Here is a 64492-nt window from a genome sequence, read left to right as displayed (position 1 = left end):
GGGTTGGGTTAGGTTGACCCTCCAAAAAAGAACTAATAGGGTTCATTATTAGCCAACTCGAATTTTTGGGTTGGTCCACAAAAATCTTCCAACCCAGCCCAACCCGGACTATGTACACCCCTAGTTCTCATCCTTGAAAATAACGAGGAAGAGTTATTGGTGGTGTCCTTTCTTGGAGCATTGCCATGTTCGTGAGACCGAGGGAAAAGTTTGAATTGTTCGTGATCTTGCAGTCATATGAAGAGGATTCATGAAAAATTTGTTCTTCAAGGGTAAGTCTTTTGAATTCCCTAAATTTCCTCTTAGATTTCACAGTAGACAACATGCTTAATGTAAAATTGTTCATCGTTTGTTTTTGTTCCCTGCTTTAATTGTTTTGTAAAATAAAATTAAAGACACAATTGCACTTAGTGCTTCTGCTGTGGGTATTCAAAACATTTCAATTAGTATTAGAGCATTGGTTGAGTCTCTATTTTTCATTTTTCAGACAATCAGAGCTAATGGTGGGTGTTTAGATCTGCAATGTGATATATGTTCTGGGATTTTGCAAATTGGATGTTTTCAAAATTGGCATTAGACTTTAATGCTTTCAATTCGTCAGTTTGTAAGGAGTCATTGTATTTTTGGGCATAATTTTCTTACAATCAAGTTTGTATTCATGTTCATGTTGCTCGTGATCAAGTTTTGGCTACAATTTGGTGAAATTTGGAGCAAGAACGTAGCAAAACGGATGAACGGATGAAGCAGAGCAGACATTCTACCTTAGAGCATGAGGCTAGAGCGTTGTAACGCTCGCCTTACACCTGTCTCTTATACACATCTAGATGTGTATAAGAGACAGATCAAGTGGTTTCTTTGCAGTTTTTTCATTTTTTTTCATTATTAATTTGTAATAATTAATTAATTATGTTATATTTTCATTAATTAAATTAATATAATTATGATATTAATTTAATTAATGTTTAGTATACCAATTTCGGTCCAATATTGCTATTATATTTAATTATACATGTGATGTATGGTTTTCTTTTTATATGTCATATTGTATGCTATATAGTATAAAATCCCACCATAGGATAAACATTATTTAATGCATCATGTTTAATAAAAATATTATATTATAAGGTTGCATGATTTTATTAAGCATACTCATGCATCATATTATATAATTGTTATATTGTATGATTGCATGCATTTATAACATATCAATGCATCATTTTAATATTATAAGTATTTTAATATATGGTATGAACGGTTGAATAGATGTTATTACTTAATTTTCATTACTTCTTTATATAAATGTTATGTATATTGTAATAAAAATGGAATGCATGAAGTATGACACCACTTTAGTAAAATTCTAATTGTTATAATTTTTAAAGTATGTCATTAGATGCATGTATATGTTTTAATTTTTTCAATAAAATTTATAATAGTTATAAGTTAAAGAAATTAGAATCAAAATCTATAATAAAGAGTTGCATGCAAACATAGGTTGAATTGGTTTTAAATAGTTTAAAATTGATTTCACTTTAGACCTATGTTCACAATATTTGTAATATAATTATAAATAGGTTTAATCTTTTAATTCTATTTAATAGGATTAAATTGGATTTGAATAAAAGATTAAAAATTTATAACAAATTTATCTATAAGGGACGTTTGTCTAAGGAATGTTTTGTTTAGGTTGGGGTATTTAAGTTGACGAAAATGGAATACCCCTACCTAGGAACCGATCTAGAAGGTGAATTTGATAAATAAGTTGTAAGCATGCAATGAGTGATTAAAGTTTGTTAAAGTGCTTAAAAATTTTAATTCAACATTGTTAAACTATCCAATATAATTGTTATATTGGGCAAAGTTAACAATCACTTACTAAAAATTATTAGCCGGATTTTTCTAAGTTAATCAACCCCAGGTAAAACACTCGGTGGGAGAAAAATGATGCATATGATACTTCAATTTCCTTTCAAATTTCTCCTTAAAATTCCACATTGTGAGATCTATGCTCGGTCTTGAGGCACCTTTGCTTGTGTTCCCATACAGATGGTGTTTTCATAGGTCAATAACAAGGTGAATGGAGAGTATGTTTATAGTAAGTGGAAGATGGACGTGTGTCAACGCATCCCATAGTCTTCTTCATTAATTTGTAGTAAACTTTCATGCTCAGCCTTGAGGCATCTTTGCTTGTGTCCTCCTACGGATGATGTTTGCATGACTTTTTACTCAAACTCCAAAAATGGATATGATTGCTTTAGTTTTTTCCCCAATCGATTTTTTCTCTATGGTTGGCTCATTGAGGCAGGATTCTAAAATCTAAAATGAAAGGTCACACATACAAGAAATTATTAAGTAAGTTAATGATTTCTAGACCAAAAAATGGTGACTAATCATTATAAGAATAAGAGTTATTCTGGTGTAATTATTAGTTGAGAATGTCTCTATTCAGTGGAAGGGTAACTGATCACCCTACGGTGGCTTTTACTCTGACCCACTGAAACATCATTGGAAAATAGATGTCCCTTAGGGTACATTAGATTTTTGCTAAATTGATTGGTTTGAATTGGGTAATGCCTTAATAACTAGTATAAATAAATTATATAGTTTCAACAACTATCATTATGACGAGCGCTACTTTAAATTTGCTTTCTACTGATAAACCGAATGATGATAATTACACAAGTTGGAAGAATACTATTAACACTGTGCTCCTTGCTACCAATGCAGCCCAAAATGTTTGGGAGGTATATGAAAGATGGGTCAAGGCGAATGAAAAGGCCCGAGCGTAAATCTTGAGCAACTTATCTAAAGTCTTGGCCAAGAAGCATGAACCCATGGTCACAGCTCGTGAGGTCATGGATTCATTGAGGAGGATGTTTGGAAAACTGTCCATACAACTCTGCTATGATGCTCTTAAGTACATCTTAAATGCCCGTATGAAAGAAGGGACCTTTGTTCGTGAATATGTTATGAACATGATGGTCCATTTTAATGTGACAGAGATGAATGGGTTAGCCATCAACGAAGCCAGTTAGGTTAGCTTCATCTTGAAAACTCTACCTAAGAGTTTCCTTTAGTTCCATAGCAACACTGTTATGAACAAGCTTGACTACAACCTAACTACTCTTCTAAACGAGCTACAAACATACTGATCTTTGATGAAAGTCAAGGAACAGAAGGGAGAGGCAAATGTTGCCTCATCCTTAAAGAAGTTCTACAGATGTTTGACCTCTGGAACAAAGTTTGTATCTTCTTCTTTCGACATCAAACAAGTGGAAGTAGAAGAAGAAGGAAGGAGGTCGAAGGAAGGCTAACCTTGCAACTATCGAAAAAGGCAAGAAGACCAAGGTTGCTAAGAGAATTTGTTTCCACTGCAACCAAGAGGGACATTGGAAGAGGAACTTTCTCAAATATTTGGCAGAAAAGAAGAAGACCAAACAAAGTAAACATGATTTGCTCGTTTTGGAAATTTGTTTAGTGGAGAATGATGATTCTGTCTGGATAATAGATTTAAGAGCCACTAATCATGTTTGTTCTTACTTTCAGGGAATTAGTTCCTGGCATAGCTGGCGACTGGAGAGATGACAATGCATGTTGGAACTGGGCACGTCGTCTTGAAAATTGCAGTGGGAGAGCTCCGTTTAATTTTATAGAAATATTACTTATTGTTAGATAACATGTATGCAATTCCTGATTTGAAAAGGAACTTGATTTCTATAAAGTGTTTGTTAGAACAAAACTATACTTTAAATTTTATTGTAAATAAAGTGTTTATTTAAAAGCACGATGTTCAAATTTGTTATGCAAATCTTGAAGATAACCTTTATGTGCTAAGGCCATTAGCATCTAAGGCCCTTCTTAATACTGAAATGTTCATAAATATGGTATCTGAGAATAAAAGACAAACGTTTATCTTAAAGAAAATGTCCAACTTTGACACCTAAGATTAGGTCACATAAATCTAAATAGGATTGGGAGGTTGTTAAGAATGGACTTCAAAGTGAGTTAGAAGATAATTTTTTACCAGCATGTGAGTCATGCCTTAAAGGCAAAACGATTAAAAGACCTTTTATTGGAAAAGGTCATAGAGCCAAAAAGCCCTTAGAATTTATACGGTCAGACCTCTGTGGTTCTATGAATGTTAAAGCAAGAGGAGGGTTTGAATACTACATCTCTTTTTATAGATAATTATTCAAGATATGGATATGTTTACTTAATGCAACATAAGTCTGAAGCCCTTGAAAAGTTCAAGGAGTACAAGGCTGAAGTTGAAAATGTATTAGGTAAAACAATTAAGACACTTTGAACTAATTGAGGTGGAGAGTACATGGATCTTTAGATTTCAAGACTATTTAATAGAACACGAAATTGCATCCCAACTCTCAGCACCTGGTACACCTCTGTAGCATGGTGTATCATAAAGGAGAAATCGAACCTTGCTGGACATGGTTCAGTCTATGATGAGTTACACTCATTTATCTGATTTGTTTTGGGGTTATGCAATATCGGTTACAACCTATATTTTGAACTATGTTTCATTCAAGAGTGTTTCTTAAACACCTTTGGAATGATGGACTGGCCGTAAAGGTAGTTTATGCCATTTCAAGATTTGAAGTTTTCCAGCACACGTGCTTGAGGCTAATCCTAAGAAATTGGAACCTCATTCAAAATTAGCCTATTTGTAGGCTACCCCAAGGGAATGAGAGGTGACTACTTCTATGATCCTAAAGATAATAAGGTGTTTGTGTTAACAAACGCTACATTTTTAGAAGAGGACCATGTCAGGAAGCATAAACCGTGCAGTAAGATAGTGTTAAACGAGTTTTCCAACAAAACTACTGAACCTTCAACAAGAGTTGTTGAAGAGCCTAGTACATCAACAAGAGTTGTTGATGTTGGTTTATCTAGTCAATCACATCCACCTCAACCATTGAGGGAACCTCAACGTAGTGGGTGCGAACCCATCTATTCGTTATATGGGTTTAACAGAAACCTTAACCGTCATAACAAATGGAAACGTTGAGGATCCATTGTCTTACAAACATACAATGAAAGATCTTGACAAAGATGAATGGATCAAAGCTATGGATCTCAAAATGGAGTCCATGTACTTCAATTCAACCTGATGGGATAAAACCTATAGGTTGTAAATGGATCTACAAACGAAAAATGGGTGTTGATGGTAAGGTTCAGACCTTTAAGGCTAGACTGGTGGCAAAAGATTATATCGAGATTGAGGGAGTTGACTATGAGGAGACTTTGTCGCCTGTTGCCATGTTAAAATCTATCAGAATACTTCTGTCTATTGCTGCATATTATGACCATAAGATTTGGCAAATGGATATCAAGATTGCTTTTCTGAATGGCAATATTGAGGAGACCATCTTTATTCAACAACCAGAGAGATTCACAACCCAAGGTCAAGAGCAAAAGGTTTGCAAGCTTAAACGGTCTATTTATGACTGAAACAAGCTTCTCGATCTTGGAATATAAGGTTCGATACTATGATCAAATCTTATGGCTTTGATCAAAATATTGATGAGTCTTGTATCTACAAGAAACTGATCAATAGTTTAGTAGCTTTCTAAGTTTTTAATATAGATGATATCATACTCATTGGGAATGATGTAGATCTACTAATTGATGTAAAACAATGGTTGGTGACTCAATTCCAAATGAAATATTTGAGAGAGACGCAACTTTTTATGGGTATTTAGATCTTTAGAGATCGTAAGAACAAATCACTGGCCTTATCTCAAACTTTGATTTTCAGACTGTTGGGGTTGATGCCCTAAATCTCGTAGGGTCTTATAGTTTGTAAACATTGTTGAACAAACTCATTATGTATTTAATAAATTATTTTTTTTTATTTTATTCATTGTCTATAAAATATTTGATATTTTAGTTGCATTAACCACAAACGAATAAACTAACATCCAAGGTTGTCTTTGTAACTTAAACATATATGTGGAGACATATGAGTGGATCATGTTTAAGTGAAAACCTAAAGGGTCCGTAGTAGATGGATAAGTCTGGGTACCTTATCCTGATGATACTACGAGTATGGCCCACTTTGTAGATGTTATAATTGTTGTAAAGTGCTACAAATGATATGATCCTGATCATTCATGTATTAGACATGCGAGCGGGGATATTCTATACAAAGGAGTTTGTATAATATTGGACCACGAAATGTTTAGTCTCATTATATAACGTTGTTCATAATAGAGACTTACATTTCACTTGGATGACCATAGGTAACATGACCTGAATCCTGTGTAAGTTGTGAACTCCTGCCTATGAGGGCGGTCCAATGGGTGAGAGTGGCGAGATCTTTGACTCAACAAGCCTACCATTTTGGAGATTCGTCTGATTGGGGAGTTGGGAACACAACTATATAAGATGGAATTCACTCCTTCCTCGAGGTAAGGGTAAGTAGATAAATTACTCCCTTAAGGGTTGATTCCGGGTCTTGAACAATGTGGCGCCACACCTTCTCCTGGCTCGAGAGGGGTTTAGTCATAGTTGGACTATGATCTATTGTTCATTAAATGGATCAGTGGTACTTAAAGAGTTAGATGTAACTATAGGGGCAAAATGGTAATTTGGCTTAGTTGTATTTACGAGCAATTTGTGAAGGGTCATCGTACTGTTGATTAGTTATATCCAATAGACACAGAAATATATATGTACTACAAAGAGTACAACTGTTGGTCCTTAGTGGAGTGCCCGATAGTCAACAAATGGTGAATAATATAATTAAAGAGTTTAATTAATTCTTCATGTACCATTGGAGCTTCAAGCTACAGGTCCATGAAGTCCCCTTGGTAGCTCAATAGGATTTAGTTTAGAATAAGTTTTTAGATTAATTTGAATTGTTCAAATTAATAGAGAGATTTAATTATATATGATATAATTAAGTTATTTCAATTATATGTGATATAATTGTCATAATGTATCATAAATGGGAGGCAATAAATATTTGAATGAGATTCAAATATATTTTCTATGAATGGGATTCATAGTTGTTAAATTTAATATAAATATGATTTATATTAAATGTCATATTAAAAGAGAAAAGAAATTTTAGTTTATATTGTATGTGATACAATATTAAAACTATAGGTTATATGTTATATTTGATATAACATATAATATAATATATATAATATGATAAGTTAGTTAACATATTTATATTTATATTATTATTATTATTTTGATAAAAAGGAAGGAAGTTACAAATCCTCTCCCCATCTTTTCTCTCCACCCACATTAGTGGGGTGGTTATTCTCTTTGGCAAAAAAGAATAAAAAGAAAATTGTTTTCTTCTTGTTATTGACGTTGAAATTGGTTGAACGATTAAGAAAAGAAAAGCATACAGAAGCATTCTGTGAGTTTTGTCTTGAGATTAAAAAGTTCTCAATCTTCCTCCTTTACCTTAAACTTTTTCCTCTTAACTAAAATAGTTAGAGCCCATCACTCCTAGGTTCTCACCCTGAGAATACCAAGGTTTCATTGTGGTAGGTCCGGTACTTCAAGAAGTTCGTGATCTGTTCAAGGGAAATCGTGAAGAAAAAGGTCTTCAAAGGTGAGATTTCCTAAATTCCTTTTCTTTTAAAGCATGTTGCAATTCAGTTGTAAATGCATATCTTGTTGTTTGTTTACTGTAAACTTTATATTCAATGAATTACGGAATTTGGTCGATCCGCTTCCACTCAAGGTTCTCTCATTTGGGTTCCTTCATAGACTAATAAGAATTCTAAGAAATCCACTTCAGGATCAATATTTACTCTTAACGGATGAGCTGTAGCCTAGAGAAGCACAAAGCAAGGTTGTATTGCTGGCTCTACTATGAAGGTAGAGTATATAGCGACTTGTGAAGCTGTCAAGGAGGCTGTATGGCACAAGAAGTTCTTGACTGATCTGGAAGTTATTCTAGACATGTCAAAGCCCATCACCCTTTATTGTGATAATAGTAGTGTTGTGGCTAATTCCAGGGAGTCTAGGAGCCACAAACGTGGAAAGCATATAAAGCGTAAGTATCACGTGATTCAGAAGATTGTACATCTAAGGAACGTGATCGTCACAAAGATCGCTTTGGAGCACAATGTTGCTGATCCGTTTATAAAGGCCCTCATGGCTAAGGTGTTAGAGGGCCATATAGATAGTCTAGGTCTAGAGATAGGCCTCATCAAGTCTAGGGCAAGTGAGAGATTTTATTGGACGCGTATTGTATGCCCTAGTTTTTTATTTTTGTGTACTGTTGTACTAGTTTGTACTTTCATTATGTACATCACACTAGTTTTAGGGCAAGTGGGAGATTATTGGGGTTGATACCCTAAATCTCATGGTCTTGTAGTTTATAATTGTATTTGTACAAACATTTTATTTATTTAATAAAAGAAGAGGTATTTTATTCGACATTTAGTTACATTAATCCAAAAATCAATAAACTAGGATCCAAAATTATCTGATGTAACTTAAACATGCATGTGGGGACATACAAGTGGATCATGTTTAAGTGATAATCTAAACGGTCTATAGTAGATGGATAAGGTTGTGTACCTTATCCTTGTGACACTATGGATACGACCCACTTTGTAGTTGTTACAATTGTTGTAAAGTGCTACAAATAACCTAATCTTAGTCATTTATTTTAAGACATATGAACGAGAGTATCCTATACAAAGAAATTGTATAGACCGAACCACAAAATGAATAGTATCTCTTTATAACACCGTTGCTAGAAGAGACTTACATTTCTTTAGGATGACCATAGGTGACTTGACCTGAATCTTGCCTATGAGGGCTTTGATTTATACGGGTGAGAGTGGTTAGATTTCATCGACTCAATAAGCCTACCATTTTGGGGATTCGTCTAATTAGAGAGTTGGGAACACAGTTATACAAGAAGGAATTCATTCATTCCCTTCTGTTAGGGTAATAGAGAAATTTCTCCTTTTTAGGACTTGAACAATGTGGTGCCACACACTCTCCTAGCCTGAGAGGGGTTCATTAGAGGAATTAGTGGTACCTAAGGAGTTAGATGTAACTACAGGGATAAAATGGTAATTTTAACCCAACTGTAGTTATGAGTAATTTTTGAAGGATCAATGCACCGTTGATTGGTTATATACAATAAACACAGAAATATATCTATAGTACGAAGAGTGTAGTTGTCGGTCTTTAGTGGCGTGACTGACAGTTAATGAACGTCGATTAATTTAATCAAAGTGTTTAATTAATTAATCAAGTATCATTGGAGCTTCAATTTATAGATCCATAAGGTTTCCTTATTAGCTCAATAAGGATTCATAAGAATCAAATTAATTTTGGATTAATTTGAATAGTTCAAATACAAGAAAAACCACCTTTCTTGACGTTTGCAATTTTAAATACTTGACGTTTTTATGAAAAAATGTCAAGAAATAGGTGATTTTAAAGGGGAAAAAAAGTCAAGCATTGATCTTAAAAAGCGGGAGTTGTGCATTTTTCCTAGAAAATACAGTACTTGACATTTTAAAAATGTCAAATTCAATTAATAGATTCTTGACGTTTTAAAAATGTCAAGAGTTGTAGAATATACAGGGTAGCGTTGCAACACTAAAATGTAGCGTTGCAACGGTACGTATTTTGACGAAAAACTGAAATACGCGAGTGCCTCATGCACACAGTGTTGCAATGTCCTCAATAGCATTGCAATGCTACGGGGTTTGACGGAAAAATTGCGTGCTCTTCAATAGCGTTGCAACGCTATCAAATAGATTTAAAAGAAATTCCAACAAATTTAATGGATTTTATTCCAAATACACTCGAAAGCTTCTTGGTTTTTCACTTCCGTTTGATGCATCTTTGTTATTCCATCAATCTTGAAGAGATTCTTCATTGAGGTTAGTAGATTTGAGGCATGAACTTTCAAAGTTAGGGCTTAATCTTGATTGTCTTGTTTAGATTGGGTTTAAGTCTTGATTTTCTTGGTCTGATTAGGCTTAATCTTGTTTTTCTTATTTAGATTAGGCTTAATCTTGTTTAGATTAGGTTTAATTCTTGATAAATTCCAGCGGGAGAAAAGAATTAGGAGTGTGGGAGAAAAGAAGTTTGTGGAATACAATGAAGATAACGTACCTATTGGTGAAAATGGAGCTAAGTTAAAGTCTTTCATTGGGTCCTCTATACATTATCATGTACCTACTATATATACATCTTGGAAATGTGTGCCAACTGAGTTGAAAGATAAGATATATAGTACAGTTGAGGTATATATATTCAACTTTTTATCTTGATAATATTGTAGACGTATATATAATGTTTTCACTAACTTTTCAATATTTAGGCCGCCTTTGTAATTGATACAAGATCTAGGAAGAACATTATGAAAACAGCTGGCACAACTTTTCGTCCCTTTAATAATTGGTCAACAACAAAATATATTATGCCATTTAAAGATGAACCTCAACTTCTAATAAATCCACTAGAAAAGTATTCATTTATTTATCAAAGTCATTGGGAAGAGTTTGTAAGATCGAGATTGTGTATAAAGTGTAACGACCCGACCCCCTAGGACTTAAGTTAGGCCGTTACTATAATACATGCATACATGGAACATAAAACAACACTTCTTTATGATGAAATAAATACTAAATAGATGAGGGGAGTTCAAAAGTTCTTTATTAAATGCAAATGTTAAAACAATAATAGGGTACCCATAAATCATAAAGGTTAATAAATACATATGAAAAACAATTCTTAATAATAAGTTTCAAACATCAAAATTAAAAATTAGAAGAAGCATGAAAAGAACTCTAAATCTCATGATGCGGAAGCGTAAAAACTAGTCCTAGTGGCTCGATCATGAGTTCCGCTTGTCCATCGCTGGTGCATCTCTACCCTTACCTGAAACAACAACATGAGAAAGAATGAGTATAAAATACTCAGTAAGTAACCCCACTACTGGGGTCAGGCTAGGCATCTATGTCTTCTAGATACCCACCTCTAGTACATATACACATGAAACAAGAAGGAGACTGAGTCCTATCTTACTGTAGTTACTGTAGTTAAGTATGCTCACTACCTCTAGTGAATCTCGAAGGAGACACAAATTGGTGAATCCCGAAGGAGACACAAACTGGTGAATCCCGAAGGAAACACAAACTGGTGAATCCAGAAGGAAACACAAAATCTAATGGGCATTTAACTAATCAGTAAGGACATTCACACAGTCTCAACATCAAAATCATCACCGTATGAATCTATGACATACATATAATCCTCAACACCATGGCTCTACCATATACACATATACCTCAACATCATGGTTCTACAACATACATGTATACCTCTACATCATAGTTCTACAACATACATGTATACCTCAACATCATCAAATCAAATACAATCATATGGAAGCACATACCATCTCATACTATCATTCAAGTGTCTATGCGCATATTTAAATGATTCAGATCTCGTCCTAGAACATACTTTAATTCAGATCATACTATCAATTTATCATGCTAACATTCTGCCATAACATACATTCATCATGCTAGCATACATCTAAAGCCTGGCCCGTGGGCAGTTTCAATAGTAAGATTACTTACCTTAATCGAAATTCCACAGATAAAATCAACCAACGATGATAGGGGTTTGAAGTAACGACCTTAACATACGAATACAACCATTAAATTTCAGTCCAACAATAATTGTGAAACCTCATATTCAAATCCAAAATACCCAAAAGCTTACCCAAAGAAACTTGATCTACAACTACTCCCAAGATTTCGACTCCAAAAATCCCCTCCTAACAGATTTTAAGTCCCAATGAACGACGACTTGGAACCTTAAAGATACAAGGGTTAAGTCAACATTTAATTCAGTAATCAAAGCGTACCCACAAACCAACAACAAGGACCATATCTCTTACCAAAACTCTTGCCGAACAATCTCGAATCCACTGGACAGCCGCTTCTATAATTTCCCAAGCTCAAATCTAAAATCAAAATAATGCGACTAATTTAATCTTTATTCCAACTTAGTGGGCATCCAAAAATCCTTCAAGAAACCCAACCACAAAATAGATCTTACCAAATTTCAGATTCCAGCGAAAACCCACATGACAGTGGCCGACTGGCGAAAGCCAATGGACACCAGTAGATCTAAGAAGCGGATGATGGCTGGGTTGGTGGCGTGGCGAACGGTCAGCGGCGCAAGGGTCTGCAGGGCTGGATGGACGAGTGGCGCGAGAGTCAAGGGCTGGCGCGCGCGGTTGCGAATGCGAACGAGGCTGGGCGGCACGAACTGAAGAGCGGAAATCTCTCGGTTCAAGAGGCGGTGAGATTTCTCAACCGGGGGGGGGGGTGGGTGGGTCGTGCGTGAGGAAGAAGAAGGAAAGGGTACTTTTTCTTTTTTTTTTTTAATAACAATAATAATAATAAAAAAAGGAAATAAATTCAATTACATTTAATTACTTTCCGTTATATATTATTAAATTCATTTTCATTTTATAAGAAAATTAATTCCTGCCATTAATTTTCAAATTGAATTTCAAAATGAATAAATTCACGCCAACAATTAAATTCCCGCACTTACATTTGAAGTCCAAAATTCCAAAAATTCCCTCCAACTAATAACAATTACTGAAATTCCAAATAATAAAGTTACTGAAATTACATAATTACTAAAAAAAATATGCGGGGTGTTACATAAAGTTTCAGGTAAATTATTAATTTTATTTTATAAATATTTTTTATGTCATTCCCTACTAATAATCATTCTGTTTGTATAGGAAAAAAGACACTTGCAACAAGAACGTCGATTTAAGAATAAGTACAATCATCGAATTTCAAGGAAAGGTTATGCTAACATTGTTGAGGAGATGGTAATAATTTAGTATATGTTCTCACGATTCCTAAATTTATTACAATATCTAATTTTTTCTTCAATTGAATGTAGAAGAAAGTATCTTAAAATGAAAGTGATTTTGATCGAGCTAACCTGTGGAAGAAGGCTCGAGTATATAAGAAAGGAGAATACAACAATGAAGATGTTCAAGAAATCGTCAATTGAATAGTAAGACAAGTATTAAATTTACATGAAGCATATGACATATAGCTTAATTATATTAAATTTCATTTCTTTTTAGGATGAGATCTTAACGAATAATATAGATCCATTGAGCCACAAATATCACATTGAGCCACAAACATCACTCTCCCATTGATATCTTAACACAAGCTTTGGGTACTCAAGAAGGGCATGAGCGTGTGCATGGGGTTGGTGTTTTGTTACTCCAACGGCTTACTTTCATACAGTGAAACGAAAGTCAAAACATGGAAAAGATGAAAATAAGGAAATTGTAAGTGAGAATGAAACACTTCGTCAACGTGTTAGAGAATTAGAAGTTCATGTTCAAATATCATCTTCTACAACATTTTCTAGATATGGAAGTTGCTCCAAGCAATTTTTAGCAGATGAGATCGAATCTGAGATAAACAAAAAGACAAGATGAAGACTGGATATGAAAAGAAACAGAAAGAGAAGATTAAGGTGGAGGAAATTAAGTCCTTAGAGAAAGGAAGAGACAAGATAAAGATGAATGTAAATTGCAACACAGAAGAACACTAATAAAATCAATTAAGTTCATCAAATGTCTAATTTTTCTGCTTTATATACTTTTGTTGCTATGATTTTGCTGCATTAGGAGAAATCTTCAATGGAAATGACTAAGAAAAAAGAAGTTAGTGACTCAACATTGGTTCTTCTGCTATCTTTGAAATCCATTCTTAGATATACTGAGAAGGTGATGGCCAAAGAGTCTAGTATTTCTTTATAACTTCCAGTTGGACTTTTTGGTATCAGTCGAAAGTAATGTTATTACTTTTCTACACTTCAATTTTGACGTTTCTTTTCAATTTTGATCATCTATATTTATGTTATAAATCTTTTGTAGGTACTTGCACTCATCCTTTATTGATTCAAAGGAAAGTTCACAATACACTTTTGTAGATCCATCTCTCATGTCCTCTGGACATAATTCTCAGGAAGTTAAAACTCGAAACCTGTGTAGTAGACTAATGGTCTCAGAAGCAAACCAATTAGTTCTTGCTCCTTTCAATCCTGGGTGAGTTAAAACACGTTTTGTTTTTATCAATTTCCATTAGAAATAAAAATACTAATTATATTTTATTAACTAGTGGTCATTGGGCACTACTTACTATAAATGCATACGATGATACTGTGTACTACCTAGACTCAATAAGGACAATATCACGAGTAGATATACGATATATATAACTGACACGTAAGTTAACCTTTTTCATTTGTAGTATTTGTTTTAATGTGTACTTTATTTTAGAATAATTTGTGGTTATTTCTTGACAAATAGGGCAATTGCGATGTTTCAATCTCAAAAGAATATTAAAAAAAAGCCGAAAGCAAATCTTATGGAAAACAATAAAGGCAAGTATAAATTAACAATGACTACTTATTCATCATATTAAGCATAGTGCGTAAGGATTACTTCATTCTTATTTATTGGTTTTTTCTCTATAGTGTCCTCTACAAGTTGAGAGCACCGAATGGGTATATGAGGGATATTGTGACCAAAAGAAACATTGTCATCTTAGATTTGGTATGTTATCATTATTTCGACATTTCAAATAACATAGAGAAATTAGAATTCATTATAATATTTGGCTTTTATATTTATAGATTAAGACAAGGAAACCGTACTCACAAATCGAGTTAGATGAGGTGTGTATAGAGTTGGCTGAATTTTTAGGTTTCTACATGTGATCTTGGTTGGTCATTTTGGATGTGTTTGTTTCGACTGATTGATTTATGGATTTACTTCATATCTATACAGGTGTAAATGTCTTTTGGTATTGTTCAAATATGCACGCGGGGGGGGGGATAGTTTTGGATTGGTACATGTGTAGGTAGATGGATGGTTTTGTTGATAGAAGTTTTGGAAATGTATTTTTTGAAACTATTCATATTGGGTTGACAGAATTATGTTCCTTATATTGTTTTGGAAGTGTCCATATGAGTTGACTATTAGAATTATGTTCCTTAGATTGTATATGTTGACAATATTAAAGAAGTTAAGTTTTTATAAAGAGATATTGGTAGTTTCTGTTGATATATATGTTTGTTAATGCATGTATATTGTTTATTTGATTGATGAATATATGTCATATATATACTAAATGCGGTTGTTGGATCAAAATACAAGAGCAATTATAAGTAAAAACTCAACATTGTAGATTTTTCTAAAAAACCACAAGCAAATTTCTTGACCTTTTTAAATGTCAAGTTCACAAAATTTCTTGACATTTTTTCTTTAAAAAATTCAAGTGTCTGTATTTCTTGACGTTTTTTAAATGTCAAGTTCACAAAATTTCTTGATGTTTTTTCCTTGCCAAGAATGCCCATATTCTTGACATTTCAAACATGTCAAGTGTCACTTTTCTTGATGTTTTTAAAACGTCAAGAAAATTGACATTTTTGACACTGGCTTCCTTGACGTTTTTTAAAAAGTCAAGAAAAGTCATTCTTGACATTTAAAAAAAGTCAAGAAACACTGTTTTTGTAATAATGTCAAATTAATTAAATAAGATATAATTAGTTTAATGTATGTGATATATTATAATATAAATTATAGGTTATGTGTTATATTTAATATAACATATGGTTTGTTTATATATATATATATATATATATATTTGTAATAAATTAAATTCATTTGAATTTAATTCAATTATAGAGAGGGCGTTATTTTAATAACTCTTTCAACCTACTAGCTAAAAAACCGACATGAAAACACAGAGGGTGTTCTTCTTCTTCCAAGGATCTCTCAAGTTCTCTGTGTGTTCTCTATACATTTTCTCTCAAGCAAATAAAAAACTCTCCCTAATTAAAATTAATCCCTAGAATCCCACTCCTCTCTAGTAGTTCTCATCTTTGAGAATAACGAGGAAGAGCTGTTGATGGTCTGTTTTTTGGAGCATTGTCGTGTTCGTGAGATCGAGGGAAGAGTTCGAATTGTTCGTGATCTTGTAGTGATTAGAATAGGATTCATGAAGATTTTTTTTTTCAAGGGTAAGTTTCGAATTCCCTAAATTTTCTCTTAGATTTCACAGTGGACATCATGCTTAATGTAAAATTGTTTATTATTTGTTTCTGTTTTTTGCTTTAACTGTTCTGTAAAATAAAAATTAGAGACACAATTGCATTTAATTCTTCCATTGTGGGTATTCAAAACCCTTCAGTATACCCTTCACTCTTTAGTCTTTTTTCATTTGACAGAAGTTTACTAGTAACCTCATGAAAATTTAAAGTTTCTTTCCTTACAATTGAGTTTTTATGCCCTAAAACTCGTAGATAGTTCGTGTTATTAATTGACCGTCATCAATAAAGAGTTATGGATGTTAATTCAATATATGTTATTGTTTGTGTTGTTGGTATATTTTATTTTAATAACCCTAAAACCAATAAACTAACATCCAAGGCTGCCTTATGAGTCTTGAACTATAAAAAAAATAGAAAGAAATAGATAATTAGTTTTATCTATACAGGGATCAATGTTCAAGATATAGTTTGAAGGCTCTATAATATAGGGATAAGACTGGGTACCTTATCCTGGTAATACTATGGGTACGACCCACTTTGTATTTTATACAAACAAAATGATCCAATGCGTTCGTGTAGTTGACATGCGAGTGGGGGTATCCTATGCAATGAGTTTGCATAAGACTGGACCACGAAATAGTAACCACTAAATATAACCATTAACTAGTTAGGTTTCTATTTCAATAGGATGACATAGGCAACATAATCTTAATCTTGAGTATATTATGAATTCCTGTTCATGAGAAATTGTCCTTTGATTTGTATGGGTGAGGGTGGTCAGTTCGCCGATTCAATATGCCTACCATTTTGGGGACAAGACTGAGTGGGAAGTTGAGAACATAATAATACAAGATGAAGTTCGCTTCTTCCCGCCAAAAGGGTAAGTAGATGAGTGTTCCATTAAGTCGTTTCTTCGGGACTTGAACAAAGGGCCCTACCCTCTCATTGGCTTGAGAGGGTTTTTATAAGCATGTTGTTCATTAGATGAGTACTGATACTTAAAAAATCAGAGGTTACCCAAGGGTAAAATGATAATTTGACCCAGTTGGAGTTACGAACACTCGTGAAAGACTAACTTGCTGTTATTAGTCTATATCCTTGGACACAGAAATATATCTGTAGTGAGAAGATTGCAGTTGTGGGTCTTTAGTGGGTTATACCCACAGTTATTAATTAATTGTGCAAATTAATTAAATAAGTATTAATTAATTAATTAATTGTGGAAAAGAGAAATAGGAAAAAAAAAGGGAAAAAGGCTTAACCCTTCTTTATATAAAGCATTCCTTATGGCCTTTTTGGGTAAGAGTTTATTTGTAGTTGACATGCGAGTGGGGGTATCCTATGCAATGAGTTTGCATAAGACTGGATCACGAAATAGTAACCACTAGATATAACACCATTAACTAGTTAGGTTTCTATTTCAATAGGATGACATAGGCAACATAATCTTAATCTTGAGTATATTATGAATTCCTGTTCACGAGGGATTGTCCTTTGATTTGTATGGGTGAGGGTGGTCAGTTCGCCGATCCAATATGCCTACCATTTTGGAGACAAGACTGAATGGGAAGTTGAGAACATAATAATACAAGATGAAGTTCACTCCTTCTCGCCAAAAGGGTAAGTAGATGAGTGTTCCCTTAAGTTGTTTCTTCGGGACTTGAACAAAGGGCCCTACCCTCTCATTGGCTTGAGAGGGTTTTTATAAGCATGTTGTTCATTAGATGAGTACTGGTACTTAAGAAATCAGAGGTTACCTAAGGGTAAAATGATAATTTGACCCAGTTGGAGTTACGAACACTCGTGAAAGACTAACTTGCTGTTATTGGTCTGTGAGAGGATTGCAGTTGTGGGTCTTTAGTGGGTTGTACCCACAGTTATTAATTAATTGTGCAAATTAATTAAATAAGTGTTAATTAATTAATTAGTTGTGGAAAAGAGAAATAGAAAAAAAAAAAAATAGGAAAAAGGCTTAACCCTTCTTTATATAAAGCATTCCTTATGGCCTTTTTGGGTATGAGTTTATTTGTACAAATTTTCCTTAAACCACAAAGAAATCCTCTCTACTCTCGAAAAGTATTTTCTCCCCTCTGTCTCCCAATAGGTGGTATCCAACTATTGGAATCTTAGAGAATAATGAGGTTACTTTCGTGATAATGTTTGAGATTGTTCAAGAAATCGTTTGTGATCAAGATCGTTGGAGGAGCTGTTCGTTGGAATTTCAAGAGGATTGTTCGTGAAGCTTGGGAATCGACAAAGATAAGAATGGTTCTAATCTTTTTTCCTAAAACATGCTAATTTACATGTTTATATTCTATTTTAGTATAATTAATTTGTTTATGTAAAAATCGAATTACGGGATACAAGACGTTCTCACACAAAAACTTTTGTTGCGAGATTCAATCCCTTCATATACATCAAGATTGATTTCATGTGTCCATAAGAAGGAGGAAGTGACCAGATGAGTTGGACTGCCTTAACTTCTTCTTCTATCACCTCTAACTCAAAAACGATGCCATTGAGAATACCCAAATGATTTGAGATTTTTGTACCTTCCACCATTCGCAACGTGTGAAACTGCTCCTTCAGGTACAACCAATTTGAGATGTTTTTTGTCTGATACGTTGCTTCAAGCTTCTCCAAAGCTCTTTGGCTGTTGAAATCCCATGCACATATGCATGGACGTTTTAGCCAAATTTAGTTTGATTGCACTTGCAGCTCTCAAATACATCTCCTCCCAATCTTCATCGCTCATATTGGACTTCTTAGTTACTATGCTAGACTCTCCTGGACTACCATCACCACTTAATTCTTTAGAAGCACCATTGTCTAGTCTTCCCTTCAAGACCTTGTGTAACCCAACTTTTGACTTAGACTTGTCACAAGTCGAAGTTGATCATTCCATCAAATTCTTAAACTTTATTGAACTCATAAGCTTGACATATCTGCTTCTCTTCCTAGAAAAAGGGTAAATAGTGAACAACTTACAATATTCACAAACATCGCAACCCATTTCAAGAATTCCTTTCTGATGTGAACGTTCATACAATGTTGCAACCACAGAGCATACTTAGAAATTCAAGAAACTACGAACTTGATGCTCCGATACCACTTATTGGGAAAAAAAAACTTCCCATTTACGTGGAAAACTCCAACTCAGAGAAAAACCATGGACTAGAACAAATTCTACTATGTGAAAAAGTACTACAATCATATAGAAATCTCTCCCAATCCCAATTACAAAATCACTCTCTTCAAAGCTTTTGTCTACTCACATATTTTTTCTTTTTCCCACCCTCAAAGAAGAACAAGCAAAGAGTGAATTTAATTAGCATACATAAGCTTAATTTTTTTTTTTTTTTTTTTTTTTTTTGCTAATTGGGATATTTAAGACAAAGGATATGAGATCTTTTTATAGGGATGAAGACCATCCCCTTTCTTTAAAACTAACGATGTGGGATTCTTGCCAAAAATTTCAACATCATTCTGCCTATAAATACATCATTATTTATATGAGGGGATCAAGAACTTGAAATGCCATCTAGATCTTAACCTAGAATTTAAACTTCTGACTTATTCTCTATTCTACAATTCTTTTACTAACTTACGTATTGGAGTCATTTTTCTTTGTTTTGCAGATCATCATCCTCTCTTCCACAAATTACAAACTTATCGTTGATGTCACGTGAAGATCAAATACATTTTTCCTTGAGCAAAATTTGCATCAACCATACAAATTGATGTTTAACCATATATATATATATATATTGTAATTATGTTACGAAGAAAAAGAGTATTGAGATTAAAGTGATGATTCGAGAAACATAAAGAATAGAAATGGGAAATTATTGGAATATCTAAAAACCAAACTGATTAATGATTAGGAAATGATTAGATATTTTAGCAGCAACACCAACTAAAGTTGATTCTTCAAACCTCTGCAATCTCATTATTCTTCCCTTTCTTTTATCCATCACAATAATAATAATAAACAAATAGAGAGTAGAAGGTACTGTAAAAACTTATTTTGGTCAGAAATATGATTGTGGATTAAAAAATTTGCATCGATCCTATTGTTGAACACAAATTTAAAATATGTTGCATTCATATATGTTTAACGGTGCAAAATTGTTTAATAATTAAAGAGAGAGTTGAAGGTAGTATATTTAAAAATGAAAGGAATGTCACAATATTGACAAAGCCAAAACCAAAGTCGAAGGGGAGGCGGAGGCTAAGGCGGCAAATGTCAAAATAATACATTGCCTTCCTACTCCTAATAATTTGGGCGCACATGCATTCTCTATATAAAAAATTAAGTTACCTAATATATTCCAAAACCATCTTCTTTATATTTTGCTTCTCCCATATTTTTTTATGTCTCACTTAATTGTGCCTGCACATGCACAAACCCATAGCCGCTACTGCCCCTCTTCATTCCTTCTTTCTCCTCATTTTTTTTTTTTTAAATATTTTATTTCATATCATATATACGATATGATTCCTAATTAAGTTCCATCCAACATTCGATGTACTTGGAAGGGAAAAAAAGTTTGACTTTAATTGATCATAGCTCTCAATATAACCTCATAATTTGCTTTTCTTTTTTTTACTCTAGTAATGTCAGTAGACGTCATAAATATATATTAATCTTAATATACTTAGTTGGAAGGAAATTATGTAGATTTTTTAATTCAACGTTAAATCATTTTTCTTGAAGGGTATGATTTAAAGTGTAAAGTTGGCGTCGTATTCTATTCCTATTCTTATTCCATATGGAAAATTGTGACCCATGAATGATGATTGGCTTAACAATCTGTGTAGAAACTTTTATTTTTTTCTTTTTAATTTTATCTTTGTTTATTGACAGTCAGGCTTTAATGGATAAAGTGTAGATTGTAGGTAGGAATAAGAGAAAAGGGGGGGAAGACTTTGATTTAAATTTCCTTTGTGTTCAGCTTCTGACATTTGTTGTATTGTATTATATTTGTATTTGAGTCAAGTACTAGTCATAATGAAATCCAAACATCTCCATCTACATCTCTACTTCATCATACAACAAACATCAACACAATTTTATGTAAATAAATAATGTATATGACCTTTTTTACTTTTCTCTGCCTGTTGTGTCTTCTAATTTTACAAAAATAAAAACAGCTCAAACTGAAAGACAAGACAACGACCAAACATATTTAAACAACATATCTCCATAAACTTACAAACACATTAAAGTATGATTCATTGAATTAACTAATTTCCCAATCTCCACCGCAATTCTTTCTTTCTCTTAATTTACACGAGATGAAAAATAATCCTACCACTGCACACAATAATCTCTTTTAAAAATATAATAATTATAATCTATGAACACGAGGAAGAAGCATATGGAGCTTAAAAACCAAGAAAAAAAAAAAAAACTCAATTTACTTGAATGTTGGTTTTTTTCTTTTTTTTTTTTTTTTTTTTTTTTTTTTTTTTTTAAAAGGAAAATAAATGGATGGGAGAGAAGGAAGGTTAAAGGGTATTTCCAAAAGAAACAGTAAGAGTATGGAGGTGTTTGTTATATACAGCAGCATCGGAGGAAGGTTGTTGCCTCTGCCACCCGCCGCCCTCTGTTATGAACGCTGTTTCCGCCGTCGTATTCTCTACATACATTGATTGATCCGTTTGAGATTGAGATTCTTGATTTTGCAGCATAAATGGATTATTCCCCACAAATTCCGACCATTTAATGTCTTCCGGTAACTGGGTTGTTGTGTTCAATTTCTCTGATTTTGCGCAATCGGGAAGCCCCCAAGAGAAGTTAGCGGCGTCGAAGAAATTGTTGTTGAAAGTGGCTGATTCCCAGTTGGGGAGTTGGGGTTTGATGGGAATCGGCGGCGGAGGGAGAGTGAAACAGAGAGTATTGGGATTTGGATTGGGATTTGGTGCGTAATTGAGATGATGAAAGGAGAGATAATCGGAAGTAATATCAGAAGGCGTATTGGTAGTAGATGTTTGAAAAGGGAAAAAATCATGAGTTTGTGAGTAGATTTGGGAATTGGAGTTATGCGGATTTATGATGATTGAGTTTGGGAGTGGCGTTGTTTCAGTTGTATTATTATTATTGGCTTCCTCAGAGCTGTTGTTGTCATTGCTTCTGGCTGGGACTTTACTTTCACTGTCATTCTCAACATCGCCGGCGCTGGATATCACCGGCTTATGCGTGTTGGGGTCAATCCCTTTTTGCCTAAGCTTCTTCTTAATACAAGAATTCCACAAGTTCTTGATTTCATTGTCTGTTCTCCCTGGTAGCTGAGCAGCAATCTGAGACCATCTACCAAAAAACAGGGGAAAGAAAGGTATGTGAAACAGGGGAAGGAAGAAGAGGGGAAAGAGTAGCAAGTAGTATAGTACATACATACCTGTTTCCAAGGACAGAATGAAGCTCAATGATCAAATCCTCTTCCTGTTGAGAAAAAGGACCTCTTTTCAAATCAGGGCGGAGGTAATTAATCCATCTGAGACGGCAGCTCTTTCCACAACGTTGAAGGCCTAAAAGGAAAGGGATTAATGGTGATTATTTGATTAATGAGGGGGATTATTATTATCATTATTGTAGAGTTAGAGTAGTAGTTACCAGCGAGTTTAGGAACAGAGCTCCAACAGCCATGGCCATGCTTAGTGATATAATTGAGAAGCTTTTCATCTTCATCTGGAGACCAAAGTCCTTTCCTTAGCTTCTGTTTATAGCAACAAGAATGCCTTCCCATGTGGACGATGAGGATTAATTCAAGAAAATCAAAACAAATACAATGGTGGCAAACAACAGCACACAAACTTAATAATAATAATAAAAGTTAAAAGAAAAGGTGGGGAAAAAAGTGTAAGCTTGAAGAAATGTCAGCAACAGGAAGAGGAGAAAAGAAAAGCAAGAGAGAGAGGGTGGGCGAAAGAGAAAGATGATAAGGAAGCTTAAGAAAGGGAAATGGAAATGGTAGGGATTCTGAATTTAATAGGCTAATAGGGGCAGGGCAGGCCAGGGCAGGGCAGCCCCCCCTTTTTTGTTTTCTGTTCGCATCACCAGCTTCCACGTCATCACTCAGGTCCTCTTTTGGACGCTCAGGATTCATTCCAAAGCTGCTTTCAACAGCATTAAACAATTTGACTTGTATATATGTCTCATCACTCTTTCCACTCTTTTCTCTCTCACTCTATATTTTCCATGCACCGACGCCCCTCCTCTTCTAACAAAACACTCGACGGACCTTTGGGGTAAAAAGTTGATTATTATAGTTATACGCTATTATAGTTAAATTATAATAGTTTGCGTTTAGATTGTAGATTATTTTAGTTTAAGTTATAATAATATGTATTTAAGATGTAATCTATTTAGTTTGAGAAAAAAATAATAAACAATGTAGCTAACTAATTGAAAGTTTTGAAATAGTATTTACTATAACAACATGAGGTAGTTATTACCCTTAGTTTTAAAGTTCATATACATCATCTATTGACTCGTTGGATTGACTCTCGATTTTGTAAGCATTTAGAAAGTGATCAATCCAAACAAGTTAACTTAATTTAAGAAATTTGTAATACATATATTATTTTTATTCTTATGTCACATATTTCTAATGCTTATAATTATTTTATTGAAAGATTAAATTTACTACGTGAACGACAAGAATCTCCAAAAACAAACGAAAGTGAAAAGGCACTTAAGATAAAACGTTTATCGTTAAATCATCAATCAACTCAAAAGGTTAATTAAATTGGTGGGCTAGGATAAATTTAGTAGTATTGTAAGTTTCAAAGTACATGAAGTCCAATTTTTCTTCTTTAATTTTTAACAATTTAAGTTAGTGAAGTAGATTGATCAATGGGATTGTAGGGAAACCAAGAGTGGATGATGAAGTTAGTAGGTGAGTGTAAATTAGAAGATATTTCAAAACCCAAATGTAGAAACCTAGATTCCAACCTCAAAAGAAAGAGAAGAGTTTGAAGGGGAGAGGGAATAGTAGGAGTAGTAAAAATATAGCAATTAAAAAAAAAAAGTTATATAATAATAATAATAATAATAATAATAATAATTTTGAATTTAATTACTTGATCCAATTGGTGTTCAAAACTGAATTGGGCATCTCCTTTCTTGACTAAATAACATTGAGGAAAATGGTGTGAAGAAGAAGAAGAAAAAGGCAGCACAAAATGCAATGAATGAATATAGAAAAAATGAATAAAATTAGGGGATGGAGTACAACCAAATAACAAAACAAGTAAACCCTATGGCCTCATTATGGAACTTATATGACATTGACACCAATTTAATAATACACATTCATACTTGTCTTTGGTATAGTTTTAGTTCCTCATTACATTTCTTAATCCTCAAAACATGACAAATTCCTATGAATTATTATTATTATTATTATTAACAACCACTACTCCCTCCATCCCTCCTTTTTTATTTGTTGCCAATTACACCAATTAAACCTCTCCCCCTCCTTACTCAAACTCATCCTCTTTTAGTAAATGTATTAATTCAACCTAAATCAAACTCTCACTCTCCTAACCCTTCAAATCCATTTTTAATGCTCTTTCCAATTTCAATTAATTAACTTAGGTCCTATCATCTATCTTATTATCATTATCTCTCTCTTCTTTTTCTTTTAGATCTACGCATCACTTAAAAAATAGAGATGTCCATTTCTTCTGTACGAACATGCCTGTAATGGAACCAAAATCTCCGAGTTAGGTGAAGAATGGGAGAAGATGATGAGGAAAAAGATTTCCCATAAGTTAAACGAGGATGGGGACTCGTCCCCACTCCATTAATCTTCTTCTTCTTCTTCTTCTTTTTTTTTTTTTTTTTTAAATTTATTATAACAATTTTTAATGTTATTATTATTATTATTATTATTATTATTATTATTATTATTATTATTAAATTTCACGTTTTCTTTTTTAATAGTCAAGATAATTAATATGTTTGAACTGAATATCTAAATTTAAATTAATTATATGAATAGTTTGATAGGTAATTATTTCATTCTACTAAAATATTTGAGTAATTTCTCTAATTCAAAATGCCAATGTGGACCAATCATATACAAAGAAATTAGTGAGGAATTTTATTATTTAACTAAAAAATTTTCATAGTAATGATATAAGTTAATTGATTTTTTTAAAAAAAAAAACAAATAGGGAAAAACTCCTCACAAGGTTGATCCTCGCAATTTTTCTATAGAAAATCTCCGCCCAATTCCCATGGAAAAGCAAAGTTGGAAAATTAAATGGGGAGCAGGGACGGGGAAGTCATTCTTGACCCCGTTCCACCTCGTGGATATCTCTACTTGGAAGCTAAAACTTATACCCCGTTTGATAATTTTTTTTAATTTTTGAAAATTAGCTTATATATGATTATTTTGTCTCTAAATTTCTTACTTTTTTTTTTTTTATATTTACCTTTTACTAATGTTTTATAAAATGAAGCCAAATTTTGGAAAATAAAAAAAGTAGTTTTTTAACTTTGGAAGAGTTTGAATACATAACCTCCTACTCTTATACTATATTAAATTATCAATTGACCAAAAAGTTTAAACAAATAGGTGAAAATAATTTAATATTATTAGAAATTGATATTAATTGAGGAAAAATATAATATTGCAGGTGTTTGAACACATAACATATTAAATCACTGATCGACCTTAAAAGCTTAAGCTAATGAGTGAAGAAGACAAATTTAATATTATATCATTTAAGAACAAAGATACAAATCATGGTAAGAAATTGAAAGAAAGTATACTTAATTTTTCAAAAACCAAAAACAAAAAAATGAAATATATATAATTATCAAACGAAGCCAAAAACTATTGATCTCGAGAAAATGAAGATATTTTTTTAGCCAGTAGGAAAAATTTTAATTTATAATTTTTTAGTTTTAAAACAACGAGTTGGACATTATATGTGAGTTTGACCTCACCCATAAAACCACCACCATAGAGATATAAGATATTTCCATAGGTACATATATAAGTGAGGAACAGTGTGTGTTGAGAGTTGAGTCCTGGTTGCAGCAGCTGATCATCATGGTTATTACTTTTACACCTCTTTTGACTTTTCTTATTTTAATAGGGAAAAGAAAATAATAGAATTTGTTGCTGCCATGCTTCTTTTTCACCCTTTTCCCTCCTCTTCTACTGTTGTTTTTACAGTGCTTGAGTGAGTCAGTGAAAACTGTCAATTCATTTCAAGATATGGAATATGCTCTTCCAACCCAACTAAGTCATATCTGTCTGATTTTAAACAACAAACAATTAATTAACAGAGAGAAAGTTTAGAATGAAAACAAAAAAAAGATGCATATCATAAAGTAATTAGCAATTAGGATTAATTATTATTATTATTATTATTAAGTATTTGCTTCCAAAAGGATGTGTTAATATTTGTAATTGCAGAGGGCATGTGCAGAGAAAGGATGAAACAGTCTTCTATACTTGATCAATCATTGGTTACATAAATTAAAAAGGAAAAAGAAAAAAAAAGGAAATTAAGGGGTTTGAATATATATATATATATATGGGGAATGGGCTGTCTGGTAGAGTAATATATTATTTGGATAATTAAGTTTAGAAATGAGAATCGAACAGAAGATGCTCTCAATATCTTCTTTTAGAACCGCCAAAGAAATGAGCTGTTCTCTTTGCCAAGTCAACCCATATTTCTTCCCCCCCTCCCCTCCATGTTCACTCCATATCCTTCAATCTCCTAATTATATTTCTAAATTTACAATACAAACGTCTCTTCAATTATATATATACATATATCACTCCATCCATCCCTTCTAATCTTTGTTTATTTACGTTGTCGTTTTGTGACAACTTTGTATCGTTGAATGTAATTAAGCCAAAACCAAATTCTCGAAATCCTTTGAATCTGATATCTAGTACTTCAAACGACCAAGTATAAGAGTCTCGTTGTCAAGTTCACGAATCAGGCTCCAAGGGTGACGCACCCTGGTGGAATGAAATCTAAGTTATATTCATATTTATCATATTTACTTTATTTTCATTTTTTACCTTAGAGTTTAGAGAAGTGTGTTATATAATCTCTGTAGCTCTGGAGGTTTATCTAATTTGAAATTTGAATTATTCTCTTTAATAATAAACTATTCTCTCCTTTTGTCCATATACATAGCTAACAAATTGTTAGTAAATTACGTAAATGTCACCATTTACATTTTTCTACTTGTCTTTATCTGTCGATTTCATAACATAAATGGTATATATACAATGCGAACCAATTAGTTGATCAAATTTATTTTTGTCTTATTGTTTCTTCCACATGTTGGCTAAAAAATTAATCGGACTGGATCGGAGTTTGGGTCGGGGTTTTTGAGATGAAGAAGAAGAGGGAAGATTGTAGAGAAGGAAAAAAGAGTGAATGAAAAAGGATGAAAAAGGAGGAGGGGCCCTTTTGAAGAGGGATGATATTAATAGGCAGACAAGGGGTTGGGAGTGATTTGGGTAATAACAGAATGAATATTGTGTATATGTTTAGGTAATACACAAACTGCTGAGCTGTGGATTCCTTATCTTCATAATTTCCATTTCAATCATCTATATAGTATAATCATAAACCCAATACTTTATTTTATTTTTTTTATGCACATATAATTAAGTGTTTCACAAGTAAAAAAATTCTAGTGATATTTCTTCCAATTCAGAACCATTTTGATTAATTTTTCAATGGAAGTAGGCCCATCCCCAACACATTACTATTCCTCATCCTTTTTTAAAACAGATAAAGTTAGAATAATGGCCAACTTAATAATTAAGATTTTGTTTAGAATAATAATATGCCCTTTTGGTTTGTGAAAACGTACAAGAGCTTAGGTAGTAAAATAAATGATGAAGCAAGCTAAATGGTAATTTAGTTGAAGGAGGAGAAGTAAAGGGGAAAAGTTGTAGGAGTTTGAACACGGGATATCCTAAATCAACTTGTTTTGACATCATCTTAAATAACCGATTGACCAAAAAACTTAAGTCGATAGACAAAAGTAGATCTAATTATATATGAAGTAAAAAGGCATGATTTGATTAAGAAATTAAAGAAAAAGGAGAAGGATTTATTATTTAAGAGCTAAGAGTAGAGGGGTTGATGTGAAGTTTATAGAAAGGAAATTGAGAGAGAGAGAGAAATGGGAGGAGGGAGACATAATCCATATCCCTTGAAAAATGGAGAAAGGCCTCTTTACATTATCTTCCAACCAATCTTTTCCTAACCCTAATTTTTTGAAACAGACAACTAATTGACAACAGAAACCTATTACCTCTTTCTTTCTTTCAAACTTATTCACTCTCTCTCTCTCTCTCTCTTTTTTTATTTATTACCTTAACTATCCCTCTTTTGTTCATTCTCATTTTCTCCACTTATTGTACTATCCCTCTTTCATATTCTTTTACTTTCTTTCTTCCGCCTTCTTTTCCTGTTTAATAAATAAACCCAATAAATACTAATTGAATTCTTTATTCTCTATTTTACTCTTCGTTCATTTCAACTTTAAATTTCAATGACTCACATAAGTTATTACCCCTCTTTTTAATCTAAGTTTTTATATTATTGGTGTGGATAAATTTAGACAAATGGACATAATCAAGCTCGAGTGGAAAACTACACCCCAAGACCCAATTAAACTATTTAGAATTTAATTTAATGAAATAAAAAATTTAAAGCTAAAGATGGCATTACATTCCTTCTAGTTATAATATTTTCTCTCTAAGCTCAAGCCACACTTCTAGAATGGTAATGAATTATATAAAGTAGAACGTCATGTTGGAGGACTATATGATGTAGATTGTTATATACACTATGCATGTCAAACTCACTACCATTGAAATAATTTTAAAACGACATCTCTGGGCTAGTTGCTTTCAATGGGATTGATTGATGTATATTCATACATTTTAGCACAAATCTGAAACACATTTCAATTTCATTTTCATCTCAATATCTTTCTATTATGTCACATCTTGATTTAGTAATTAAAATAGTGTAGTACAAAGACTAAACTCTATATCATTCCATTTACCTCATCACCAAATTTTGCATAATATGAGTCAAATTTCAAAATTTTCAATACCATATTCATATAAACTTCTAATATTACATCCACCTTATTGCTACTATCATGGATAGCTAAAAATGGTTCTAGAATTAATATGATTGATTCACTTGCACAACATTAAAAAAAAAAATGTTTTTTTTTTGGGAATGTGAAAGTGTCAATTCTTAAAAGATTTTTGGATAGGGATGTTTGGCATGCACTATCTTAGTACTGAGAAATCAACTTTTGTAGTATGGGACTAAGAAAAGCTATATGGAAGTTTACTGTTGTTGTGGGAAACACTTCACATTGCTTTGCCTAGACAACTGAATCTGCTAGGATTCACAATCCTTGCCTTTGAAATGACCTTAATGTATTTAATTTGTCTAACTCATTTGGCACATGGAATCTCCTTAGTTTTAGTTAAATCACAATTAATATTAATAAACTTGTCACTTCAATATGTAATGATGGCACAAAACTTTGTCCAACTTGCTTACTAAACATCTTAATAATAATCATTATATATATATATATATATCACTTTTCACCTTCAACTTTTAATTTTATCAAATTGAAAAATATATTTGAATAAAATTATAATCGAATTGGTTCTCTCTCAACTGACTGTCGTCTTTTGGATTAGATCTTTCCATTTTTCTATGGGTTGGTATTTGTCTTGAGGTCTTGGTGACCTTCTTTTTGAATCACCACCTACTTATTTTGATCAAAGTAACTCATTTGCACTCATATATTTCTAAGCTCGTATGATGAGCCCAACATAGGACGTCACTTCTCTTTTCCCGAATGATCTCAAGAATCTTATATCTCTCAATCTATTCATTATCACCATTAAAACTCCTTCATCCGTGTAACCTTCTAACTATAATGCTTCACTATTGAAGCATGCTATGTATTCTCAACGTGTTTCTCTCCTAACTTTTGCTTTGTCGATAATAGATGGCTTGTTGGCCTTTTCTGATCACATCCGCCTAGGAATTAAGTCACAAATGCTTGTGCTAAATCCTTAAAACAAACCTATTGACTTCCTCTTGAGCTTCCTAAACCATTCCTTTGTTAGTCCAGTTAAAGTGAAAGAGAAAGCCAGACAACTTATAGCATCACGAGGAGCTCCATCCATGATCAGGTATATATATATATATATATATATATATATAGATGCTCAACGGAATCATTCTTCCCATCATATCGCTTTATCATGGGTACCTTGAACTTTTGTGGAAGTTTTGCATCTATGATCTCGTCAGTGAATGGCGGGTCAACGATATAGACTTGACTTCTAAATCAAATCTTTCTCCTTCTGTAGTCTTTTGCATATTTCATATCTTGTCTTGCATCTTTATAAGATCGGCTTTCTAGGGTTCTGCCTTACTCTCGATCTCTTGGGAGGCTTTTCGATTGCGCCAAAAACTTGATGCGTTATTTTATGAGGTGAAATTATGAAATGAAATGCGGTGATGGAAATGCGTTGAACAACAGGTTTTCTCAGTGGAATCCAAGTATAAACCCCACTGAGTTTCCTGGTAAGTCTAGGGTCGAACTCAGGGACTAGGAAAAATAGTATGCGATAATAATTTCTAATAAGACTTTGCGATAACCAAATAATCAAATAGTTGTTTGGGTTGTTGTTGCGGTAATAAAATAAATGAATGCGGCGGATTCGAGAAAAGTTCGATTATGCGATAGATGCACTGAGTATGCAGAGGAACAAGTTGAGAAAGTCTTTCGCTAACGTTTCTCGGGAATGCGTCAAACTATGCGATCATGTTACGCCCATGCGACAACAGATCATTTTTCAATGCAAATGTGGTGCTTCTAGTCCTAGGACGCATGTGCTTAATGCAACAATGTCCATAGAGCTTATTTCTAAGTCTTTACTCTTTTCCTATGTGATGATGCAAGATGCACACAAAGACAAGGTGATTGCACACATCATATCCTATCTCTAGGATGCATGCGATGCGTTAATAGAAAACAGTGCTTATTCCTAAGCTCCTATCTCTTGATTATGCGTTCTAACCTGACTCTCCCGAGCCTAGATTCTAATATGACTTTCCCAAGCCTAGATCCTATCCTTAGACGACCCTCCCGAGTATCCCTAATGGACGAATGAAGCATACATAATACAAGACAATTGCATAGAATGAAGATCCCCAGTTATGCTAGCTAAATGCTTCTTAACCCATTCCACAGATTTAGCTACTCATGCATAATAAATAGAGAATGAACAAATATAAAGAAGTAAGTTCCATTTCTATAGATAAGTTTGAGTACAAAATGACAATGGAAGATAAGGATAGAGAGCCTGGTAGCAATCCCTTACTTCCTAAGGCCTTTACACTGTCAACTCTATTATGTTCAAAAGGTATTCCTGCTTTCGCAGAAGCTGGCCCTCTCTCCGATCTCGTCGCTTCCAGCACTCTCCCAAGTTCACTGGATCGATCTGTTGGCACAATCTCGCTTCTCTCGCTTCCACCTTAAAATAAAGGAGAATCTAAGAACAAGGCTATTCTGTCTAAGAAGTATTCTCTACGTGTTCCAAGCTCGCTGAACCAGCTGAACTCCTTCACTGAAGGTTGCCTTCAATATTTATAGAGCTTCTGGTTGAGAGGCTTCCTCTCTCTTATGATTGCACGGATGGGGATGACATTAATTCTCTGTCAGATGCGCCGAATATTTTTCACCAAAAAGTTGGGTAGACTTTCTACAGTAGTTTGCTAGCGGCTTGTCAACTTAATTCGGACTCGACCGTTATCAGCTTTCTGTCCCATTGTGATTAATTATGCTTTTCACCCAGTTGCGCCGGCTCTATTCGACAATTCTTCTTGAGCAGATGTTTGTGAGCGCAAATCATTGCATAGCTTTGCAGTGACACAATATTTTGATGCGGCCTTGCGTTAATGCAATCTTTTGATGCGCTTGTTTAGCCTTGCGTTAACGCAATTTCTTGATGCGCTCAGCCGTTGATTTCTTGCGATCGCATTTTTCACCTTGCGTCAATGCTTATTCTGCACAAAAATACATAAGTTAACTATTTTAATGCGATTGACGCACGCGACCGCAATATTGTGAACTAAATGCTTTTGGACGCAATCTTATATATTTTTATCAACGCAAACCTGCATTGTTTAATAATTTAGTACTATAATAACGTGCATTTCTGCCCATTATCACCTAACTCTTTGGTTGTCTCAGCAGGTCGACCTTGGCTTCGACTTTGCCCTTCCTCATCTTTTTCAATTGCCTTATATATCTTAGATTTCAACCCCCAACACTAGCTAGTGATTGTTCTGGTTTCTTTGTACTTTTTCTCTTCCTTTTCACTGTTCCTATACTCGTTCTTTCTTTTAGAGGTTTATAGATCTTTTTATCCCTCCCTTTTATGCCTTTTTGTTCATTCCTACCTTGAGTTGCTTCTTCAACTTTGAACAATAGAGGTGAGATTCTCCCATGCTCTCATTTAATAGATTTTTTCTCTCTCATTTAATTAGAGCTTTTCCCTTGGTAGGATTGTTAACAAACTCATTTTTCTGATTTTGATTATGTCAGTCAAGAACTTTCAATTACAAACATACATTTCAGTCTATGACATTCATCTTTTCTTCTAAGGCCCCGAACTTCTACTCGGCTCAGCCTCCCTCTGGCTGAAGTCGAGGAAATTTCTTCTCTCTAACTCTCTGCAGATATCGATCTTGATCTGAGTCTTCACCATTCAAGTCCATGTTCTGGTATCTCTGGCTCATCTTCTTATGCATAATCTTATTATCCCACAAGTAACACTTGACTTATGCTTCCCCACAGACGACATCAATTGTTGATGCCAAATATTGGACGAGGTAAATATGAACTCGATCCTCTCTTGGCAAAAATTGTGAATTTGTAATTCAGGAAAAAATTGTTTGATGGCGCCAATTGTTGATGCCAAGTACCTACTCGTTCTTATACCTAATCTTATTATCCCACAAGTAACACTTGACTCGTTCTTCCCCACAAGCGGTGCCAATTATTGATGCCAAAAATTGGACAAGGTAAATATGAACGTGACCATCTCTTGATAACAAATGTGAATTTATGATTCAGGGAAGAACACCACCTGTAAGATAGAAAAGATCTACACAATGGTATAGTACTTGCCACATAGGCTCCATTGTATAATTTAATAATGAAAACTATATAGCAAGTAGAGAATTTGAGTATGTGAATTGGCTTACTTTCCTTTGGGTGTTTCCACTTATATTATAACATTTGGGGTTGGGCCAAGTGTGGAATTTAGGTCCCTTGAAATTTTTTGGTTCAACCTCGATTGCCTTGGGTCGAGGCCAAGCACGGTGGCATGGCTCATCCCATGCCACTTGTTCTTCGTGGATCCTTCCTTGCCCTAAACTTTTTTTTTTTTTTTTTTGCCAGATCCTATCATTTTATCCGTAAATGTTAATTATATCCTTTGGTCCAAAATAGCCCATAACATGATGTGTTATTAGTACAACTTTTCAGACAATGTTTATATATACACACATAGACAATTAAAAAATAAAATTAATTTAAAAACTCTTTTTGGGGCAAAATAACACTTAGAGAGACTATTATTCAAAATGTAGAATATCCTTTTTATATATATAGTATAATTATATTTTTTATTTCTCAAAAATTCAATAATGGGTAAATATAATTCAAGGTAAGTTTCAAGTAAAAAATACACAAAAATACACAACCTTACACCCTCCTCAAGCTAAGTTGAATATAGAATACAAACCAAGAAGCTAGTCATTGGTAATGCTTTGGTGAGTATATGTTAGCAATCTAATGGCGAGATGGAACATTGTTTAACTCCACTATGTTATTTTTGAACTTCTCAAATATGACACAATGATCTATCTTTACATATATTTTCTATCATGATGGACAAGTAATATGTTGAGATTGGTGTCCTAAATCTCTCTTGTATTGTTGTAGTTTATAAACTTTATATAAACAAATTTTTATTAATAAAATAATTTTTATTTTATGAGCATACACTTAATCCAATAAACAAAGATCCTATGTTATTTTATGTAATTTAAACATGTAGAAACATATGGGTGGATCATATTGGATTGTATCAGTAAGCAGCGAAAGTAACAAAGATCAATAAGAACTCTAATTCGTTGGTTTTGGCAGAAACTAAAGCATGCTCTTGCAGAAAAAAGTGGGTTTCAAGTCATACCTTTGTAGAACTTCTTTAAAGCTCGATTTCCAGCTGCAGATTTCTCCAAATCTTGTTGTAGACCACCTCAAGATCTTCCCCACTATTCTCTTGGCACTCTAGATTGAGTTATGGGACTCAAAATAAGCTTGAATGAAGGGAACTTGGAGAAGAGGTCATAACAACAACCCACTTGAAGAACACCTTCTTTACCACAAATTTTTCAGCAAAGAATTCTGCAGATTGCAAGTCTCAAATTCACTCCAATCTTCTCAATATATTGCAAACAATCATGCAAAGAAGATGGTTGCATGAGATGCAGCTTATGCTTGGAGTAATTGAAGCCTAAAGTAATGAGTTTTGTGTGAGCAACTATGAAGGTGATAATGGAAAAAACCGAATTTCCATTTGTGTGTTTTTCCATCTTTTTCAACTTTTTCAAATTGATTTCAAAAATCAATTTGTTTTCTAAAATTTAAAATATTATTAATTTTACAAAATTTAATTTTCTTAAATTAATAAATAATTATTTAAACAATTTAAATCATTCAATTTAACTTAATATCAAATATTAAATTAATTTTACACAAATCCACCTTATATATTTTAAATCATATTTAAATATTAATTCTCCAATTCCGTTTAATTCTTAAAATTAAATGTGTAATTATATCTCATATAATTACTAATTCCTTTTTCTTAATTTGAACATTTAAAATTAATTAGCATGCTACTCTAAAGCTAATCCATTTACGAGCTAGTAGGGGGACATCGTGGACCTACAGATCATGGGCTCCAACAATTCGAGATTAATTGGCTAAACTCATTAGACCGAATTAATCCCCATTCGTTAACTAATGGGTCACTCCACTAAAGCCCATAGTTGAACTCCCCTCACTGTAGATATATTATGTTCACTCGATATAAACCATGATTAGTAAGTTAACCCTTCACAAGTTGTTCATAATAGCGATTGGTCAAATCTCTATTTTATCCCCGAAATTACCTTTTGTTCCTTAAGTCTCACTGATCCTCTAATGAACAATTGATTTGTGAATCCAATCAATAAACCGAGTCCCTGTCGGGCCAATGAGAGGGTGTGGCCCTTATTCAAGACCCAGAATCAGCACTTAAGGGAACAACCACTCTACTATCCCTAAGAGGGTAGGAGTAAATTCTTTCTTGCACCCTATGTCCCCAGGAGTAAATTCCTTCTTGCACCATATGTCCCCAGCTATCTATCCGGTCTTACCCTTGAAATGGGAGTTTATTGAGCCGACGCCATTGAGCTAACCCTCACCTATGCAAATCTAAGAATAATTCCGAATAGAAGTTTATAGTTAGCTCAGAATTAAGGTCAAGTTACCTAGGTCATCGCTCTGAAATAGTCAGTCTTAAATAGTAAACAACGTTATAAAGTAAGAATGACTGATTTCGTGGTCCGATCTTGTACAAACCATTTTGCACAGGACGCCCCCACTCCTCATGTCATAACATGTACGAATTAGGATCACTTCATTTGTAGTATTTTACAACTCTTTGTAACAACTACAGAGTAGGCCTCATCCAATACTGTTACCAGAATAAGGCACTCAACCTTATTCATATACTATAGATCATTTTGACTATTTACTTGAACCTGATCCACTTTTATGTCTCCACATAAAGTTCAAGTACTTATGTAATAGTCAAGGGACTTTTAGGTTTGTTGGATTTCTCATAAGCAATACGTATATTCAATAACAACTTATTGAATTTTTAGAATAAGTTTTATTGTTTACAAACCACGAGTTTTAGGACATTAAACCCAACAAACTTCCACTTGGACTAAAACTCCAGTGGTAACTTATATATACAATATATAAGATTGAGTTTATGAGTTTTACAGAGAAGTACAATAAACTAGGGTATCCTATACCCATCATTTCTCCTACTTGCCCTAGGTTATTAACCTGGCATTCCTAGTCTTACTAGGTGATTCTCAAACACTTTAGCCGAGAGAATCATTGTAAACATACTAGTGTACAATAGACTATATATTAAACTATATGGGGAATGCATCTTATTCTCAATAATGACCAGGAAGTCATACTTTCCTCTCACTACATTGAGGTACTCTCATGTCTTTGAGTAAAGACGCATCTGACCTGTCTTAACAACTTTTGTTAACAGTCAGATCTAGAAATCTCTAAACTTTCTATACTTTGATCTAATCGATTTCTAGCCGTTTTAAATATCTGAATATTTGCAAATGGCTTTTAACAATTTGATTCTTAACAAAAGTTGCTACGAGATAGAACAAACATAATTTTCAAAATTGAACATTTCATTTACAACAAAAATATATACATTTTGTTCTTTACAAGATAACAAAAACAAGTCAGATTATCATCAAGCAGCAACATCTCCCACTGGTTAAGTTGAGTAAGCGGTCCTCAGGAATTAGTTTGCCTGTTTAGCTTTCTCTGCTCTCTTCTCAGCAAGGTATTGCGGGTAGTTTCTCTTCTAGTGCCATTCTTCGTTGCAGTGGAAACACTTCCCTTTGTTTGCAGTGTTGTTCTTGCCTTTCTTTCTAACGGGTTTCTTCTTAGCAGTTCCCTCTGTGAGGAAGAAGCAACATCCGACTTTTTGGAGGAAGTTCCTCTCTTCTCAGCAGTAGTTACATTTACTTCTGATTCCAAAGCTTTAGTTCTCAACATAGTCTAGTAAGCCTGTAGCTCATTCAGTAGAGTAGTAAAGTTATACTTAATTTTATTCATGAGTGTATTCGTGCAGAACTGCAGAAAACTCTTCGTAAGAGATTTTAGAATAAAACCGACTTGATTTCTCTCGTCAACAACAACGTCATTTACTTCTGCCACATTAAAGTGGACCATCATGTCCAGGACATGTTCACGAGTAGAGGCCCCCTCTTTCATATGGTTGTTGTAAACGTACTTGATAGCATCATACCTCATGGTGAACAACGGTTGTCCAAACATCCCTCGTAGAGATTCCATAATCTCTTTGGCAGTACCCATATCCTCATGTTTCTTCGCCAAAACATCAGACATGCTGGCGAGGATATAAGCACGGGCTTTATCATTTGTCCTGATCCATCTATCATACGCATTCCAAACAGTTGGGTTTATGTTAGAGCTCGGAACTGGAGAACAATCCTCTGTTAAGACGAACCGCAAATCGTCTATCACAAGTATAGTATTCAAATTTGATTTTCAGGTTACATAATTATCCCTGATCAGTTTATCAGACGCCAACAATTGTATTATCGAACTCGTCATTCTGAAATTATAAACAAATTCTATAAGTGAATTGCTTTGAAATCCAATCAAATTTTAGCAAAGTAATAATAATGTACCCGTAACCATTATTTATTTGCAATGATACTACAACAAGATATTCTTGGCTAAATACTATCTCCAGAATAACTCATATTCTGATAGTCATTTAGGTGACACTTTTGGTAAAAAATTACTAACACTTAATAATTTTGTAAGTGTAACCCTCCATTTTCAGACGTCAGAGGTCGGCCCCAACTATGCTACCAAAATGGAGAGTCAAGGTTGGGAATGGACCTAAGAAACCTTATCCATCTCTGAAGCTTGTGTAAACCCCGTATTCCATTTTTCCTACAAAGGTGAGTAACAAGCGTGTTAAGTAAAATTATGAAAGGAGGTGAAGAAAGTAGGACGATCATGTAGTAAATAAGTGACGCTACACAATGAGGTATGCGATCGTCTAGCAAACGATCGGAGCTACGCGATGAAGTAAGCAATCGTGTAGCAAATGCACGGAGTTAAGTGATGCTGTAGGCGATTGTGTGGTAAAGTGCGACGTTAGACGATACGAAGGTTCGCGATAAGCGATGGCGCTACGCATTAGACGATAGCGTTAAGCGATGAGGAATTGACACTGCATGATCAGCATCGGTGCTAGATGATGAGCTGCACGACAAGCGCTAAACGATAGACGTTGGGCGCTAGATGTTAGGCGTTGGGCGCTAGACGATGGAGTATGTGATATGTGCAAGGCATTGAGACTTGATGCATGCTAAAGTTATGCTATGAAATGAGGAAGGCCTAACGCTTGGTTGATATAATAAGACTAAACTACGCGTGGGCTAGGATATGCATTGACTTAGGAAGTATGCGACCAAAGGAGGGACACAATAGCCTCTAAGTGAGCTATGCGTTAGGCAGATTGAGCGATGCATTGTGGAGGAGGCATGCGGCCATGTGGATGCAAGTGTTGGCTTGGGAGCTGAACCTTGCGTTGATAACCAAGAAGGAAGGATCATCTTGGTGATTGATCAGCTAAGCCAGCTGTCATACTGAGATTTGATCTTATCATTTAAGGATGAGGTGGCAGCTTGATGTTAAAAGGAGAACGTACAACTGCTAGTTTAAAAGGGAAGTTCGACCTTAAACAGTGATTTGGAGAAATTCGCTCATGCAAATGAAGTAATTCTAGAGCCATTCAAACCTTGTGTATGTCTAGTTGCTGAGGTTGAAATGGCAGAGGGAGATTCTAGCGGAATCAAGCTGGAGAATGAAGAATCCGGCTGCAGGTCGAATTCTTGGGTAAGTTGGACCAGTTTTGATTATCTGAGGAATTTGACTCAACCACGAGGAATCATGAACTAAAACTTTAAGTTAAGCTTGCTAAGACATTTTAGAGAATGTTTGTAGAAGGAAATTTCATGAGAAAAGGCCTGAAAAATTAGTTATTAAAATTGAAATTTAAATCTTGAATCTTGAGCACGCAGGCAGCTGCTTGAGTTGAACAAGCAAACATCTTTAAAGGCTTGACGATGATGTTAAGCGCATGTGTTGGAGGTTGAATTGGCGCAAGGATGCGCTGGGAAGCATTAGACCATGCAATGCATATTGAAGCTGTAAGTGCAAGTGCTGTGTGGGCATTAGATCCTGCAGGTAGGCGTACAAGGTATTAGGTGCAAGGTTGCGTTGGAGTTTATGTGCGCAACCAGACGAACGCATGGGGCATGCATTTATGTGTCACAAGACGGGCGCATGAGCCGAACGATGGGCACAAAGGTTGCTATGCGATTGTCGATGGGCGCAACCAGACGAACGCATGGGGCATGAATTGATGTGCCACAAGACGGACGCATAAGCTGAATGATGGACGCAAAGGTTGCTATGCGATTGTCTATGGGAGCAACCAGACGAACGTATGAGGCATGCGTTGATGTGCTACAAGACAGACGCATGATCTAAACGATGGGTGCAAAGGTTGTTATTCGATGGGTAATAGGCGTGAGCTGAAAGCTTGGTCGCATAAGAGGCTTGAACACCTAAAGCAAGGCATGGACACATGGTAAATGGATTTAAACCTACGATGTCTAGGTGATAAACCGTTTTATTACCTCACACTGCTCACATATGCTCATAAAACCGGTTACCAACGTTCAATAATTCAGCCATATTCTCCAAGTAGGAGGTGTTGCGTAGACCATCAACTTAAGTACCCACAGCTTTTGACAGGATTATATACCGGTTGATTTTGTAACCCGAGTTTTACAAGTTTTAACGACCTATTTTAACTATTAAAACGAATGGTTAACCTATTTAAGCATGCAACTGTTCTTTGTTATGAATTCTTAATGTCTAACCTAATTTTATAACAACTTACAAAATTTTAGACATGTTAAAACTCCACAACATACATAAAGGCATTCGATATTTAATATAACAATTATATTAAATAAAAGAAACCCTAACATGCATAATATATATTATAACAAATTACAACATACTTTCAATGCATTTAACATGCTTCCTACGGTGGAATTTTAAATCTACATGGCATACTGTATGTACATACAAGATTTATTTAATTATAACATACATCAAATGCATAAATAATTAACCACAAACTGATATGATTTTAGTTTTGGCATAAACAAGCAAACAAAAGCCTAATTATTACAAAACAGCTTCAAAACCGCTCGAACCGCTCCAAAACGAACCCGAACAGCTTGAACCAGACCAAAAAAGTCTAAACCGGACCTGCCAAAAACTATTTGAGGCTAAACCGGATAGAAGCTCAAGAAAACTGGTCAAATCAGCTGCTCTCACTCCATGCTCGAAATCTTGTTGAGGTTCATCATGTAGCATTGACAACTATCGTCTAGTGTTTGCCTGATCGTGTAGCGTCATCGTATAGCGCCTGACCAAGCTACACGATCGTGTAGTTACAAGTGGATCATGTCTTAAATGATAACCAAAATGGTTAGTAGTATATGGATATAGGAGGGAAACTTTATCCTGGTAATGGTACGGATGCAGCTCGCTTTGTGGAATGGTTATAAGTGTTGTGACTTGCCACAGATGCTCTGATCATGATCATTTGTGTGGAGACATGCAAGCAGGGGTGTCCTATACAAAGAGTTTGTATAAGACCTGACTACGAAGTGTTAACGTGTGGTTATATAACGCCATTCATGACAGAGACTTCACTTCACTAGGATGACCATAGGTAACATGATCTCAATCATGAGTGAGTTGGGAACTCCTGCTCTTGAGGGTGGTCCTTTGATTTGCATGGGTGCAAGTGGCCAGGTCGCCGACTCAAACCTACCACTTAGGGATTCGTCTGATTTAAGAGCTGGGAACTCAGCTACACAAGATGGAATTCACTCCTTCCCCAAAGTAGGGGTAAGTAGATAGATTTCTCCCTTAAGGACTGATCCTGGGGTTGAATGATGTGGCGCCATACACCTTCTCATGGCTCGAGAGGTGTTCACACATAGTAAGACTATGTTGTATTGCTCATTAGAGGAATTAGTGGTACTTAGGGAATAAGATGTAACTACGAGACAAAATGGTAAATTGGCTCAACTGTACTTACGAGGATCTGTGAAGGGTTATCGTATTAATGATTGGTTATATTCGATGGACACAAAAATATATTTGTGGTAAGAAAAGTTTAACTGTCGATCTTTAGTGGAATGCCTAGCAGTTAACGGATGGTGGATCTCGTGGCTAAAGAGTTTAGTCAGCTATTCATGTACTGTTGCTTCGAGCCATAGGTCCATAAGGTCCCCTTGGTAGCTTGGATTCAAGTTGTGAATCAGTTTTTGGATCAGTTTGAAATGTTCAAATTGACAGGAGGGAGTTCGATTATATATGATATGATTGAACTGGTTAATTGTATATGGTATAATTGAATTTATATTTGAGATACATTAATTGGAGGAAATTGGATATAAATATGATTTATATCTAGTGGAGAAGAAAACACTATGGTTGATATATGATATCAAACTTTAAATTAATGAATACAATATGATTATATTTATTATTGTATTAATTGGACAGTTATGGGATAATTGGCTGCCATTTTCTCCGTAGCGATACGTTAGTGGGAGGTTCCATTCGGTTTTCGTAATTGAAGAATAAAATGAAAATTGTTTCCATTTTGCAAAGAAGACGGTTAATAGCTCACGGTGTGTTTAGCTTTCTATCGCTTAGTAAATCAAAGCCTATACGATAGCTTGTGTTTACTAAACGATCACTTACATCTGCGCACACTTCTTCTAAACGATCGCCGACGTTTTACTAAACAATCACTTAGTACCGAGCTTTTACTAAACGATCGTATAGACGATCGCTTACCTTTTCCTACACAATCGTGTACCTCACCTAAATGATCAAGCACTTTGTCTATACGATAGAAGCTACCTTCTCCCACTTGCTTGATTATTGTATACGATCTCTTTCCCTCCTCCTTTCTACCAAATCCGAACAGAGCCCAGTCTTTGGATTCTCACTCCGAGAATACTAAAGGTTCCAAGTGGTGGTGTTGTCCTCATTCTTCGTCTGTTCGTGTGGTGTCCGTTTGTGGTAAATGACTTGAGTGTTGCTGAACGATAGCTTGCCGTTCCAGCGAGAGTGAGAGCGTCCGTTCGTGGAGAGAGTGAGATTTTTAGAGAAAAATGTCTTCAACTGGTAAGTTTCCTTATTCTCTTGTTTATTTATGTTTAAGCATGTCGGTAATTTAGTAGTTTGATGCATATCTATTTTATGTGAATGTAAATTTGGTAATTCTTTCACAATGCTTTTGGAAAGATCCGCTTCCGCTAAGAGGTACTCTTGTATAAAAGTTCCTTCAATAGTGTCTTCCATCTATCGTATAGTGCAATCGTCTAATGCCGGACAATGCTACACAATCGCTTAGTGTCTAACACTATCATGCAGTGCCATCGTTTAGCACCGGAGAAGACTACACAATTACTTAGTGCCATCGTTTATCGTCTCTACTTGATCATTTAGCACACACACGAAACTGCACAATCGTGTACTGTCGTCGCACAGCACTTCAACGTATCGTTTAGCTGCCGCACAAAGCTACACAATCGTGTAGTACTATCGTAAAACACTTCAACACATTGTTTAGCTTTCACAGGTATATGATCGTCTAGCGCACAACACTTCAACGACTAACGCCCATAGCTATACGATTGTCTAGCTTTTCTTCACATCTTTTAGTGCCCATAGCTAGATGATCGTCTAGCATTTAAACCACAACAATGATATTTAAGCAGAGGTAGAAAACTGGAATCTACAACTCGGCCTTCTTCACTTGTTTCTTTAATTACATCTTAATTTAAACTTTAAAGACTCCAAATAAATTACAGACTCTTGAGAACACATAAAAGCTCATCAAACAACAGCCAATTACAAATTTAATCGAGAAATCAAAGAGAAATTAAATGCCAGAACTCAGAAAACCATATTAGTGCACCAGTTTCATATAACTCATGAAAAACACCCACCGCACCGAAATTAAACTGAATTGAATGCTTATATGATGCTCTGATACCAATTGTTGGATTGTATCAGCAAGCAGCAGAAGTAACAAGGATCAATAAGAACTCTAATTCATTGATTTTGGCAGAAACTAAAGCATGATCTTGCAGAAACAAATGGGTTTCAAGTCATACCTTTGTAGAACTTCTTCAAAGCTCGATTTCCAGCAGCAGATTTCTCCAAATCTTGTTGTAGACCACCTCAAGATCTTCCCCACTATTCTCTTGGCACTCTCGATTGAGTTATGGGATTCAAAATAAGCTTGAATGAAGGGAACTTGGAGAAGAGGTCATAACAACAACCCACTTGAAGAACACCTTCTTCACCACAAATTTTTCAACAAAAAATTCTGCAGATTGCAAATCTCAAATTCACTCCAATCTTCTCCATATATTGCAGACAATCATGCAAAGAAGATGGTTGCATGAGATGCAGCTTATGCTTGGAGTAATTGAAGCCTAAAGTAATGAGTTTTGTGTAAGCAACTATGAAGGTGATAATGGAAAAAACCGAATTTTCATTTGTGTGTTTTTCCATCTTTTTCAACTTTTTCAAATTGATTTCAAAAATCAATTTGTTTTCTAAAATTTAAAATATTATTAATTTTACAAAATTAATTTTCTTAAATTAATAAATAATTATTTAAACAATTTAAATAATTCTATCTAACTTAATATCAAATATTAAATTAATTTTACACAAATTCACCTTCATATATTTAAATCATATTTAAATATTAATTATCCAATTCCGTTTAATTCTTAAAATTAAACGTGTAATTATATTTCATATAATTACTATTTCTTTAATTCTAATTTGAACGTTTCAAATTAACTTAGCACGCTCCTCTAAAGCTAATCCATTTACGAGTTAGTAAGGAGACCTCGCGGACCTACAGATCATGGGTTCCAATGATCTGAGATTAATTGGCTAAACTCATTAGACCGTATTAACCCCCCATTCGTTAACTAATGGATCACTCCACTAAAGCCTAGAACTCCCCTCACTGTAGATATATTATGTCCACTCGATATAATCATGATTAGTAAGTTAACCCTTCACAGGTTGTTCGTAATAATTGTTGGGTCAAATCTCTATTTTATCCCTGAAATTACCTCTTGTTCCTTAAGTCCCACTGATCCTCTAATGAACAATTGATTTATGATCCATTCAACTAACTAAGTCCCCCTTGGGCCAATGAGAGGGTGGAGCCCCTTGTTCAAAACCCAGAATCAACACTTAAAGGAACAACCTCTCTACTATCCTTAACAATTGGTAGAAGTGAATTCCGTCTTGCACCCTATGACCCCAGCTATCTATCCGGTCTTACCCCTGAAATGGGAGTTTATTGAGCCGACGCTATTGAGCCAATCCTCACCTATGCAAATCTAAGGATAATCCCAAACAGAAGTTCATAGTTAGCTCACGATTAAGGTCAAGTTACCTAGGTCATCGCTCTGAAATGTTAGTCTTAAACAATAAACAACGTTATAAAGTAAGAGTGACTGATTTTGTGGTCCGATCTTGTACAAACCCTTTTGCACAGGACACCCCCACTTCTCATGTCATAACATGTACGAATTAGGATCACTTCGTTTGTAGCAGTTTATTACTCTTTGTAACAACTACAGAGTAGGCCGCATCTAATAGTGTTACCAAAATAAGGCACCCAATCTAATTTATATACTATAGATCATTTTATGTCTCCACATAAAGTTCAAGTACTCATGTAATAGTCAAGAGACTTTTAGGTTTATTGGATTTCTCAAAAGCAATGCATATATTCAATAACAACTTATTGAATTTTCAGAATAAGTTTTATGGCTTACAAACCACAAGTTCTAGAACATAAAACCCAACAGATCATGTTTAAATGATAACTTAAACAGTCTGTAGTAAATGGATACGGTTGGGTACCTTATCCTGGTGACTCTACGGATACTACCCATGTTGTAGATGTTACAAGTGTTGTAAAGTGCTACAAATAAGCTGATACGAATCATTCATGTGAAGACATGTGAGCGGAGGTATCCTATACAAAGAGTTTGTATAAGACCGAACCACAAAATGACTAGTCTTATTATATAACCCTGTTAATAGTAGAGACTACTTACATTTCACCAGGATGACCATAAGTGATATGACCTGAATCCTGAGTGAGTTATGAACTCCTACCTATGAAGACGGTCCTTTGATTTGTATGGGTGAGATGGCCAGATCGCCGACTAGAAAAGCCTACCATTTTAGGGATTCGTCTGATTGGGGAGACGGAAATATAGCTACACAAGTTGAAATTCACTCATTCCCCATTGTTTGGGTAAGTAGATAAATTGCTCCTTTAAGGGTTGATTCCAGTGCTTGAACAATGTGGTGCCACATTCTATCTTTTCCACAGAGGGGTTTGGTCATAATTGGATTATGACTTATTGTTCGTTAGAGGGATCAATGGTATTTAAGGAGTTAGATGTAACTAGAGGGGCAAAACAGTAATTTTAGCCTAGTTATACTTACGAGCAATTTGTGAAGGGTGATTGCACTATTGACTGGTTATATCTAGTGGATACAGAAATATATTTGTAGTGCGAAGAGTGCAGCTGTCAGTCTTTAGTGGAGTGCTTGATAGTTAATTGAGGTTGAATAATCTAATTAAATTAATTATTCAAGTACCATTGAAGCTTCAATCTACAGGTCCATGAAGTCCCCCTTATAACTCAATAGAGATTTAATCAGAATCAATTTTGGATTAATTTGAATTGTTCAAATTAAATGAGGGAATTAATTATATGTGATATAATTAATTTAATCTAATTATATGTAATATAATTACTATAATATATTTGATACATTGTAATATAAAATTTAGTTGAGAGAAAATAAATATTTGAATATGATTCAAATATTAATTATATGAATTTGATTCATGTAATTAAGTTTAATATAAATAGAATTAATATTAAATCCCATTCGTGAGAGAATTAAAACTATAAGTTATATTGTATATGATACAATATTAAACCATAGGATAAATGTTATATATGATATAACAATATAACATATAATTATATATATATATATATATAAATCAAAATTAAATTTATTATTAGTTAATTTTAATTTTAATTTTATTTTTGAATTTTAAAGGGAGGAAAATAACTTTCCTTCCCTTAATTCTCTCTACAACTCACGATCAAGGAGTGGTTGAGATGTGAAGTTTTTCTTCTTCTTCACATAAGAGATTATAGAGATTGATAAAGTAGTTTTTCTCTAAGAAAATCCTAAGATTCCTCTCCTTCTCTCAATTTCTTTTCTCCCTCTTCCAAAACTAAGAGCCCACTCAACTCCTTAGAGATTCTCATCCCATTAAAGAATACAAAAGGCTTCAATTGGTGATGGCCATTTTGGATCATTTGTGAATTGTTCGCGACAATTTGGAAGAGGAAATTCGTGAAGAAATGTTCTTCAAGCATAAGGTTTCTCAAACCCTATTTTTCTTTTTCTCATTTATTAAGCATGTTGTATTTTCTTGATTTAGCATAATTTGTATTATGTAATTTGGCATTCTGTGAAAAACCAAAAATTGGGATGAACCACGTTTCCACTTAGGTCTTCATAGGTTCCTTCAATTGGTATCAGAGACAGGTTTTGGTCCCAATTTCTTATTTTCTAGAATTGAATTACAACTATGGTAGGTTTGCATTATGTGTTTTTGTTCATATGATGAATGTGTATAGAATGTGATTGGTTTACGATTATTGGATGTTTTTGGGATTGATCCTTTTAGTTTTACTTCTTTAATTTACAAAATTTGTTTGTAAGGGCACGTTTTTTGGGCATATAATTTGCGATCGAGTCTATATTTGTTTGTGTTGAGTCATTGCTCGTGATGTTTCCGATGAAATTCTGGAGGAAATGAGGCCCAATTCGGTGAATTTTCGATGAAGATCGCGGTTGTATAGTGTCGTTTGTACAACAGCGTTGCAACACTACGATGTGCCGGACGGAGTTCTTTTTCCTAGCTAGCGTCATGACGCTCCAAGACAGAGAAGAAGCACGATTTAGTGTCCGATTCACACGCGGTTCGTGGAGTGATGTTCGCGACTAGTTCGTGGGTTCTACGATTCAGTTGGTTTGGGTTCTTCTGGGCCAGTTCTTGACTAGTTCGAGTTGTTCCCAATCCGGTTCGGGCGGTTCAAGGGTCGGTTCATTTGTTTTGAACCAGTTTGGCTATTATTTGTAATAGTTAGATTTTTTTTATTAATTAAATTAATATAAGTGTTATAAAATTGTAGTATAAAATTATGCATTTGATGTAGGATTTATTTATGTCATATAATAAAAATCTCACCATAGGTTATGCATTATTCATGCATCATTTATATTATGAATGTTATAATATATCGTTGCATGAGTTTATATTTATAACATGCTCATGCATCATATAATATAATTGTTATAATATATGCATTCATGCATTAATAATATATCCATGCATCATTTATATTATAAAAGTTACGATATATAGTATGTATGTATGGATGGTTGTATGTTATTAATTGTTTCGTTTCTTTATTATATAAGTGTTATATAAGTTTACTAATGAAATGGAATTGCATGATGCGTGACACTACTTTAGGTAATTTTATAAACGTTATAATTTTACTAAGTATGTCACTACATGCAATGAATGATTTTAATTTGTTTCATTTCTTTTATAAAAGTTAGAGTTAAATGAAATTAGAAATTAAAATCAATAATTCAGAATTGCATGCAAACCTTGGATTAAAATCACTTTTTAAAAATAGTTTTAATCATATTCACATAGACCTAAGATCACATTTCTAATGAGATTAAAAATTAACTTTAATCTTTTAATCAGTTTAATAGGATTAAATTGGTCTTAATTAAAGGATTAAATTTGTAGAAATTATATTTATAAAGGACCTTTTGTCTAAGGCTAGTTCTATCTAAGCTAGGGTATTTAAGATAACGGAAACGGAACACCCCCACCTGGGAACTGATCTGGAAAGGTGAATTAGATAGATTTTCTACAAGCATGCAATTGTTGATTAAAGTTTGTTAAAGTGTTTAAAGAAAATTAATCAAAATTATTTAACTATCCAAAGTAAGTATTACTGTTGGGCAAACTTAAACAATCACTTAGTGAAAATAATTAGCCGTATTTTTTCTAAACTAATTAAATCATTTTTTTAATACTCAGTGGAAGGAAAAAGATGTATACGATACGTCAAATTTTCACTCACTTTTCTCCCTTAATATTCACACCATGAGACTCATTCTTGGCCTCGAGGCGCCCTGGGAGCATCCCCCTTTGGATGGTGTATACATGGGTCAATATCAAGGTGAATGGAGAGAGTATTTATAGTAAGTGCAAGAAGGATGTGTGTCAACATGTCTTACGGTCTCCTTCATTAGTTTGTACTGTGAGATCTTATTACACGGTCTCGAGGTGCCCTAGGAGTGTCCCCCTTTGGATGGTTTGTGCATTAGGTCAATATCAAGGCGAACTCCAGAAATGGATAGGATCACTTTAGTTTTTGCCCCAATTGATTTTTTCCTTCGGTTAGCTCATTGGGGTGGAACTCTAGGGTCTAAAATGAAGGGTCACACTTATGAGAAATTATTGAGCTAATTAATTATTTCTTGACCAAATGAATGGTGACTGATTATTATAGGAATAAGAGTTATTCTAGTGTAATAATTGATTGAGAATGTTTCAGTTCATTGAAGGGAGAACTGACTATCATTCAATGATTTTTGTCCTAAATCACTGATGCATCATTGCAAAAATTAGATGTTAAATGGGGTTCATTTAGTTTTTGCTAAATTTGATTGGATGTTTTAGAGTTATGCCAAAATCTAATGTAGATCAATTTATTTTTTTTCCAGCAAAAATATCAAACTGTATTTTTCCATTATTTGCCTCTAGTAATTTGATCGGTTTTAATTATATGACTTGGAAAGATTCAATTAAAATTTTTTTCGTGGTTAACGACCTCAACATCATCTTGACTGAGGATTGTCCTCAAGTCCTAGCCCCTGATTGAATATGAAATGTTTGTGATGCATACGAAATGTGGACGAAGGTTAATAATAAAGCCCGAGTCTAAATTTTGGCAAGCATACTTGATGCCTTAGCGAAAAGATTTGAGAGTATGGTTACTAAACATCCGATCATGCAATCAATGCAAGAATTGTTTGAGCAAAATTCTCACAATTCAAGCTAAATAAGGTTGATCATAATGAAACCAGTATTGTTAGCTCCCTAGATGAACTTCAGTTCGTATTGAATATCAAGGGACAAACAGAAAAAACAAATGTTGCTAAATCTAGTGAAGTTAATCGACGAGGATCATCCTTTGAGATGAAACTTGGATTTTATGATATGGGTTATGGAGTTGATCCCACTACTCTCAAGAAACGGAAGAACTTCGAAGAAAATAAATCTAAGTTATTGTTCTTGGAGATGTGCTTAGTAGAGAATGATGGTTCTGTCTGGACAGTTGATTCAGGAGCTACTAATCACATATATTCTTTCTATGAGAGATTTAATTCCTGGAGACAATTAGTAGCTAGAGAGATGACTTTCAGAGTAAGTACTAGTGAGGTTGTTTCAGCTATTGCTGTGGGCAGGCTTAAGTTATTTTTGGACAAGAAACGATATATCTTATTGGATGACGTATATGTAGTTCCTCATATTAAGAAGAACATAATTTCTGTTTCTTGTCTGATTGAACAAAAGTATTCCCTATCTTTCTCTAAACATAAAGTGTTTATTTTTAAGAATGGAATCAAACTAGGCTTTGATACAATGGAAAGTAACTTATATATACTAATGCCATTAGTTACAAAAGCCGTGTTAAATACTAAAATGTTCAAAACGGCAAAAACTGTTAAAAAACCATGAGTTTCTCCTAAAGAAAATGCCCATCTTTGGCATCTAAGTTTAGGTCACATTAATCTTAATAGGAATGAGAGATAGGTGTAAAGTGGACTTCTAAATGTTTTAGAAGAAAACTCTTTATTTGTATGTGAGTCGTGCCTTGAAGGCAAAATGACGAAACGACCTTTTACTGGAAAAGGTTATAGAGCCAAAAAGACCTTGGAGTTTATACATTTAGATCTCTGCATTCCGATGAATGTAAGAGCATGAGGAAGGTATGAATATTGCATCTCTTTCATAGATGGTTATTCTAGATATGGGTATCTATACCTAATGCAACATAAGTTTGAAGCACTTAAAAAGTTCAAGGAAAATTAGACTAAAGTTGAAAACTTGTTAGATAAAAAGATAAAAACACTACGATCTGATCGTGATGGAGACTATACGGACTTAAGATTCCAAAACTATATGATAAAACATAGAATTATGTCCCAAATCTCAGCCCCTGGTACACCTCATCAGAATTGTATATCGGAAAGGAGAAACAGAGCTCTATTGGACATGGTTCTATCTATGATGAGTTATGCTTAACTTCTTGACTCGGTTTAGGGATATGCAGTAGAGACTGTTGTTTATATTTTGAACAACGTTCCCTCAAAGAGTATTTCTGAAACACCTTTTGAGTTATGGAGAGGTCGTAAAGGTAGTTTATGTCACTTCAACATTTGGGGATGTCCAACCCATGTGCTAATGGAAAACTCCAAATAAGTTGGAACCTCATTCAAAAGCATGCCTATTTGTAGGCTACCCCAAGGAAACGAGAGGTGGATACTTCTTTGATCCAAGTGAGAATAAAGTGTTTGTATTGACAAACGCTACATTCTTGAAGAATACCACATGAGGGATCATAAATCACGAAACAAATTTTTTTAAGTGAAATTTCTAATGAACCTACTAAGACTTCAACTGTGAACCCCGAATCCTAATTTCTCTACTTGAGTATGTTCCCTCCTAAGACTAGTGTGATGAGTAGGTTGATGTGGAAACTAGTGTGGAATGGTAGAGGAAAAGTGGAGATTTGAAGAAAAGAGGAAATTTGGAAGTTTAACTTTTGGGAAAATTTGGAAATTTGGCTAAGTATAAATTTTGTGTGTTGGATGCGTTGGATGATGGATGCATTGGATGCGTTGGATGATGGATGCGTTGGATGATGGATGCACTGGATGCGTTGGTGAAGGAAGGAGAATGGAAGTGAGGCATTGGGATGGCACGAGGGCTGGAGGGTGGCATGCATCGAGCAACCTCGGGCAGATGCCCAACCATGCGTCGAGCAGCCTTGACCAGTGCCTATGGAATGCGTCGAGCAACCTCGGCTACCGCCCATGAAATACGTCGAGCAGCCTCGGGCAACACCCATGTAATGCGTCGAGCAACCTCGACCAGCGCCCTTGCAATACGTCAAGCAGCCTCGGCCAAACTCCTCTGCCATGCGTCGAGCGACCATGCATTGAGCACCCTGTCGAGCGGCCACACCCATGTGGTGAGCGCTCTACTGAGCATCCATGCCGTGCGTCAAGCCCAATGCGTCGAGCGACCAGCACGCCCATGCGTCGAGCGACCAGCCTATGCAGCGTGCCTATGCGTTGGTGGCCAGCACCATGTGCCCATGCCGAGCAAGCCGTGCGATGCTACCTAGTTAGCCATGCATCGAGGATGGACAGTCACCTTATGCGTTGGTGATGGTTAGCTTCTTGCGATGGCTAAGTTGATTTGTAATGAGAGTGAATTGGCTTGCTATGCATTGATAATAGGCTATGCATTGAGTATGGATTATGTGTTGAACATCCAAGAGTTGGATGCATACAATAGATGAGATCAACAAGAGAACATCATCAAAACCATGGGTCTTCTTGGGAGGAAAGCCTTAAGCCTTAAGAATTTGAGGTAGTGGCATCAGTGGGAGGAAGACACTTAGCTTGCGATGATCACAACGTTGCGTTGATGGGGTGAGAAGGAGACACTTGGCCATACAGCCAAGTAGGTGGTGTCAAATCTGGAGAAGGTTTGGTCGCCTATAAATAGGGCTAAAAGACTTCATTTTTAGATCACAATTCAGAAATACCGTAAAAAGAGTGGGAGAGTTGAGCAAACCTTGCGTTGGAGCCAAATCCATGCGTTAGTCATAGAGGATGCATTGGACAGTGAGGTCTGAAGAGGACGCATCAACTTGGGACGAGGAGTTCTCCCAATTTACTCGTGCGTTTGGAGTGATTCTAAATCTACCTGAAAGATCTAAAAGTCTAATTTTTCGGGTAGGGATGTCGGAAGAAAAGCTCGAAGGGATCGGGCTGGAAACTGAGAAGAAGACGTTTTCTGTCAGATAAGCTTGAGCCAGTCTTGAATATTCTGTGATTCCGGCCAAACCACGAGGATTTCTGAGCTCAAAGTTTAGGGTAAGCTTCCTGAGACATTTTAGAACATGTTTATAGAAGGAAGTATCTTAAAATAAGGTTCATAACTATGAGTAATCTAAGCTGTAAGTTGAATCTGGATTCTAGGGGTGAAAAGGGAGCTACTAGAGTGAAAAGCTCCTAAGCAATCAAGGTGAGTGGCTAAAACGTTTTGACTAAAACATTTGCTTAAAATGTTTGATTACAACGTGTTATAGAAAGTATGTTTTAAAGAAGATTATTCTCATGCCAGTTAGTTTTACAAAGTGATTTCCAAGCAAACCATGAGTTATGTTTTAAACGCATGCATGTGTGAGAAATTGTTGAAAAGCGATTTATATGTGTTAAATATACTCAGCATGCGTTAGTACCTTTAAAGCCATGTTTTTATATGTGTTATACTTTACATGCTTTAAAGAGAGAAAGTCATTTATGACTAGTTTTACTTAAAACACGATACCGAAGGACGTTTGAGAAGGTATCCGCCTAACTAGATACCGAAGGACTTTGAGAAGGTATCTATTGTTACTGAAGGACGTTTGAGAAGGTACCAATCCAACTAGATACTGAAGAAAGTTTGAGAAGGTATCTGAGCAGAAGTACCTAAGGTATGACGGTACTTAGTATGGCCACATGCATGTAGGTAAAGTTCGAGATTGAGCAGAAGGGTTCTCTCTTGACTAGTAGTTGGTGTTGGGATTGTTTTTACCCACAGTAGGGCTATCCTCAATTGAGAAACGGTTTTACTGTCTTATGATTAAAATAGCTTTATATGTTTCATGCTTGGAAAATGTTGATACATCAGTACAAGTACTATAGAAGCTTATATTTCAGTTAAACTCTTTATTGAGATTTTGCATGAGAATCAATTACCTTTCTTAAGTTACTCACTGGGTGCAAGCTCACCCTGTTTTCAAATGTTTTCTTTTCCCCACCACAGGTAGCGGTCAAATCCTCTGAAGATAGCTCTGCATCTGCTCTGCCACTAAAGAAATAAGAGATTTGTAACCCGTCAGTTTAGGTGGTTACTGTTAATATTGTACACATGTTACTGTTGTTCATATAGGGACTAGGGTTTTTGGGTTTTGGGACTTGTGAATCTAGTGTTGTAATGACTCTAAATATGTTATGTTTCTGAATTAATAAATTTTGGCCTAAAGATATTCTGCTGTATATAGTTTATATTTTGGTATCAGAGTTATTCCACAAGAGTTATTAGGCAGTAAGTGTCAGCCAAAGGGGTGATAACTGCTGCAGTCACACCCTTTCTCAGGCTTAGAGGTTAGTCTGGGGTAGGGTGTGACATCAACAAGGGTTGTTGAAGGGGTTGATACATCAACAAGGGTTGTTTATATTAGTTCATCTAGTCATTCACATCCATCTCAAGAGTTGAGATTGCATAGAAATAGTGACGGAGGTATGAACCCACCTGTACGCTACTTAGGTTTAACAGAAGCCTAAGACATCATAGCTGAGGATGGTCTTGATGATCCATTGTCTTATAAACAAACAATAGAAGATATTGACAATGATGAATGGATTAAAGTCATGAATCAAGAAATGGAATCTATGTACTTCAATTCTGTTTGGAAGCTTGTAAATCAACCTGAGGGGTAAAATCTATAGGTTTTAAATAGATCTACGAGAGAAAAAAAGGTGTAGATGGAAAGGTACATACCTTTAAAGTTAGACTTGTGGCAAAGGGTTATACACAGGTTGAGGGAGTGGACTATGAAGAAACTTTCTCACCTGTTGTCATGTTAAAGTCTATTAGAATTCTCTTGTCCATAACCACATATCATGACTATGAAATATGGAAAATTGACGTTAAGACTGTCTTTTTGAATGCAATCTTGAAGAGATATTCTCCATGAATCAACCAAAAGGATTCATTGAACAAGATCAAGAGTAAAAGGTTTGCAAGCTTAATCGATCCATTTATGGACTGAAACAAGCAACTCGTTTTTAGAATATAAGATTTGATATTGTGATCAAATCTTATGACTTTGATCAGAATATTGATGAACTTTGTGTTTATAAGAAAATCATCAATAGCTCAGTAACTTTCCTTGTGTTGTATGTGGATGATATACTACTCATGAAAAATGTGTTGGGAATGCCCTAGAGCTCGCAATTCGTGTTAAACATTCTATTTATCAATAATAATGACTTGTTGATTTTGCTTATTATGAAAATCCAATAAACATATCCATGGCTATAGTCTGAATACTGTAACTTTATGTATTGATATAAACAAGATCAAGTTGATAGTATATAGCCTAAATGGTCTAATAAGTATATGGATGAAATTGGGTATCTCATCCTGATAACACTATTGGATGCGACCCACTCTGTAGTTGTTATAAGTTGTAAAGTGCTACAAACGATGTGATCCACAAATCGTTCATGTTGAGACATGTGAGTGGAGGCATCCTATGCAATGAGTTTGCATATAGACTGGACCACGAAAATAGTCACTTTTCTTTATAACGACCATTTACTGTTAAAACTGACTATTTCATTTATCAAATAATGTAGGTTAACTCGATCTTAATCCTGAACTAGATATGAACTCCTGTTTATTCAGGATTATCCTTTGATATGCAAACGGTGAGAGTAGTCCAATAGCATTGCTCAATAAGCTTCCCATTTTAGAGATAAGACCAGATGAATAGTTGGGGACATAGCCTTGCAAGATGAAATTCACTTCTACCCAATTTAGGGTTAGCAGATAGGTTGTTCTCTTAAGTACTAATTCCAAGTCTTGAATAATCGGGGCCCCGCCTTCTCATGATAGAGAAATGATTTGATTCATAGGGATTATGAATCAGAATTGTTCATTAGAGGGTTAGTAGGACTTAAGGAACAAGATGTATTCATAGGGGTAAAATGATAATTTTGACCTAGTTGTGATTACGAACAACCTGTGAAGGATCGACTTATTGATTATGGTTATAAAGTGGACATAATATATCTACAATGAGGGGAGTTCAACTATGGGCTATAGTGGAGTGTCCCATTAGTTAACGAATGGGGGTTAGATCGGACTAATAAGTTTAGCCAATTAATCTCGAATCGTTGGAGCCCATAATCTGTAGGTCCGCGAGATCCCCTTACTAGCTCGTAAATGGTTAAGTTTTAGAGAAGCTTGAGAGATTAATTTGAAATGTTTAAATTAAAATTAAATGGAATAGGAGAATATATGTTTAAATGTGATTTAAATATATGAAGATGGTTTTGTGCAAAAAAATCATTTAATATTTGATATTAAATTAATTAATTTGTGAAATTTATTTTAGAAAGTTGATTTTCAGTTTTAATATCAAAATGATTTTAAAATCAAGATTTTGGTTTTAAAGATAAAATTGGAAAATTGCTTGCATACACAAAATGGAAAAACATGGTTTTCCATTATCATTTTCTTCATGCTCACACAAAGCCCACTTCCTCTTATTCATTAAACTCCAAGCATGAGCTGCAAGCCATGCATATCTCTTCTTTGCATGTTCATTTGCAATAAATAAAGAAGAATGGAGTGATTTGAGGACATGCATTACACAAAATTTTGAGAGAAAATTTCTGTTGGAAGAAAGGGTTCTTCGGAAATGTGCTGTTATGAGCTTTTCTCTATTTTACATTACTTCAAGCTATTTTTTAGTGCCATAACTTGATCTAAAGTCCAAGAGGATAGTGGGGAAGATCTTGAGGGGGTTCACGGTAATCTTTGGTGAAGATTGCTACTGTTTGATCAAGTTCTTGAAGAGTTCTACAAAGGTATGGTCCAAAACCTTCTTATTTAGATGAGCATGTTTTAATATCTGCCAAAATTAGTGAATTTGAATGCTTATGAATTCTTGATACTTTCATTGCATGTTATTTTACTCTAACAGAATGATGTGGGTTTTCTGATTAATATTAAGAAATGGTTGGCCACCCAATTCCAAATGAAAGATTTGGGAGAGGCGCAGTTTGTTCTAGGGATCCAGATCATCAGGGATCGTAAGAATCAAGGCCAACAAGCATTGTATTTTGGAAAAATGCTTGTTAGATATTCGATGCACAATTCCAAGAAGGGTTTATTACTTTTTAGGCTTGGAATTGCATTGTCTAAGGAACAATATCCTAAAACTCCCCAAGAGGTTGAAGCAATGAGACAAATTCCTTATGCATCGGCTGTTGGTAGCCTTATGTATGCAATGTTAGGTACCAGACCTGATATTTGCTATGCAGTAGGGATTGTCAGTCGATATTAATCCAATCCAGAATTAGATCACTGGATAGCGATAAAAAAAATCCTCAAGTACCTTCAGAGAACGAGGGACTATGCTTTTGTATGAAGATAAGGATTTGATCACAGACTCCACTATAGAAGCCGAATATGTAGTTCCTTGTGAAGCTGCTAAAGAGGCTGTTTGTTTTAAGAAGTTTCTTACTGATTTGGAAGTTGTTCCAAATATGTCTTTTCCCATCACACTTTATTGTGATAACAATGGTGCTATAGAAAATTCTAAGGAACCTAAGAGTCATCGAAGAGGCAAACACATTGAGCGAAAATATCATTTGATTCAGATATTGTGTAGTGAGGTGACGTGATTTTCATGAAGATTTCTTTGGAGCATAACGTTGCTGATTCATTTACAAAGGCTCTTACGACTAAAGTGTTCAGGGGTGATCTAGAAAGTCTAGGTCTATAGAATATGCAACATATTGCCTAAGGCAAGTGGGAGATGTTACTAAGGTATAGTGTATGCCCTAGTTTATTGTATTTTGTACTTTATTTTATTATACATTTGGCTCCCTAAACATTAGAACAAGTTGGAGATTGTTGAGATTAGTGTCTTAAATTTCTCTGATATTCCCCTAGTTTATAAACTCTGTATAAATAAATTATGATTAATAAAATCATTGTTATTTTATGAGCATATACTCAATCCAATAAACAAAGATCTTAGGTTATTTTATGTAATTTAAATATGTAGAAACATACGGGTGGATCGTGTTTAAATGATAACCTAAACGGTCTGTAGTAGATGGATAAGGCTGAGTACCTTATCCTGGTGACACTATGGATACGACCCACTTTGTAGATATTACAAGTGTTGTAAAGTGCTACAAATGATCTGATCCTGATCATTCATGTGGAGACATGTGAGCGGAGGTATCCTATACAAAGAGTTTGTATTAGACCGGACCACGAAATGACTAGTCTCATTATATAACGCCATTAATAGTAGAGACTTACATTTAACCAGGATGACCATATGTGACGCTTGAATCCTGAGTGAGTTGTGAACTCCTGTTTATGAAGGCGATCATTTGATTTGTATGGGTGAGAGTGGCCAGATCGCCGACTAAATAAGTCTACCATTTTGGAGATTCTTCTGATTGAGGAGAGGGGAACACAGCTACACAAGACGGAACTCACTCCTTCCCCAATGTTGGGGTATGTAGATAAATTACTCCCTTAAGAGTTGATTCCGATGCTTGAACAATGTGGTGTCACACCCTTTCTGAAGGAACCTTATAAAAGGATCGTAAGCGGAAGCGATGGATCTTTCCAATCTTCCCCAATTTTACAGAATATAAAATTTTACAGAGACAAAAAAACATAGGCGTTTAAATCAGAAATACAACAAAGAAATTACTGAAAATTAAAATGGGTTAGAAAATCCTTACCTTTTTATGAAGGTTTCTTCAATTGGAAAAACCCTCAATCTCCAAATTGGACAGCACCACGATGGATACCTCGATATTCTCAGGTGAGAATCCAGGAGTTTATTGGGCTCTGACTATTTTTGTGAGGGAAATGAGATTGAGAGGAGAGGATAAAAAAAATTAATTTTTCATAGAACTCTTCTGTGTGTTCAATCTCACTTTTTTCTTTTGCAGGAAGAAGAAGAAGAATCTGGAAAAACTAATTCCCACTAACGAGATGTTGAGAGAAAATAGGGGGTTGGGAGTTATAACTCCCTCCCATTAATAAATTAGAAAATTATTAAATTAATTAAATAAAAGTAATGAATTTATTTAATAAATACTTTAATATATATTAATATAATAACTACCTTATCATATAATATACATTAAACTATATGTTATATAACATATAACCTATAATCTTAATATTGTATCATATACAATATAACCTATAGTTTTCTCTCACTAATGACATTTAATATAAATTACATTTACATTAAATTTAACAATATGAATCCAATTTATATAATTAACATTTGAATCATATTCAAATATTTGTTTCCTCTCATAATTACTTAATATTTTAATGTACCAAATACATTATAGTAATTATATCATATATAATTAAAAAAAATTAAATATATCATATATAATTAATTCCTTCATTTAATTTGAACAATTCAAATTAATCCAAAAATTGATTCTCATTTATTCCCATTAAGTTATGAGGGGACCTCATGGACTTATAGCTTGAAGCTCCAACGGTACGTGAGTAACTAATTAAACTTTTTAATTAAATCATTCATCATCCGTTAACTGTCGAGCACTCCACTAAAGACCAACAACTGCACTCTTCGCATTACAGGTGTATTTCTGTGTCCAATGAACATAATCGATCAACAGTAAGACGACCTTTTACAATTACTCGTAAGTACAGCTGGGCCAAAATTACCGTTTTATCCCTATAGTTACATCTAACTTCTTAAGTACCACTAATCCCTATAATGAACAATGAATCATAGTCCAACTATGATTAAACCCCTATTGGGTCAGGAGAGGGTGTGATGCCACATTGTCCAAGCCTTGGAATCAGCCGTTAAGGGAGTAATTTATCTACTTACTCCAACATTGGGGAAGGAGTGAATTTCTTCTTATGTAGCTATGTTCCCAGCTTCCCAATCAAGCGAATCCATAAAATGGTAGACTTATTAAGACAGCGATCTGGCAACTCTCATCCATACAAATCAAATGACCGCCTTCATAGGAAGGAGTTCACAACTTACTCAGGATTCAGGTTATATTACTTATGGTCATCCTAGTGAAATGTAAGTCTCTATTATGAATGACGTTATATAATGAGACTATACATTTCGTGGTCCGGTCTTATACAAACTCATTTGTATAAAATATCCCCGCTCACATGTCTCCACATGAATGATCAGGATCATATCATTTGTAGCACTTTACAATAATTGTAACATCTACAAAGCGGGCCATACTCGTAGTGTCACTAGGATAAAGTATCCAGCCTTATCCATTTACTACAGACTATTTAGGTTATGAATTAAACATGATCCATTCAATGGACACAGAAATATATCTGTAGTGCGAAGAGTGCTGCTGTTAGTCTTTAATGGAGTGTCTGACAGTTAATAAAGGTTGAATAATCTAATTAAGGAGTTTAATTAATTTTTCAAGTACCTTTGAAGCTTCAATCTATAGGTCCATGAGGTCCCCTTTATAGCTCAACGGAGATTTAATAAGAATCAATTTTGGATTAAATTGAATTGTTCAAATTAAATGAGAAAATTAATTATATGTGATATAATTAATTTAATTTAATTATATATGATATAACTACTATAATGTATTTGATACATTGTAATATAAAGTTTAGTTGAGAAGAAATAAATATTTGAATATGATTCATAATTATATGAATTGGATTCATATAATTAAGTTTAATATAAATGAGATTTATATTAAATATCATTGATGAGAGAATTAAAACTATAGTTTATATTGTATATGATACAATATTAAACCATAGATTATATATTATATATGATATAACATATAATTATGGATATATATACACACACATACATATATATATTATATTAAAATTAATTAATTAATTATTATTTTTTTATTTTTTTATTTTAAAGAGAGGAAATAACTTCCCTCCCCTTAATTCTCTCTTCAATTCACGATCATGGAGTGGTTCGGATGGGAAGTTTTTATTTTCTTCACAAAAGAGATTACAGAGATTGATGAAGTAGTTTTTCTCTGAGTAAATATCAAAATTCCTCTCCTTCTCCTCTCAATTTCCTCCTGCTCCCTTCGAAATCTAAGAGCGCACTCAACTCTTTAGAGATTCTCATCCCATTAGAGAATACATGAGGCTCCAATTGGTGGTGGCCATTTTGAATCCTTCGTGAATTGTTTGTGACAATTTGGAAGAGAAAATTTGTGAAGAAATATTTTTCAAGGGTAAGGTTTCTCAAACCCTATTTTTCTTTTTCTCATTTATTAAGCATGTTGTAATGTTGTGATATTGCATAATTTGTATTATGTAATTTTGTATTTTTCGAAAACCAAAAATTGGGACGATCCACGTTTCTGTTTAGGGTCTTCATAGGTTCGTTCATGATAGTCTCATCTATGAGGATTATTTAACTCTAAAACTTTACGCCCATTTGATAACCATTTCATTTTTTGTTTATGATTTTTAATTTTTGATTTTCTATTTTTGGTTCCTAGGTTTTAAAAACTAAAAACCAAAACATGTTTGATAATTTTTTTTTTTTTAAAAAAAATAAAATAAGATTTGGATGAATTTTTTTGCTTTATATTTTTTTATAAAAATAAAGTCAAACTATTTGTACAATATTCTTTTCCATATAATAATACATAATTATAAAACTATATCTTTATTATTTGAACTTTCTTTTACAATATTGACATTGGTAAAGCAATATCAATATTTAATGCCCTGACATCAATTCAAATGAAGAAAAACACCAAAAATAATCATATGGGCAAAATACCAAAGAAAAAATAGTTTCATTTTTGTGAAGGCAAATTATAGGAGATAAGCAATGAAAAATAGTTAAAAATCTAAACCCAACAAATTCATGTTATTTTCTTAAGGCCAATTTTATTCCCCTATCGTGCTCAAGATGTCATGAACACTTGTCTCCTAGGATAGGATGAATTACTAACCTGAGAATGCAACACTTCAACTACATGACTCAATAAACACTCTAATGTGTAAATAATTGTGTATATAAAAGAGATATAAAATGGGGGAACAATCACTACAAGAAAAAGAGACTCTCTTGGCGCCTAAAACAATTGTCAAGAGATAAATCACCAGGAGAGAGAATCTCTCCCGACTACGTTACGGTAGTGTCGGGAGTTATCGATAACTCCCGACGCCATATATAAGTTGTCTAGAAATTGGTCCAAACTCCCGACGGATAGACAATAAGCAACGGGAGTTTGGGAGATGGAAGCCAGCACTGACCAAACTCCTGACGATTTAAGTAATTCATCGAGAATTTGGTAGGAACTCCCAAAGTCTAGATTTTAAAACCCCAAATCGAAAGCATATTTGGGATCTACTTTCTTCATCTTCTAACCCTAGCAGATTAGTGACAAAAAAGTGTGTTGTTGGTCGTCTATTCATCCATTGTTCGTTGGTAAGCCATCCGTTCGTCTGTCATTTGTTGTTTGTTCGTTCGTCATCCGTCGTCTATCGTCCGCTATTTCTTTTCTTCTTTCTTTTTTTTTTTTTGAAAATTTTCACGGACTTTTGTTCAATTAGGGAAGAATTTACATTTGTGCCAATCGATTATGCATTTGCCAGTCGGTTCTGCTCTTTCTTTTTCTTCTTTTTTTTTTTTTCTTTTTTTTTTCTTTTTTTTTTTTTTTTTTTGAAATTTCTCATGGTTTTGTGTTGAATTAGGGAAGAATTTTTTAAAGCCACTTAAGATTATTAGAAAAGGGGAAATAATTGTTGACTTTAGTTTTGAATTTTCTCATAGCTCTTTGGTGTGACTTCCTTGTGAATGATTAGTTTTCATGTAATAGCCAAATTGAGTATGTGTTGTACAAACATCAATCAACATGTTTTCTATTGTTTGTATTGGCCTTAGAAAAGAAGGGTTGTTGATAATGTTATTGTTATCCATTTATATTTCCTTTGTCAATTAAAGAACAACAAGCTAGGGAATATTAGTGTTGAAAATTTTAAGAAATGCGGTTCAATTTTGTTAATCACATGTAATCAAGAGTGTGGTTAACTTTTTGTATATTTTTAAACTAATAAGAAAATCACATAACTATAAACTATTAGTGGTAGTTCAAATAGTCAAATCTGTTCGTATAAAGCCATGTATTTTGAGGAAAGACATGTCTTGTCATTAAGGTTGTGCTCTTTTATCAAAAAAAAAAAAAAAAAACCATTAAGAGTAGTGATTTTTTTAAAAAAAAAAAAAAATAATATTTTTCAATAATTTTAACTTTAAAATTTGAAATTATATTAAAAAATACTTTAAGATATTTTTATTTAAATAAAAATTCAGAATTGATGTGAAACTGTAAAATAAAAAAAAAAATTGAATATCATCGAATCTATACTAAATTAAAAGGGCTACAAAAGGGAGAATTTGTTATTTCCTTTTTTACCCATACAATATTAATAAATGTGTATTTTACCCTTTGTTGATGAGACGCGACTATTTGAATTTTGTCTTTTAAACTATTTTGCACTTCGTTGATAGGACGCGACTATTTGATTGTAAATGTCTCTTAAGTCCAATAGGTGCAATTGATGTTGTTGGGACGTACTTGTTCGTGTGAAGGTGGTTACACATCGAACAGATACATCCATTCGTGTATGAGTACGATCCATGTATAAACTTGGTAAAAATAAAACTACCAAAAGTATCCATATAACAAGTACAAACTAATCACTTGGAGTGATTGATACATTGATGCACTTTCACATGTTGCTTCCATGATCCTCTTCCTTTTTGATGTTTGGCTTCATTTTTATCTAATTGTTTGTAACTTAAGAATTATAACACGTGTGTTTTGCTGGGGAGTATCGAAGTTATTGATGATATTATATAATGACCTATTTTTGTTAGATTCTTTCAAATGGTTTTCAAGTTCTCTTGAAGTTCATTGGAATGCAAGAAAATTCAAAAAGTTATTCACAAGTACGTTATTTAACTTCGTACCAAATTCTATCTTCTTCATCAATTTCTTTAACTCAACATAGTATATAGCCTATGGCAGAAAGTTATTGAAAATATGTCATTCCTATTTATTAAATCTCATCCTGATTTTCTTAAGTATATTTTGAGACTAATATTGAACTGGAAGGTTTGTAGTAAATCGGAAAGATACACAAAACATAAAAGTTAATAAGAAAATGATACAATCAAAGCAAAGTTTTATAGAAACAAATATTTAGTAAGAAAATGAGAGTATTTAGAGAGAGAAACAAAATGAGAGAAAAGAGAACAATTTTAGGGAGAAAATAAGTTAGAATAAAACAAAATTTTTAAAGACAAAATGTCAGGGGAATAACATAAATAATTTGAAATAATAAAAAAATCATGAGCAAGTTTTATAGAGGAAAGTTATGGACCGGAGACAAAATTTTCTGATAGATGAAAAGTATATATAGACATCTAGAATTAATTTTCATTTTAAAGTTATTTTTAATAATAAAATACATTAGTGTCTACTTTTTGTATAGTTATTATTATATTTTTTAACTACCATTAAAGGTTTATGATCATAAAAACTAAATTCAGATATTACTTATTTATTTTTAAACTTTAAATTTAAACTTCAACATTCTACGTGGGTAACATGAATTCCTTACTAGTTTCATATTAAAAAGGTGGAAATCGTTTTTGAAAAAAAGAAAAAATGGAAATCGTTGTTCTAAAATGGAAAGGAAATCAAAGTGAACATATTTTATTTCCAAGAGCTCAAACCCAGGAGTGAGGGTTGACAAGCAAAGCCATAAATTAAATATTCCAACCATCATAGTTTATTAAATAGGAGAAACTACGCATATTTTTAAAAACAAAAATCGAAAATATGTTTCTGAAAGCGATTTTTTCGTTTCGAAAATTTATTAACATTTTTTAAAACGTTTCTCTAATTGAAAAAACA

The 64492-nt window shown here is 34.1% G+C and overlaps 1 protein-coding gene across 1 annotated transcript; it reads right to left on the bottom strand.

Moving 5' to 3' along the window:
• Positions 1–21559: 21559 nt before the first annotated feature.
• On the bottom strand, positions 21560–23090 carry LOC120070870 (transcription factor MYB61). Its single transcript, XM_039022761.1, has 3 exons — positions 22745–23090; positions 22530–22659; positions 21560–22441 (listed from the first exon to the last, which is right to left on the bottom strand). The coding sequence occupies exons 1-3, from the start codon at positions 22875–22877 to the stop codon at positions 21640–21642; spliced, it is 1065 nt and encodes a 354-aa protein (XP_038878689.1). The 5' UTR covers positions 22878–23090; the 3' UTR covers positions 21560–21639.
• Positions 23091–64492: the final 41402 nt, after the last annotated feature.

This window comes from Benincasa hispida, chromosome 2 (assembly GCF_009727055.1).
Source record: "Benincasa hispida cultivar B227 chromosome 2, ASM972705v1, whole genome shotgun sequence".
Taxonomy (NCBI): Eukaryota; Viridiplantae; Streptophyta; class Magnoliopsida; order Cucurbitales; family Cucurbitaceae; genus Benincasa; species Benincasa hispida.
This window is presented reverse-complemented; position numbering and strand designations above follow the sequence as displayed.

Excerpts from the sequence above, each read along its gene's own strand:
- LOC120070870 (XM_039022761.1), bottom strand. The coding sequence starts at position 22,877 with ATGGGAAGGCATTCTTGTTGCTATAAACAGAAGCTAAGGAAAGGACTT. Across the intron at positions 22,660-22,744 it reads CTCTGTTCCTAAACTCGCTG|GCCTTCAACGTTGTGGAAAG; the intron begins GTAACTACTACT and ends CTTTCCTTTTAG. Across the intron at positions 22,442-22,529 it reads CATTCTGTCCTTGGAAACAG|ATGGTCTCAGATTGCTGCTC; the intron begins GTATGTATGTAC and ends GTTTTTTGGTAG.